This window comes from Ixodes scapularis, unplaced genomic scaffold (genome assembly GCF_016920785.2).
Source record: "Ixodes scapularis isolate PalLabHiFi unplaced genomic scaffold, ASM1692078v2 PGA_scaffold11__112_contigs__length_91849675, whole genome shotgun sequence".
NCBI classification, from domain to species: Eukaryota; Metazoa; Arthropoda; class Arachnida; order Ixodida; family Ixodidae; genus Ixodes; species Ixodes scapularis.
Genome location: NW_024609837.1, coordinates 39,798,099 through 39,870,187, shown reverse-complemented (window position 1 = coordinate 39,870,187; position 72,089 = coordinate 39,798,099). Strand labels below are relative to the sequence as shown.

Here is a 72,089-nt window from a genome sequence, read left to right as displayed (position 1 = left end):
CGCCACCTGGTGGGGTGGAAGGGTATAAAACTATATCGCTTATCACGGCCCGGCTATTGACTGAGGTGGCGCCATCTGTTCTCTGTTTCACCATTATGTCCCACTCACTTATCTCTATTGTAGCAGGCTGGATCGCGGATCGGGAGGCCGCCGGTGGCACCACCGCTGGCCATTCCGTGACACCAGGCAATACACGCGAGCCTATGGGAGAAACACGCAAAAGTCGGAATGTTGGATCTTCTACGCGGTGCTCAAAGGGGGAGTATTTTATGATGTGCTGCGATCATTATATGGAGTGCTTGTAGATCAAATCAGTATTTATGAATCGTTCGAATGCCAATTAAAAAAGATGAAACGTGCCGCAGCTCTTACGGCTGAGCTGGAAAACTTGCTCTCGTAGGGAAGTAAACAAAGAAACTTGCCGTCAATAAGACCGCCTCGGGAAAGCCCAGAAGTTGATGAATGTCGAAAAAGGTCCATATTGCCGCGCGCAAAGTCACGGACTTCTAGAACTTTCTCGTTTATTCTTGCTCCGGACATAACTTCTGTCGTTTATCCCTGCTTATGTTGTTCTAGAAAGTGCGTGTTCATTCTCGCCGCGAGCGCGCTACGCTCGAACCTTCTCCGCCGAATCTTCGAGATAGTGACTCACTCTAGATAAGACGCCGCTCGCGACCTTGTCGAGTCAGTCTCGCCTCTGCGCTCGATCCTGCGATTTCGCCGATATCGACGCCCGCGACGCTCTGCTGTTTTCTTTTGTACCCTTTTATTTTTGGCACAAGTTCGCCACATTAAACGTTTATTTCTTCTTGTTCATTTTCTGTTTTCTTTTGGTCACCACCCGTGACATTTTGGTGGAGGTGCTGGGTAACCGCATGCCCGTGCAGCGCTCCCCCCCCCCCCCGAGTTCTTGCGGTGCAAGTCCGAACACAACCCCCCAAGAACCCAACGAAGACCAGACCGAGATCCGATTAAGTCGCCGGAACCTTGGCCTACCCCCGGAATCAGGACCCTTGCCACCCAGGACCAGGCAAACCAAAAGGACGACGATGGCCAACCAGTCGGAGACCCCGGCCGCTCCAGCCGTCGTTTGTCTGCCCGTCGCACCACGGACGGCTGCTCCATTTCACGGCGAGCAATACGAAGACGTCAAAGACTGGATTGACCAGTATGAACGCGTTGCCCGCCAGAATTGCTGGACCGACGAGCAGCGCCTGCACAACGTCTATTTTTCGCTTGAGGGTACCGCCAAGCACTGGTACGAGAATCATGAGTCCTCTTTGACGTCGTGGGACATTTTCAAGACCGACCTCAAGGCTACGTTCAGCAACCACCACCGCCGAGAGAGAGCCGAGGACCTACTACGAACCAGAACCCAGGGCCCCAACGAGAGCGTCACCGGCTTCGTAGAAGACGTTCTGCGCCTGAGTGCCCGCGCCGACCCTCGGGCTACCGAAGAGAAGAAACTACGAATTCTCATGCGCGGGGTGAGAGACGACATTTTTGGAGGCCTCGTCCGCAACCCGCCGGCAACCGTCGACGCCTTCGTCACCGAGGCAACAAACATCGAGCGCGCCCTCCAAGCGCGCGCTTCCCACTACCAGCGGCATCCAAGCGTCACTGCAACCGCTCTGCTTAGCGGCGAAAACGCTCCTGGTACGGACATCCGCGAAATCATCCGGGAGGTCGTCCGGGAGGAAATCCGCCGGTTGCTGCCAGCTGCAAACCGACCAGCGACGCTCTCCATCGCCGAGGTTGTGCGGGAAGAGGTTCAGAGAGCCATCCAACCAGAGGCTCCCGTCGCCGTGGCTGCAGCCCCTGAGGAGCCCACGCTGACTTACGCCGCAGTGGCCCGACGGCCACCGCCTCCTCCTCGAGCCTATGTTGCGCCGCCCCGACGTCACTCTCCTGCGCCGCAGCACGACCGACGCCGTGACGACCAGCTCCAGTGCGCCAGTCAGGAGCCCCGTGCACCCCGGAAGACCGATGTGTGGCGAACGCCCGACCGACGCCCTCTGTGCTTCCACTGCGGGGAAGCAGACCACACCTACCGCCGATGCCCATACCGTCGACTCGGGCTGCGCGGGTTCCACCCGAACGACCCGCGACCCCGTTATGGCGAACGGCCTCGGGAAATCGACGAGTACCTGCGACGACCCCAGTCCCCCGAGCCTGCGTCCCGCCGAGAGTTCCGATCGCCTTCACCACGACGTCCAGCTTCGCCGATGCACCGACCCCGACGTGAAAGCCTGTCGCTCCTCGCTCCACGCCGGGGAAACTAGGCGCGGCAACCCCTGGAGGTGGAGTTGTCGAAGACGACCGACGCCAAGATCCTCCACGAACGTCGGAGGGCCCCCCCTCGAACGCTACCGGAGACCGAAACGACGCTCCTGAAACGGTGTCCAACAACCTAAACGTCATCATCGACGGTCACGACGCATCGGCACTGGTGGACACCGGAGCAGACTACTCAGTCTTGAGTGGGAGGCTCTCCCGCCACCTTCGAAAAGTCACGACGCCGTGGGATGGACCGCAGATACGAACCGCCGGAGGACACCTCATCACGCCTGTTGGAAGGTGCACCGCTCGCGTCGAAATTCACGGCGAGACGTGTCCTGTGAAATTCGTCATTCTACAAGACTGTTCCAGAGACGACATTCTCGGCATGGACTTTTTGTGTGAATACGGCGCCGTCATCGACCTTGGAGAAAACAGATTGACGCTGCGGACACCTGTTCCGCCTTCAGAGAAACTCCAAACTGCGTCAGCCGCCGTCCGAGTCGCTGCCGACCACGTGAATCTGCCGCCGCGATCAAGTGTTGTCGTACCCGTCGTGACCGATGCAGCTACTCGTAGCGAAGTTCTTCTGGAAGGTAACCTTCAGTCGCTCCTAGGAAGAGGAATAGGCGTCGCACGAGGAGTAGCTGAACTTCAGGATGGCCGCACTGTGGTCCTCGTGACGAACTTCCGGAATGAAACGCAACACCTCACAAAAGGTGCAGCCGTTGGCCACGTCGAGGATCTCCGAAACTCCGCCGAAATCGCCGCCATTACTGATGAATCCTCGCCACCTCAGCAAGACGGTACATCGCCAGCGCAACTCGACATCGACCCTAAGCTTCCGGACCCGAAACGACGGCAGCTGATTAACCTCCTCGCCGAATACCGTGACTGCTTTGCGACGTCGTCGAAGGTACGCCAAACAGCCGTTGCGAAGCACCGCATCATTACCGAGGACGACGCGCGCCCTGTGCATAGATCACCGTACAGAGTCTCCGTTAAAGAAAGGGAGGTGATCCAGGAGCAAGTTCAAGAGATGCTGAACGACGACATAATCCAGCCATCAAGCAGCCCGTGGGCCTCTCCAGTCGTACTGGTTAAGAAGAAGGACGGAACGCTTCGGTTCTGCGTGGACTACCGGCAGCTGAACGCGGTGACGAAGAAAGACGTCTACCCACTCCCCCGAATCGACGACACGTTAGACCGGCTGCGCCACTCTCGATACTTCTCATCGATGGACCTGAAGAGCGGCTACTGGCAGATCGAAGTCGACGAACGGGACCGAGAGAAGACAGCTTTCGTCACGCCAGATGGGCTGTACGAATTCAAGGTGATGCCCTTCGGACTGTGCACGGCTCCAGCAAATTTCCAGCGTGTTATGGACACCGTACTGGCAGGACTGAAGTGGCAGAGCTGTCTGGTCTACCTCGACGACGTCGTGGTGTTTTCCAGCGACTTCGAGGAGCACTTGCGACGACTCCGAGCTGTTCTTCAAGCCATACGGACCGCTGGACTCACCCTCAAACCGTCCAAGTGTCGGTTCGCCTATGACGAACTGAAGTTTCTAGGTCACGTGGTTAGCAACGAAGGCGTGCGCCCAGACCCTGAGAAGACTCGCGCCGTCGCGTCATTTCCAGCGCCGACAGACAAAAAGGCCGTGCGAAGATTCCTTGGACTTTGCGCCTACTATCGTCGCTTCGTTCGGGATTTCGCACGGATTTCCGCACCGCTCACAAACCTCACGAAGGACGCCGAGAGGTTCGAATGGGCCGAGGAACAGCAGCAGGCATTCGACGAGCTAAAGCGACGACTCCAGACGCCTCCGGTTCTTGGACATTTCGATCAGGATGCGGACACCGAGATTTACACTGACGCAAGTAACGCAGGACTTGGCGCGGTACTAGTTCAAGTACAAGAAGGCACCGAACGAGTCGTCGCCTACGCAAGTCGGACACTGTCCAAGGCAGAGAGAAATTACTCCACGACTGAGAAAGAATGCCTTGCGGTCGTCTGGGCAATCACGAAGTTTCGTCCGTACTTGTACGGAAGCCCGTTCCGCGTAGTCACGGACCACCACTCGCTCTGCTGGCTTGCGAACCTCAAGGACCCGTCAGGACGCCTCGCTCGATGGAGCCTCCGGCTACAAGAGTTCAACATGACTGTGGTTTACAAGTCAGGACGCAAGCACAGCGACGCTGACTGCCTGTCCAGGGCCCCTGTCGAAACACCTTCCGGCAGCAGCGACGACGATGATGACGAGTGCTTTCTAGGGGCAGTGAACACCGATGACATGGCACGACGTCAACGAGACGATCCAGAGCTGCGAGCCTTAATCGAGCACCTAGAAGGGCGCGGCGGTACCGTACCCCGTATTTTCTCACGAGCCGTGTCGACCTTCGCCATTCGAAAAGGTGTACTCTACAAAGAGAACTTCGGGGACAACAACTCGCCGTGGCTGCTGGTAATCCCGACCGACCTTCGAGGGGAGATCTTTCAAGCATGTCACGACGACCCGACATCCGGACACCTTGGATACAGCCGGACACTGGCCCGTATTTGTGAAAAGTATTACTGGCCCAAGCTCCCCAAGACCGTCCACCTGTACACCCGATCATGCCACGAGTGCCAGCGACGCAAGAAACCTCCGACGAGGCCGGCCGGACTCCTGCAGCCTATTTCTCCTCCAACTGCACCCTTCCAGCAGATCGGAGTGGATCTACTTGGTCCTTTTCCGCCTTCGACGTCGGGGAACCGCTGGATCATCGTCGCCACAGATTATCTCACACGGTACGCCGAAACGAAAGCTCTTCCTTCGGGGACTGCTGTGGAAGTTGCCAAGTTTTTCATTGAGTCCATCGTCCTCCGGCACGGCGCTCCAGAAGTTCTGATTACAGAATCGCGGATCATCGTTCATGGCACAACTGACCCAAGAAATCCTCCGACTCAGTCATACCAGCCATCGTCGTACAACTGCGTACCACCCGCAGACCAACGGGCTGACGGAGCGACTCAACAAGACAATCGCCGATATGATCTCTATGTACGTCGACGTACAGCACAAGACGTGGGACGAGGTGCTGCCCTACGTCACGTTCGCCTACAATACGGCGGTTCAAGAGACCACTGGATTCACCCCTTTCCAGCTGGTACATGGTCGGAAGGTAACGACCATGCTGGACGCCATGCTGCCCCATGAGCCATCTGACAACGAGAGCGACGACGCCCAGGCGGTTGCTCAACGCGCCGAAGAAGTCCGCCAGCTCGCCCGACTCATGATTCAAGACCAGCAACGCGTCGACGCGGGCCGCTTCAACCTTCGTCGTAGGGACGTTCACTTCCAGCCCGGAGACAGGGTGTGGGTGTGGACGCCCATCCGTCGCCGCGGTCTCAGCGAGAAGCTTCTGAAACGCTATTTCGGGCCCTCCAAGATCATCCGACGGCTCGACGATCTGAACTACGAAGTCCATCCCGACGGAACGCGCCCATCTGCAAGACGTCAGCCGCGACCCGAGGTGGTGCACGTCGTCCGGCTGAAGCCGTATTACGAACGATAGAACTTTCTACTCTTGTCGACGAGTGAACTGAGAACTCTGTGAACTGTGAACTGTGGCTCGCGATTTTGCTGCCGTTTTGTTATGGATTTGTTTTTTTTTTTTGTTTTGTGCTGCATCGGGACGATGCGCTTTTAAAGGGGCGGATAATGCCGCGCGCAGGGTCACGGACTTCTAGAACTTTCTCGTTTATTCTTGCTCCTGACATAACTTCTGTCGTTTATCCCTGCTTATGTTGTTCTAGAAAGTGCGTGTTCATTCTCGCCGCGAGCGCGCTACGCTCGAACCTTCCCCGCCGAATCTTCGAGATAGTGACTCACTCTAGATAAGACGCCGCTCGCGACCTTGTCGAGTCAGTCTCGCCTCTGCGCTCGATCGTGCGGTTTCGCCGATATCGACGCCCGCGACGCTCTGCTGTTTTCTTTTGTACCCTTTTATTTTTGGCACAAGTTCGCCACATTAAACGTTTATTTCTTCTTGTTCATTTTCTGTTTTCTTTTGGTCACCACCCTTGACAATATTGACAGCGGCTTTCCGGGAGTGAGTGAATTTCGCGTAGCAAAGCCCTCAAGCTTGTCATCTGCTAAACTTGTCGAAACCGCCACCGACTCCGCGGTAGCTCTGGGTAACTCTCCTCTCATTGGACTGCACTACATTTCTCGCCCTGCGGAGTCACTCTCGACCACAAAACATTTATTTATGAGAACTGCGAGGGCTGTCAGTTTTAATGTTTGTTCAGAAGCTATTTGACAGGCTTCCCGAAAAGCAGCCAAAACGTTTCAGTGCCGACAACAACTTAGAAACGGGGGAATTCGCACTTTTTCTCGATTTCCCCGTAGACTCCCATGCATTGGCTGGTGTCAAGTGATGGCCGCCGGTGGCGATACTCGCCATCAGCTGCTTGGCCGCGGTCCGCGATCCAGCCTACTACAATAGAGATCAGTGGTTTCACCTCAGCCGGCGGTGTACGATCCGAAATCTAAAATCAAGCAGCGTCAAAAGTGTATCGTCATAACGCCCGTCGTATTTGTACTGTCGTGAGCAAAAGTCTGGATAACACGGGAGCGCCGACCGAATTGCATCGCCGCGCTCCCTGACGGCGCGGCGCTGGTGCCGAGACCCGCGCAATGCGCATGCGCGTCCTTTCTTATCTGCTGGCCCACTCGTTCGCTCGCTTCAACGCGATGCGCTCCTGAGCGATTAAATGGGCGCTAGGTGCCGCCCCGGGAACCAAGATTCCGAGAGCCTCGCTCACCGCTCGGGACGAGCCCGCGTGCTGCGCAGCACGCGCCGTTTGCGCATATCTTTCCCGCGACTCGGTGACGCGTTCAAAACTGTCGCTTCCCTCCATTCGTTATTTTTAAGCTTTCCATCCTAAATTTGCCCCGGCTACAATGCAAACAGCTGCTGCTGCTCAATTTATTATGCACGCGTTGTAAAGGGTCAAGAAGTCAAGAAAACAACAAGAAAAAAAACATGGGACTGGCCACAAATTTTCAGCATCGTTGTTCGCGAGGTGACCTTAAAATGTTCAGTTTGACATCAGCTGTGATGACTTGTACCAGATGTCATAAATTAAAGCGGTATGCAACGATTTCCGGACAATGGCCAAATAATTATAGTTGTTGTTCTCCGACACTTCTAAAGTAAAGAACAGAAAAGCGATTTAGTCTGTGTGCCCTAATTATAATTTTAAACAATAGCAAAGATTCAAGTTTCCGGCACCCCTCAACTCTCCGAATGACGTGCTCAGTGACGTGGACGCGAAGATGCACCGGTTTCCGTGCGCTCTCCTCAAGGATGTTTACTCTTTCTCTCGCTACTGCTTTTCGTGAGGCGTTGAGCTGCAGCGATCCCCGCGTCACCGTCACGGCGCGTTTCCCATGGCCGCCGCGCACGGCTGCAGAGGGTGAAATATTTCCATTTCTGCTTTGCAATTCCACAATAGAATTGCACCATTTTGCAGGAAGGTGATGCTTTTTCGATTCTTTCTGACGCTATCAACAATATAAAAATTACAAGCCACCTAAACTGAACCAGCGACTCTTTTTCCTTCCGTTTTGTTTCTTGTTTTTTCTTGGGAGGAGGGTTGAAAAAATATTTCTTTCTTATTTGGCGTTATCTTGTTGCTCGTCATTCACCACTTTACCGCGCGTGCATGATCACTCGGAAGGAAGCCCAAGGCTGCCTCGAGTACGCGAATACAAGTTCTACAATTCATTGCGGCTGCATCAACATAAGCGACAGTTTTTTATCACGTCGCCGAGTCGCGGGAAAGATATGCGCGAACGGCGCGTGCCGCGGAGCACGAGGGCTCGTCCCAAGCGGTGAGCGAGGCTCTCGGGATCTTGGTTCCCGGGGCGGCACCTAGCGCCCATTTAATCGCTCAGGAGCGCATCGCGTTGAAACGGGCGAATGAGTGGGCCAGCAGATAAGAATGGACGCGCATGCGCATTGCGTGGGTCTCGGCACCAGGCGCCGCGCCGTCAGGGAGCGCAGCGATGCAATTCGGTCGGCGCTCCCGTGTTATCCAGACGTTTGCTCACGACAGTACGTTTTCTGTCACCGGCAAGACCAAACACGTATGAAAAACACGCCGTGATCCTGCGTTTCTTTGTCCTTTTGCACGTGATTGGTTCATTTGGTGATGGTAAATAATAAAAAAACACAACCCGCACCGTGACGGTTTACTTTTGGTGTTGCTTGATTGGCTGCATCAAATTGAAGCGTCGGCTGTGGTTGGGCTTATGTCACATTCAATTGGGGCGGACGCAGCACCGAGAAAATGCTGCCCCCAAGGCCGCGCCACCGCGCGGGTGCAGCGTATGACGCACTACCAAGTGAACAAGAAGCATTCCACCGTGCAACGCGCTTGGCGCGGTCACTTGAAGGGCAAAACGTAAACGGGTGGACCATTTAACAAAATCCGCCGCGAGTGGGGCGGCGGCGCGCGCCATCTAGCGAGGGTCTCCCGAGCCGCCATGTTTACCTAGACGAGGAAGACGAAGCGAGGGAAAGAAGGGGCCGAAGGAGGCAGAGAGCGGTAGCTCAAGGCCGCGCCGGCCCGCAGTGCGCGGAGCTGCACGGTCTCCTTTCGACGGTGCAGTTGGTGCAGCAACGCGCCGGCGTCGTGCGCCGCACCAAGTCCCAAATGAACGTAGTGCAGCCGCACTGACACGACCATCTGAACGCTACGCGTCCGTCGATGCAATGCGGTGCGGTGTGGTGCGCCCCAATTGAATGTGACATTAATCTGAGACGGAGCATACACCAACAGTGTTTCCATACAAGCCAGGTTTTCCCACGCAAGGCGTGGGCACTGCGCGTGCGCAGAAAGCAAATTCGGGAGGAGTGAAGCGTTTTGCGCATGCGCAGTACCGACAGCAGCTCCACCACAGTGGCGTAACATCAGTGAGTTGAGTTGGTCTATAATCTCGACGTGCGCGTAAATGATTCATTTTCAAAAACGAACTATACTCCGTCTCATCCTACCATGGACTTAAAACCCAAAGCTACAGGCTGCCAGGTCCAATCTCGAGCCTGTTAGAAGCCACGTGGCATATTTGCTCCCTAGCACGTACTGGTGCGCTAAGGTGAGTCATGCGGAGGCGAGTTTGTCGTCCGGTTATCGTGCTTTCGCGGCAGCTCCGTCTGCTTGTTACTGCTGAAGACTATACTGAAGCGATTAAATATTGTCTGGAAGCGATGTGTTGTAGAGACCCCCGGGGTAAAAACCAGTGGCCATTAGGAAATGGAAATGAGTCGGATCGGAGCGTTTAACACCGGAGCGTATATACGGCGGACCAATTGCGGAAGCGAGATCAGACTCGTGCATATCTCAAATACTCTACTCAAGATTTTGTATTTCAAATACTTTTCAAAGTAACTTGCGAATAATTTTTGATTGAGAGTATTTCGTACTGTATTTTAATTACATTTCTTCTTATCTTATACACATTATCTCAAATACATTTTCGACATATCGTCATATTCCGTGTATTTCGTTTGAAGCGCAGTGGGCGTGGCACAACCAAACAGAAAATTTTTTCGAGTAACCAAATTCTGTTGCTAGTTCCAATAAACTACGGTGACTTAGATTGAGCTCGTAAAAACATAGCAATTGTGCCGATTGTGACTCATATTTCACCTCAAAGTTCGTATGACGAAGGTGGTCCCCTCGCCTCTGTAAAGCGCGATCCAAACCAACGCTTCTTTTTGCGCCTGTAAGTCGTGCGGCTGCGGATGTGACGCATTTTCGTGACGTCGCGCCGCTTCTTCGCTCCTTCCGGACGCGCATAAAAAAGTTGGTTGATTTCAACTTCTTCTCAACGCGCACAAAAACGCGCGGTGACGTAGTAGGGCGCTCCTGCGTCCCGGCCAATCGGTGGAGGGCAAGCTAGTTCCGGCTCCGCGTTTCTCGCCGTCTGGCTGCCCTCTCCTCCCCGCCCTTTTATTCTCTTCCAACATGACAACGCAATCTCTCTCTCTCTCTCTTTCTCTCGCCGTCTGGCCGGCCAATCTGTCGCAGTTGCACCTTGCTTGTGCGCTCGTGCCTGCGTGCGCGCGTGCGCGCTCGCCCGAAGTTTCGCCCGTCCAAACCAAAGCGCACGGTTCTGACTCAGAAAGCGCGCCCGGAAACAGCAAAAACGCCACGAAATGCGTCACATCCGCAGCCGCACGACCTACAGGCGCAAAAAGAAGCGTTGGTTTGGATCGCGCTTAAGGCGCCTTTTGTTTCGTTGAGCTTCCCTCCGAAAGATGCTCAAACAAAGGGGGTGGTTTTACGGAAGTAAAGATTGCTACACTGAGGCGCAACGCAAAAAGGGAAACGACGGCACAGAATGGCCATCTCCCTAGCCATCTCATTAAAAGATGGCCATGGAGACGACGGACACCCCTTAGCGAAAACTAATACGTTTGAAATATACCAGATTCTAATGTGAGTGTATTTGAAATACAGTTCATAATTGTAAGTACACGAAAAATAGACCGAAAATATAAACTTCATTTTTTTTTACTTAGTACTAAAATATACTTCTAAAAATCATTTAAAAATACCTTTACTTAAACTACATTTGAAGTTCCCTTCATGCGTTTTGAAATATGTAAATACTAAATTAATAGGCACAAAATACCTTTCAGTTATATTTCTTGAAATATTTATTTAATTCATGCAAAATATACTCCAACTCTACAAAAATGGAGCAATCAAAAATACGTGCAGAATACTCTTAAAATAGCTGAAAATCGTAAATACTGTTGTGTTATACTCTAAGTACCTTTTGACTGCAATACTTTGGTAGTTTGACCTAAACTACCAAAATATTGAAAAGCTCCCCTTCTAGAAGTTCACTTCAAGCAGGTATGGAGTACACTGAAGCGCCTAAATACAACATTTGATTAGTTTGTCCATTGAATTGCGCAGCATCGCACTGATAAATCAGCCCAGTTTATGTTATTGTTTCCTTTTTTTCTATCAAGAACACCTGATCAGTTCCTTGCACACCAATCACAAACGCGGTTCGGGAACTGCAACCACAACATTTGCTGATGCTGGAAAGCTTCAGCAGGTGCTGTGAACAGATACGTTTGGCGTGGTTTTGTTAGCACAATGTTTGTTCACTGAACGTGTATACTCACCATTGTACGTGATGTGAGCAGTGACTTCAATATAGTGACATTAACTACCATATTAAATAGTCAACTACTAAAAAGGAAAGGCAAAATAACTACTGTAAAATATTTATTTTTCGCTGGCTCAATATTTCGCGATTTAGGTCAAAGTTCGAGTTTTGGAATAATTCGCAAATTCTAATTTTCGCGACGCGCTGGGAACGCAATATATATTTTAATGTTTTTGCATTTTGCCGGAATTGTTCACGGGACCTATTTTTCGGAATTGTAGGCGATTCGCGAACTTTGCGAGAATTAGGTCCTCACGAAAATAAAGTCGTTTACAGTATTTTAAAGTGAAGGAACTGCCTTGATTCGCCTCGTCCTGAGTGATGCTACGCAGAGAAGCAGTAACATGTATTTCATAAGCCGTTTGTGTGGATATTGTTTTAGGGACTGCGCCGAATTGGTATTAGTTGTACCAATGCTTTTTAGTAAGAGATATTGTCCACGAACTTCAAAACACTGTTTCACCTTTGACAGACTCCCGAGGAGAAGACCGAATACTTGGAACCTTAATACGCGCACACGTGGTCACCGACAAAATGATTACCTTCAATATGTCGGCTATATAAGGCTCTAGAGCAGTCAACCGGACTGTGAATGAGCTGTTCAGTGCGTCATGGTGTTTGTGTTTGTGTCCGTTTCTAATGTAGCTTTGTGAAATGTATTCAAATACCACAGGGACACCATTCGCTGACAAAATAAAAATTAAAAAAAAATGGTGTAACCGGTTTTTAATGCACAAATGGCATCTTGAGTGTGAAGGGATAATATTTTTGGTGTATTTAAAATATTTTTTGATTTACATTTATAATGTATTTTGAATACCTTACGCGCGTATTTCGAATGCGGCCAAAATAATACAGAATAAGTACAAAATGAATATTCGTATTCAATACATTTCAACTTCGTTTGAAGTACGGCCTCTTTTTGCTAAGGGACACCATTACCGAAAACTTGAACAGTCAGAGAAAAAGTGTCGGTTGCGGGTTATCGATTGTTCATCGGTTCTCACTTTCGTACCAATATTCATGGAGGCCAGGGGAGGGGAGGGCATAGAGTGCGAGAGAAGCGGTGGCTATCGGTTTCACAAAGTAATAGAGGATCACACCACGCTTACACGTTCTCTCTCTCTATCTCTCTCTCTGTCAGCAGTCCTTAGATGGCCTAACACCCCCCTCCCCTTTTATGTTGACAGTGGACTCTAAAGAGAGGAGTGGACTCGACCACCATGCCCTGACAAGAAAACCAAAAAGAAGTATCGTCCGTACCCTCAAAGACGATGCTCTTAGCCTCGCGTCTGGCGCTTTTCAGCCGTGCCTCAAGAGCGTGCTGGAATACAGTAGGGCACATCAAAGACAAAGAGAATTTGACCCCCTCGCGCGAAGCTACATCGTCTGTTAGGCGAATTGTGAACCCGTGAATCGTGGGGGTACGGACTCACGTGTGATGTCTGTGCAAGTGGCGGGAGACGTCGAAGAAATTGTAAAGGGTGAAACGCTGTAAAAGACAAAAACAAAGAAAGACGAAAAGCTTTCTCCTGCCCATGAGAAAAAAAAAAAAAAGACAATGGAAGGCGAAGCAGAGCCTACTCGGCGTTGTCTTACTTGAGATTTGTCTTCCGTACATTTGTACGTCTTGCCTGTTTTTCTAGTGGTTCTATATTGACCGGTCATACAAAAAATCGTGTTTTCTTTTCGGCTATTCTCCCCTTCCTGATGTTTTCTATTTTGTTGAACTTGCTCTCTTCACGCTGCTGAATGTTCTGCTCGTACTCCTCCAGTTACTGTATTGTGCTCATATTTTTTAAAAAGTAACGAGTAAATAAAGCAAGCCGCTACCAATATTTTGTAGCGAAATTACATCGCAAATTACTTCCGAAAAAAAGCAAACGTGGCAATTACAAAATTACTTGAAAAGGTAACGGATTCCATATAATCCTTTACTTGTAACAAATTACTTCCCATAGCTGATATGGTATAAACACTGGAAATTAAGGCGAAAGCCATACTTGTCCCATGGAGCGAAAAAGCGGTGTATATGGTTATAAAAGCACGATTAAGCAAAACGCGCCGCTCGGTCGTATGCTCAAGGACGACGCTGTTCTTGGCGTGGTCCTTGAAGTCGTCTTAAAGGTCATTCTAGACCTTTAGGACGATCTCACTCTCCCCATGACGCGATAAAACAGCGTCATTATGCACGAAAGATGGCCATAAATATACGTTATCAAGCACGCGCCGCTCACGCTCACGCTCAGGTGCAGGAATGTGATGTCACCGCCAAAACGCAGTGTGAGAAAGGTACGGTGCAGACATCATCTGTGCTTGTTGCGCGCTTCGTGCTATGAACTGTGGTGAGGCGACCGCGCCTACATCTAGGGCCTCGATATCGGCGGCAGCGTCTACATCTACGGCGGCTTCCGCCGACAAACATGGCCGTTCACGTAAATACGCCACAGCCTCATCAATTGTCCTCCTCTAGGCGTCGTTCTGGACGTCGTTCTCTAGGCGTCGTTATTGACGACGTTCTAGATGTCGTCCTTAAGGTCGCCTAGAGATCGCCCTAGAAGTCGTGCTACACGTCGTTCTTGACGTCGTCCTCTAGGACGTCATCCTCGACGTCATCCTAGATGCCATTCTTGGTGTAGGCCTTGGCGTCGTCCTTGGGGTCGTCTGAGAAATGGTCTTCGGTCGTCAAGGATGACATCGAAGATGACGTCATTCTCGACGTCATTCTAGACGCCGTTCTTGACGCCGTTCTTGACGCCGTCATTGACGTCCTTCTCAACGTCGTCTTAGACGCCGTATATGGCGTCAATCTCTACGACGTCGTTCTCGACATCGCCCTATACATCGTCCTAAACTGTGGTACCTGTAGAAACATTACTCGAAAACATTTCTCCCGCGGGACTACAATGCTTTCGCCTCCCTCCACGTAAGCTGTCTCGAGTGTCCTCCTGTAATTTTTTATTCTTTAATATGTATAAGAAACTATTGCTTATATTAATTTTAACCAAACCGATAGATGTTTTGAGTCTAGGTCGAGCGACGCCGCCTAAAAAAAGTCGAACTTACTCGACATTTTTCAGAAGTTCAAGGGCTCGCGAACCAATCGAGTCCTGAGGCATGATGTCATATTTAAAGGGGTGCGGAAACGAAATGACGTGGCCGTGAGCTCTCGACCTCTCGCTTCAAAATCGTGCAGCGAGAGGCGCAATGGGCATCACGCTCGTGACGTCAATGTCTCCTACACGGCCAAGGGTACTCAAGTTGCGATGTTTGCCGCTTGGTGGCGTCAACGCGTGACAGTCTAGGCTTGTAGTAATAGGGAGTTTTAGAATAGCGTACGCCATTTTAGCCCACACTAGCGCTAACGTCACGCTTAGCAAGAGTGTTTTAGAACAGCGATTCTGGGCCGTGACGCAAAAGCTCAAGCATTTCGAGCTAGCGACGCCACCAAGATGTAGTAACATTTTTTATGTTGCACACAAAATGCTGTAACTTGAGAGCAAAATAAGATTTTTTTTTTTTTTTTGTAGAAAGTAACATTTTAGATTTGTTTAAACATGAAACTGCGACGCCAGTGGTCAACCGGTCGTTTCCGCTTGCGTCGCCTCGGCAAGAGATGTCTCGTGTACTGACCTTCGCACTCCGTACCTTCGCCGAGAAATGTTCGCTCGTCGCAAGCATCAAGTTGCCGGTGATTGCCCACCTTACTGGGTTTCTCAAACAGGGTGAAATGTCGTCCTGTATTTAAAATGCGAGCCGCGAGGATGCCGCCGACGTCGCCCTCACTACGCCACCAAAGCGGAAGCAGCCATGATCCTGGAGGCCGCCATTTTTTAACTGTGCTCGTCTTTGCTTTAGCAAACTTTTCATCACAAATCCCCCCAGGAGGAGCGCAAAGACTCCTTGCGTACGCACGCCATTTCCCAGGAATAGCGTGCTCTCAAATAGCGTACGCAAAGCACAAAACTTGGTTAGCGTTCGGCGCATGCACAGTGGCGACGACGCTATTTTTTTGTACGCTAAGCTTGAGCGCGCGCTATTCTAAAACTCCCTTATATCAGAGAACTGTACGCCCTATCGCTTACGCGGAGGTCGCCCGTAACGTCATTCGCGGGCATGCCGGCATTTTATGTAACACGAGCGTTCGGTTCACTGAGTTATTTCAAACCGCCGCTCGAGGCAACCAGTAACTATACCCGTTTTCATTTGAAAAACGCTAGTAAAACAAATCCGACTCCTGGCGGAGCAATACGAATTCCACTTTTTATGTGTATAATTAAGATATGTGCAGGTGGAATTTTGATTATATATATGCTATCTTATCAACACGTACTAATCCAAACGCCAAAAGAATCGCTTTTTCCTTCGATAACCACATCTCGTAATAACTACTTCGCGCCGGGTATGAACAATGCGGAAAATTTGCCTATTATAAATAATCACAACGCATCCCCGTGGGGGGCGGGGGGGGGGGGGGGGGGGAAGGGGCGGGGGAGGGGCGGAGTAGTAGGGTTGTTCTGGCAGAGGTCCTCGAATCCTCAGATCAAGCTCCTACCTAACGTCTGCAAAGGACGGCGATCTTGCTGGTGTGGAATTCACGTTACGGAAGCTCTATGGAAGTTAACATATACAACGTAGTAAACTCGTTAGCGTTCTACGCCAAGTCACATTCAAGACTAAGTAGCTTTACGAGAGAGCAATACTGCCGCGAAATGACGCTGCTTCTTAGAGGCCAATGACGTGGCAGCGTTTCAACGAAGCTCCAGAGACTGTTACCAGGCGACATCTTGAAATATGTTCATTCGTTTCAAAGTTAGTTTTCTTGACTTTCCTGTTGGCAGCTCAGAGACCATAGTCTTGTCTAGTGTTTCTCGACTGCCGCCGCACCATGGATGATAACTAAATAAATAAATAAGAGCAACAATTATGCTTCCGTACCCCTGTAAGGTTTGAAAACATATCTCGAGCTCTCCAAACTCTTTTCCTATCTTCACCCCGTTTGTAGCGTCAGCTCATTGTACCTAGAATGTCGCCGGCGTACGAAGACGGCAAGCGAAGAATGGCTCGATATACCGCTGCCGAGAACTATACATTAAGTTATCTCGAGAAACACCGAATCCTCCTCGCCATCTTCTGGTAGCATCCTCTCCCCTCGCCTATCTTATTTTCTTTCTGGTTGGTTTCCTTTGTTCGTTATGAGTTTGTCGTTGCTCGCGCCGTACCGCCGCTTTGTCCGCGGATTATAGATGAGCGCAGTGCGCCTTTGGACGCCAATGCCGCCCGGGTGTTTTTATCATCACATGCCCTCATTTTGCGCTTCTCTAGTGTTGATGATTCTTTGTTGCCTCAGTGGAAAGATAAAGGGTAAGCGGAAAAATGAAGAAAGATATGTCGAGGAGGAGAGGTTGACTCCACTGAGGAAGTGTCTTGCTTTTGTTCTTTATTTATGGAGTCTCCAATGTGTTCGCCATATCACTCTTCTAATCAGCTTTGTGAGCGTTCGCGGGGGAGGGAGGGGTGGAGGGTAAGGAGAGGAAGGAGGAGAAGATGGATGGGCATAACAAAAACGATGATGATGCACCTTGGTACTTGGCAGCGATGGGTGGCGAACGACATCGACATTTCTGTGCATTATGTTAATGATTAGTGTTCATGGATCTAGCTCTGATTGAACAGAACATGTCGAGGACGCGTCTAATACTTACCACCTGAACGTGTTAGATTACGCGCCAATGTATTGTGTGGTCATTCAGCTGTCGCGGTTGAGACGTGGCTAGTGCACTACTATACATGACTTGAACTGACGCCGCATGAGCGAACATTGCAGATGCCTCGCTGCTTTGCCCGTTTCTTCTGCAGCGGGCATGTCGCGTTAACAATTTTTTTTTGACATCGAATCTATTCTATCAACCGAATTTAATTAAAAGGGTGTAACGTTTGAGTGCAATGTTTGACTCGTGACGGCTGACTAACGAAGAACCGATACGGGAAAGCGTTAATTGAGGGAACGACTTCGCGCATCTCGGGGCGCGGCACTATCTTGGCGTGGCTCGGCGCAGAGACGCGATGGCGCGCCGCGGCGCGGCCTTGAAAACGCGTGAGCGAATAAAAAAGGTTCCTCGAGGTCCTGTCACGCTGCGCCATCTTACGTCGTTCTAAAGATGGCACCAAATCTTCGACACACTTGCACCGTGGCGAAGCGGTGCCATTCGGACACCGCTCTCTTCTTCCAACGCTTCCATGGCTCCTACGAATCAGACGGCAGAAGAACGAATGCGAGCTTATCGGGAACGCTAGAAACGGCAAAAACAGCAGGAAGAGCCTTTACCAGTTGCCCCGCGTAAGAACGCCGATAAGTATAAGGCCTATCACACATTCTCTGCTTACCAGTGTTTGTCAGCATGGTCAAGCTTTTATAGTTTATTTCTCGGGAAGAACAAGCAAGAACTTACCGAAAGCACATTGCGCTGACGTGCTGTGCAAGCAATGCCGTGGTGGTGTTCATATGAAATACAAACAAAAATAAAAACAAAAACAAGGAAGCGCGACCTTGTAAGCTGCCTACCTCGCAAAAACTATCTGGCTTCCGGTCAGCAGATGGCAGCGCACAGCCAGCAGCGCCTAGAGTAATCGAAGCCTGCGCGCAAGAGTTTTGACGTCATCACAGTGAGAAAAAGATAATACACAGGTCAGACACGAGAGTACCACGCCAGCGTCTGGCTAGTCCTGGTGTTCAATAAACGCGTCGAATGAACGCTCGACATCGGGCTCGGGTTCAACTTTCGAGTTGGTATACAGAGCGGGATGGCACACTGCTGCTCGTGCGGAGCACTAAAGCTTTAATTAAAAAGGCTCCGAGGATGTAGAAATGGGCTGGCACGCCCAGGCCTCCGGACTCGTGGTGCGGGTCTAACAAGGTGCCTGGCTTTAATTAATGGGGACGCTCAATCGCGCCGCTCTTCGGCCAATATCCCGGTATATTTTTTTTTTACTTGAGTTCTGCGATGAACTGACTCGCGAGTGCGTCCCCCCCTCCCCTTCCGCTCTCGTTCTGCGATTAATTGGGGTTCTATTTTCCGGGTTCGAGTTCAATAAAATATTCTGAAGGTTCGATTTAGGGCTTCACGACACAAAGTTTGGAGACGAACTTCGCAGGGCTAAGGAAGTTTGTCGCCTCGCTTTTTTTAAGGCGAAAGTCTTAGTACGTCCCATTACGGAAAAAGCCGGCGTCGGCGTTGTGCCCGAAAGATGGCCAGAAAAATATGTCATGAAGAATGCGGCCCTCAAGGTCAAATCGGACGCGCCTCGGAGATAAAACAGAAAGAAAAGTGCAGCAACGCAGATGCTTCGGCACGGAAGCCGTGAAGCTGGCGAGGGCGCAGTGCCTGCGCAGTGAATGAGCGTGATGTCACCGCGGGAGCGCCGCGTACAAAACGAATTCGTGGCACGGTTCCGACTTGATCGGTGCTCGTCGTGTGCTTCGTGCGATGGACTGTGAGGCGACAGCATCCACATTTACGGCGCACACCGAATACAATACCGGCACACACAACTTTAACCCGTGTAGAAACCTTACTCGAAAACTTTTCAACCGCGGGACTATAATGCTTTCGCATTCCTGCACGTGAGCAGTCTTAAGTGTCTTCGGTGTGTTTTTTAGAGGACAAGCGATGATCAGCGTAAGACCACCGCGGTCAAACAGCTAATATATTAGAGAACAGACGGTCTGCAGACAACTAGAGAGTTTTAGAGAACCGTTTTAGCACGTCCGATACGGCACGATGGGCCCTCCGGTACGAACTGCGCATGGGCTACCACAGTGGACCCGCATATGCACGGTGCGTACCGGAAACCCCATCGCACCGTATCGGATCTGCAAGAACGGTTCCCTAGAACTGTCCGTGGCCTGTTTCGTCCTCGTCTGAACGGTCCCGTCACACTGGTTCATACAAGAGCTGTCTGCAGAAACGATCGATGCGTGTAGACATGCACGAAGTAAACAAGCTTCGCCAATGTCTGAGGTGTGTTCGCCGATAGTTTTGTGACCATGTCTGCCGCGAACACTCTTTTTTTGTATGATATGGGGACAGCGCGACCGCGAATCAAACGATGTATTGGAAACACCCTGAGTGTCTTATGATAACCCAGGAAGTAATAAAGGGCAAAACAAAAATTATACGTCCGTTAGAATGTCGTTTTTGGTTTCGGGGAGAGGTAGGTGATTGACGATCGTAATTTTGCTCGGAGGTTTCACATATCGGTCCAGTATATCGGGCTGACTTTTCTTTTTTCTTTTTCCTAGGAAGGAAAGATTTGTGCGGCTGGGAAGGGACTTCCATTTTATATCTGTCAATTCGTTTGCCCTTTTTTTCTGGTACTAAATCTTCGACCCGTCTTCGAAATGTTCGAACTCGGAATTTCGACATCGATTTTTAAGCAAATGGGTCTGGCGGTTGGATATTGCGATATAAATTGAACATTTCAAAACGGAGAATAAAAAAAAAAAAAAGTACAGCGGTCACAAAATTAAAATGGAAAAAGTGGAGAAATTTATAATTATCTTATGGATATTTTCTTTTTAGATAAAGGTCCGATGAGACGTAGAGAAAGGGAGAGATAGAAATAGAAAAATGAAAGCCGTTTACAACTCCCTGTTACGCCGAATTAGAGCGCAGCTCTTGAAGAGGAGGAGGGAAGGGTTCTGAAGGTCACGTGTTCTTGGGGGGAGGGGGGTCACGTGACCTCGGGGGGGGGGGGGTCACGTGACCTCACGTCTACGCCCACGCCGACGCCACTCATGCCGGAAACGGGCGCCTAAGAGCTGCGCTCTAATAGGGAGAAACTGCAAGTTAGGCGGGAGCAAGGGCGGCAGCCCTAAGTGTCTTTCTTTTCCTGTAGACCAATTTATGTTTACAAACAAACTGGAGCGCCCCTAGCGGACGTCACCGGCGCCGCACATGCGCGATGGAGCATGGGGAAGAAGCTCGCAGTCGCCCCTAAACCAACTTTGAATACAATTTAGCGCTCAAAAAATAAGGACAAAGAGACGAGAAACAGACAGCACAGTGTGCTCTGTGCTGTCTGTTTCTCATCTCTTCGTCCTTGCTTTTTGAGCGCTAAAATGTATTCAAAGTTCCAAAACCAACTAGCCCAACAATCTACTCTACATAAACAAACGATTGAAATGCGATGTGGTCGGCGTCGGTAGGGGTCCCCATGCTCTTTTTCGCGTCAGAATTGTTGATTCTATGTCTTTCTGGCAATATCTGACTACTTCAGCGGCCTCAGCGAAATTATCGAGGCTCGTTACACCGCAGAACTTCGCGTAAATAATGTGACAAGCGGTCAGTCATTCCACGTGGACGCCGCAGAATGGACGCTAAAGCCGGATTGGAATGATGATATTCCGCTTGCAATTTTCAGTCGCGACGTCGCTCGGGCAGCGAAAAAAAAGAAAAAAAACGTGAACCGTAGCTGAGATGGTCGACGTCGGTACTGATAATCACAAGCAGGATCGGACAAAGTGAATCAGGAATAAAAAGTCAATGATGGCCACTGGTAACAGTGATCAACATCTCCTTGGATCTACTGTTTACAATTACCGGGCCCACGTTTGGTCTGTGCCGGTGTCGTCTGAAAGATCAGACGACACGCAGAAACGTTTGAACCAGCAGACGACAGTTCGAACAATCAGGTGGCCGTTTGAGCTTGAAGACGCACTGAACGTAGTCCGCGGGTGGCCCGTCCAACTTAACGGTTTTTCCGTGCTCATGTTGGAACAAAACAAATACTAAATCTGGTGACCACAAGTATCCGTGAATTCAACTCGTAATAGTAAGGTAGAAAGCTGGGCTAGTTGGTATGAATTAAACATAAGGATAGACTGCGCACAAATAGACAGAACCGTGGAGGTAAGAAGAGAACTGAAAAGATACGCGTACTCACAACTGAAATGTATTGCATGAAGAAAAGGAAGGTGAAGCAAGATGACAGAGACACTGGCATGTGGGCATACAATTCAGCCACGCCTAAAGGAACGCAAAAAGGCTACTTCTTTTTCGCTAAGCACCAACGACGGCTCATTAACGCAGTTAACCAGTCGTCGTTGGCGCATCTGCAATATTTCCTTCACTTACCCTCTTCTACTCGTCAACCTGGCAACCGGAAATGTGTGCCGAGCGCGGGTTGCTTCGTACCGCATCAAACGAGGTACCTGTCCAACTGAACCTCAAGTTCTGACTGGGTTTGTACACCTTGGGACATCCCAAAAGGCTTTGCAGAAGTTTACGATTCGAGTATTGATGCCAGGCAAGGTTTTTCGAGGACTGCCTCTGGGTCTTCTGTGGTATCAGCGGGCGCAATTTTGACAACCAACGAAGGATGTTTTTATATATGAGCAAGCTAACAGGAGACTCAACCGAGTATTTGTGGCAGAAAATCTGGAGGAAATTCTCCCGAATGGAAGAAGGTGCTACAGCGTCAGGCAGATTTGTGAACCTTGGGTATAAAGAAGTCCAAAACAGCAAAAACAACCTTGGTCTGTGTCCGAAGTTTTGCATCGAACCGAACCTACGTCCTCCAGGAATCTTAACCTTGGCAAGAAGGGTGGCATACAAGACAACCGAAGAAGTCAAACCACGCTGTGCGTCCGAATCTGTAAACACTTTTACTGCCTTGAGACAAGCTCAGACTATGGATCCTCGTCCACTGGTTAATGTTTTGGCGGAAAAATCGAATGCGTTTTTTTGAATCCGATAAGGAATCCCTTTTGTGGTAATGCCAGAGGGCTTCTATAACGCCAAAGCTGTACGGATGTCCAAAAGAACTTCAGACCGCTGCGTGTTGACGAGCGGAACGTTAAAAACAAGCCTTAAGGCTTTGCGAGAGCTTGTCGTTGCCTCAGCTGGCTTCTAACATAAAAACAGTCGAAGAACTGGACCTAGACATGTTTTTTACGCAAAAACACACAAAGAAGCATGTCCTTTTCGAGCAATAGTCACTGATAAGGGCACGTGGAAACGGCAAATGTTTGCCTATTTCCAAAAACACCTCTCCTGCGTGTGGATCCGTGATCCACATTTGGTTCAGAATTCGGAATCAGTTGTTGAAGCCTTAATGTCAAATACCTTTTCACATCACAGTGTCTTTAGTGTTGGCGTACGGGACCGTTTTTATTCCCTTTCGCAGGAACACTTACTTCGCAACATCCGGGCCTGTATTGAGTCCCAAGATGAATTTTCGTTTCGGACCTCAAGTGGGCCGTCTCCAGACAGTTTTCTTGAACTTCTGCGATTTCATCTAGATTCTACATTCGTGGGATAGGAAAATGGGGTATTTTTTGCAAGAAACCTGGGTTTGTATCAGGTCGTGTGTCGCGCCTGTCCTAAGCGACATATTTCTTGCCGAAATTGACCATGCTATCGCAATAGCTATTGAGTCCACGCCAGTTATTAAAGTGTTTCGGTATGTCGATGATTTCCCTATTTCTTTAAAAAACGACTACGTCTCAGAATGTTGTTTCTATGCTTATGGACATTTTTTATAAGTGCGGTTTAGGCCTTACCTTCATTTTTGAGATGCCTAAGGAAGAATTGTTGCAATTCTTGGACCTTTTTCTTGCCATGCTAGCAGATCATTTGTGCTGGTCCTTCTCACCCCGCTCTAAAAAAAGAAATTCTCCCCTACACGTCCTCGCATTTCAAGGCTGTGAAGAGGGGAATAGCTATCTCCTACCTCTCTTCCGCCCTAAAGACGTCATATCACCAGACTTGTACACGTTACTGAAAAATATTAAGGAATTACATTTACAATTACTATAGGCTAAATTGTAATTTATTCCAATTACAATTGCCCTTCCATAAAAGTAACTGACCGTTACCCTAAGAAGTAATCCGCTACTTTCGTGGCGATACCTTTAACATCATTGCCCTCAAGTAAGAAACAAAGGGAACAGGGTTATTCAAGTTCTCATTGTTGCAACCTGTTTCATTTAATGACCTTGAGTATTTTGAGCAACAGCTGGCTCTCGAAAGCCTCGTCATACATTTTGCGCTATTTCTTACTCAATATGTCGACTGCTACGCTGAACACCATTTGAACTGAGGTACTGGATGGGAGTGCCATGTTGTTCCTCACGAATGCCTCATGCTCTGCATTGAGCTTTTTCAGCGAAGCAATGGAAGTACTATTTACCTCGACCGTAGAGCAAACCTTCGTCGTTGCAGCCGTTCCCTGCTATTCGAGAGATTTAGTACATCGTTCTGATATCTCCGATACCTGCGATAACGGTACGTGATAACGATATGATGAATGCGCAAAGACGGAAGCGAAGTATCGGATATTGTTGTCGGAGCCATCGGACCGATCTACTAAAATTCTCCATTGTCTAAATCGCGAGGTGTGTAAGTCATCATACATCTTGCCAAAAGTCGATGCATATAATGCCAGACAATAGCAAAACATAGTTGTTACATTAAAGTGATAAATAAATAATAAATAAGGTTTGGCTCAATATTATTCTTCCTTTGGTTTTGAACAGGTTGAGCCTCGGTTGAGACGTTGGTGAATAAAAAAAAAGTTTCCAGTATATAATACACCTAATAAAAGAAAAAAAAGGACGCTCATAACAACAATTAATTAGAACGTCGGTTAAAACAAGGAAATGTAAACGCACGTTTGCCGCGTGTACCTTTATTGGTGCCGCTCAAAAACTCATGGAGCACGAACCGACTGCTGTTTACTCCGGTGTTCACCAGATAGACGTCTGCTGATGCCACGGGCAGCGAAGGGTAGGGCACTAAGTAAGCCGCGCTATGGTTGAAACTCACGAGGTTCACCCTCTCTTCAAGTCCAGAATATCAAGTCTACGTCAGCCACCATTACGTTTTATTTGTAAAAATATATGCTTGAGATAAGATGCGTCATGCTGAGCAAAACAGCAAAAAGAAGAAAGGAAATCTATTACCATTTTCCAAGTGCTCGCAAAATGCTGAATCACAAAAAGGGTGACTGAGATGCAGATAACCTGGCTGGAATTCACAGATAAAGTGGTCCAAACCTAGAAGTTGGACTACAAAAAAGTAAGCACCTTATAAAACAGGGTTAAATAATGTGAAGAAGCAGAAAAAAATCCATTTGTTTTATAAGAGAAGATGATAAGTGTGCAGTCTTGTACACGTTACTAAAAAAAAGTAATTGATTACAATTACTATTACTCTGGCTAAAAAGTATTCGATTAGATTACTTGATTACTCGACGGCAAAAGTAATTGGACATTACTTAAAGAAGTAATCGTTACTTTTCCAAATTACTTTATTCTGTGAAGACACATCTTTAGCGCTCATAACAATGAACTACTTCCAACCTATAATTCACATTTGCACAAGTATTGAAGAAGAAAAACTGACTCCCTCTTCGTGGTCGTTGCACCTTCACAATGCGGACACAAGCATAGAATTCGTTTGAAGTTTAATGATTTGGGCGTTCGCCAGTGTGTGTGTGTGTGGGGGGGGGGGGGAGCAAAGGGGGTTCTAGATCTTCTTAAGCTTGAGCAAGATTTGTCGCTCAAAGTTTGCGTCACTCTTTTTATTATTCACATGTGAATGAGCTCAGCTCCAGGATTTGGAACGGATCATGTGTAGTACCCATTAGCAGAAGAGATCGCCCCGACCACTTCTCAACTCGAAACATTGCTTGTCACAAAGACCACGTAGGGGAAATGGGGAAATATTTCAACTGCCTTTGCTATATTTTGCATCCGCTTTAGGCATTCTTCGGTTCTGGTTCTCCTATGGGCTGCGAGTAGGTACCCTAAGCAGGATTTTTTTATTTTTTATTTCTGCGTGTGTGTGCCTAAGGGGGCTAGTTTGAACGAAGGACTCACAAAGCTACATTCTGCTTCTTCAAACGTCGCCCTGAATGGCCTTTGTCACGCACTGTGGCTCTCCTGAGGCTTTCCACTCCCAGTCAAGCTGGAAAAAAAAACAAAAAACAAAAAAAACGGAGATTTCACAGAAACTGTACATAGAAAGAGATTGACCTCGTTTCCTACATTTCCGCAAAAATCTTTCTTTATTCCGTTCGAAAAAAAAAAAGCAAATTTTATTTTTGTCATTTTATAAAAAAATGGCGCGTTTCGGGGGGGGGGGGGGGGGGGGGGTCCCGTGGACAAATTGTAACGGTTACAAGTAATTTTATTACTTCAAAAAGTAATCAGATTACTCTTGTGATTACTGCCTAATAAAAGTAATCAACTGATTACAAAATTACTCCAAAAAGTAATCGATTACAAGTAATTTGATTACTTGTAATGCGTACGGTACAAGTCTGTAAGTGTGCAGCATCGAACGAGGGTGCTTGTGGCAATAACACCTTCACATATTATCACACATCTTTTAGTGGATTTTAGGGTAGACGGAGCGTTGTCTTCTGTTGTGACATTGTGAAAATGGTCGGAGTCACTATAACTGAGAAGGAAATTGTTGATTATTTTCAGTGCACTTACCGCCTCGAGCCTCTCGAGGAGGCACACAATCGCTTGGTGTCCTCCTCTCCCAGTCTTCGATCACAAAGAAAAAAAAAAAGTGACTAAAAAAGCGGAGATAACTTGCCCCTTTCCTTTTTTTTTTTTTTAATGGAAATGTTTATCTGGATTTTTAGACATTGTTGGTGGGGTCTAAAAGAATAGATTCATGGGCTGGTGTTGCAAAAAAAGGCTTTGCGGAACCGAAGAGTGCCAAGCCTCCCTTTGCGCTGGACGATTCGCGTGACAGTGTCACTGCACTCGACTCGAAAAAGCTATCTTTAGAAAAGGGCTGCTTCTGAAAAAAAAAAAAAAATGTAACGGATTAGAAGGAATTCATTACGTAAAAAATGTAAGGGAGTTACTTTAAAATTACTCTAGAAAACATGTAGTTATTTCGTTACTAAATTACTGATAAATGTAAGGGATTACTAGTAATTTCGTTACTTGTAACGGATTACGTACAAGTCTGGATATCAACATGTCATTCTTGGCAGCTTCTTGGCCCAAATGGAACGATTTACAACTTGAAGGTTCCAATTCAAGTCATAACGAAAATAATTGTAACACTGGTAAAAAAGTAAAAGGGTGTGCCCGAATTAAGCGAAATGTTGGCAGAAAACGGTCAGTGGTTATACCATATCTACATAAGATTTTTAACAATCTAAAACACGTGGCAAATAGGCACAGTGCGTTCCTTGTACATTCAGCCCTAAAAAAAATGCGAAAGATTTGTCCAAGGGTTCAGGCAAAATTGGATAGCAAACCACGCCATTCGTGCAACAAAAACATGTTTGTTTCTTGTACGTCGGGTGTTCTGTATAATATGCCTCATTCCTGTGGATGGTGCTATCTGGGACAAACTGGCCGGTGTATCAATGAGAGGCTACGTGAGCACAATTTCTCCTTAACTTCAACTGTAGGAGGCCACCTTTCTGAGCATTATAAGAGGTGTACGTAGTCTCCATCGTTTGACAAAACCTTAATTATTGGATGGCACGAAGAGAAACAAACACGCCATGTGCTTGAGGCGTACACCATTACGGGTTTAGGCGGTAACTACGTTAGTCAGCCGTCAGCGGCAGTTAGCGAAAATTAATTAGCCCTTTTTAGGTCCTTTGGGTGTGACTGAATTGTATGCCGACGTGACGGTGTCTCTGTCATCTTACTACATCTTCCTTTACACGCCATACAATTCACTTGTGACTACACGCTTCTCTTTCGTTCTCTTCTTACTTCGTTTGTTCTGTCTATTTGTTCGCGATCTATAATTATGTTCAACCCGAAGTGCTTCTCGCCAGAGCAATCGTAGTCCGACGGCATCTGATTTTTCCTTTCCACGGCACATATCCACGTTCTCGGACGAACCGAGCACATGAAAATTTACCTTCAAACATTTCTCGACTCTTCTAGTACAGCCCCAGTCGCGGCGTTTTGACGAGAAGGCGGGTTTTCGTCTGGTTTCGTTCGGAAGAACGCAGGAATGCACGTCTCGCATGGTGAATTCCGCCCACAGCCCCAGACCAAAAGTGCGCTCGACGCGCCACCACCGCGCCGTGACGTAACAAAGTTCAGTTCGTATATATACGAGGGCGAAAACGAGAGAGAGGAGGACAGGAGAGCTCGCGGGGAAGTCAGGACACGGATCTATGGTTGGAATGATAAGTTGGTAGATTAAAAGATAGCCTGGCTTTGTCACTATTCACTCTTCGAACACGTTCAAACAGGGAGCATAGAGACAAAGGCAGCTGTCTACCCTCTATTAGCCCCGAGAACATGACGTGGCGCCACCTAACGGGCCTATCGTCGTGACGTAGGATAGGGGATCACGTGACCGTTTTTTGCGCTCAGTGTGTAGAGTGCAGTGTCTCGGTCTTCGCTTTTTTCTATTAGTACGAGTGTTTAAGATTTATTCTAACCCATTTTTTCGTTTTTGTACTCGATCCGGTCAAGCTCCTAAGTCGGCTACCGTACAACTGCTTCTGGGTAGCCGGTGAGACTGTTGCAGGCTAGCAGGAAACCGGTCGCTGCAGGGAAGCGCGGCGGCGTAGACTAGACTAGACGGTACGGGCCAATTTGTCGTTTTCGGCGGCTGTATCGGGCACCGCGATGGATGCGGACCATGTGCGACCTACCGTTGAAGGTAAGCGAACCTTTTTTTTAGCTTCTATTTGTCCGGGCAGCCCGTTAAAACTGTGTACCCCTTTTCAGTTGTGCTGCCTGTAAGAAGCATCAACGCGTTCGTGAACAAGGCCCACGAAACATCCCGGCTGTTGCTCGAGGGCGAACGAGTTCTTGAAGCGGGACATGTCTTCTCCTGCAGTATCAAGAAGGTGGATAAGGACTGCTACACGTTCATTGGATTCGTCCTCCAGACGTCGGCACTGACGTCGGACCCGCACGAGCTGGAGATAGCACTGAATGGAAGAAACGTCGGTGACACATCGTGCTCCTGCTAAGCAGGGTAAAGGAACATGCCGTGTATCATTACTCGGTTGAGTTGTATGTATTAATCGGCCGGCGTGTTGTGAAGTCGATCGAGGAGCTCGCGGCTCGAGCCGGGAACCGAACAATTTGCGATAACCGGCGAAGCGCTGCGCCTTGTTTACGAAATACGATCGGGCTTCACTCGTTGTTCCCGTGGTGCAGAGGTTAGGTGCGCGCTTCGTGAGGCGCCTGTCGCGAGTTCAACTCCGCGCGTCCGTCTTTTTTTTTTTTTTTTTTTTGCTTTTTTTAGTTTTTTGAGTACCTGTCTTTTATCTTTTCTGCAATGTCGGAATTTTTTAGTTACGAGTATTAAACCTTGTGGATAACATTTAATTCATAAACTAATATCCGATCATCCAAAGGCCAATGGCAGTTTGTGTACAGCATTGCTGTTTTTCTTTCTTCTGTCAAAAAAGATTATGCAAATATTCCTGTAGCTAGGTCCATTAGAGTTGTAGAATAGTTTTCTTTCGGCCCCTACATAGTAAGCAGATGCGCTACAAAAAGAAAAATATTACATGCAAATACGAGTGCAGCTGCCCTCGTATCAGCAACCTTTAAACTAAAATCAATGGAGCCACATACCATTCTCACATTTATGCAGCTGCTGGTTGCTTAGATACCACTAAGCTGCGAGTGATTTTCACGTTAAAATAGTTGGTGAAATTTTATGTCATGCTATTCTCTGTAGATTACTCTTTCAAGTCTATTAACACTCAGCTCTACTGGCATTGCATACTGCCAACTTGTACATGCACTTTTAATCTCATTCAAATAATATTGAAGTTGCATGAGAAAGGTACTGCTAGAGGGTGAGACTGTTCACATTTTATGACTGATATTGGATATGCTGTTTAATTGCAAGCTAAGAACATTGCCATTTTGCAGGAACTACAAGTGTAAGCACGTTGTGGCAATGTTGCTACATATCAACGCCAAGAGGAACTTCAACGTACTGGCGTCCCCAGACTTGCCACAAAAGTGGGGGAAGGGGCAGAAGAGAGCGGTCGGGGAGAAGTATGCTCCGAGGAAGATCGTCAACCTCCCGGGTCTTGAAAAAGTGAGCTATGAAACTTCTATTCATGCACAGCGCTTTTACTAGACCTTGTGCATACCATAAAGCTCCCTCTGCCAGCGCCAAATGAAATCACGGGAAAGGGCTGTACAAGACCCGCATATAAACGCTTCTTCTGCCCTGACCTGTGCTAACGGAACTTGACCATCAGTGTGTCACGGCATAGGTACGCCGAGAGCACACAGGATGCTCCTTCATTTTCTTGTGTGCTTACATGACCTTGTGGGATTCTCACTAACGATGTAGTGCATATGTTGCGTCAGCCTGAGTTAGCAAATCAAATGAAGACAGTGATGTGTATGCTGGGCCAGTTGTGCGAAACTGTGCCAAGGGGCTAACCCTGCTACGTCCTGCTACATTTGCCAAAATATGGGTAGTCTGCACCAAGCCTGTGCCAAAGCACCAGTTTCGGTCGCCTTTCAAAAACGAAACTAAACTGAGAACCGTAATTGAGCATGCGTGACTTAGGTGGCGCAAGAAACCGCCCAACACTAAGTACCCCGCATCAATCATCCGTCCGATCACCCCCACCCCTTGCATGGCTTTTCCCGCCGTCTCAGGTTTTGCGCTCTCATGTCATCTCGGGGCTCTTGTCTGGTGGTCTCGTCTCGCGCCTTTTTCAATTTTTTTCAACGATACACACGGGCGTGTGCGGATGCTCTGACGTTAGTGTGCCGGCCATGCCGTCATGCTGTGGAACAAAACCAATTTTTTTTTTTTTTTTTGCGCGGCAAGAGTTGCTTTGTGAGCTGAAGCACTAGCACAACCACAGTCACCGTGGTCGTGCAGTGTAACGGGTTGCCGTCCCCACGTCGCTACAAATATGGCGCTTTCTAAACTGAAACATAGTTACTGCTGCGTGTTCATCAACATTCGTGCTCTCGTTTAAATCATATGGCACTACCAAAATCCCCCTTTTCAAAAACTGCTTGTCGATTACATAGGTTTCTCTCGGTGGGCTTTCTTTTTCGAGAGGGACCCCGATACGTAAAAAATCTGCCGCGAAAGAGAGTTAGTGACGAGAAGTGAGCAAAGGAGGCAATGTCTGCAAGCTGAACCCGCAGAGTGTGCTTGTTTGCCACGAGTTCAGTCGTTGGACAAAGCGCTCCAAAAACTTTTTGACCCTGGCTCGCGATGCCATATATCGATGCACTCAGGTTCTTTTTTTCTAAGTGTTTAGCTTGTACCTCGCCTGCCGGCCTGGCAAGCGCACACCGCTGGACTGTTTTTTTTTTTTTTTAGAGCGCAGCTTTTAGGGGCCCGTTTCCAGCCTGAGCGGCGTCGCCGTTGGCGTCGCCGTCGGCGTAACCGCGCCCCTCCCTCTCCTCCTCCTCCCCCTCCTCCTCCTCCCCTCCTCCCCCTCCTCCTCCTCCCCCCTCCTTCTCCTCCCCCTCCTTCTCCTCCTCCTCCCCTCATTGTGTAGTATGGTCCGGGCGGGTCACGTGACCTCGGGGGGAGGGGGTCACATGACCCGTTTCCAGCCTGTGCGGCGTCGGCGTTGGCGTCGGCGTCGGCGTCGCCCCTCCCCCTCCTCCTCCTCCCCCTCCGCTCCTCCTCCTCCCCCCTCCTCCCCCGCTTGTTGTAAACGGCTTTCACTTTTTTGTTGTATGCTAGGCAGTTGCATTTTGCATACAATTTTGGGATCCAGTAGGCGACAGAGCGGAGTGACATGATTTCGGTTTCGACCGAACAGCCATTGTCTCCGCTTGCACAACGAAGCACGCGCAACTGCAAGCCTGCCAATGTTGCCCTTACATGCATGCGAACATGGTTGCATGAAAGAGGCACTAGCCGGGACGCTTGCAATCCATTGTTTTACGTTTGCTTAATTTTGGCGAAATTTTGCTTTATATTTTCAGGTTGAAGGGGATCCGGTCCTGCTTCCTAAAGGCGATATCCTGGGACGACTACTGGAGGGACTGACTTATAGGTCAGCTGCCCTGCGGCACACCGAAGAAATCCGTCCTCTTGGTTGGTTCATGAACTGCATTTCCTCTTTCTCTTTCCCATTGTCTTTGCTACAGTTGGTTTTGGCTGTTTGTTGGTCATTCTTAAGAGACTTTATGAATCGATTCTCTCAGTATCCGACGAACATCAGTGGTGGCATGCCTCACACGGGATAGAAGCTGTGCTCAGTACAGACCATGCAGGATGTTTGGATCACAGCAGAAAAAAACCCAAGATAAATGTACACTCTTGTGTATATTTATCTGTGTAGAATTTTTGTGTACATTGAAACCCTAGATAAATGTACACCACTTAGATCGGTGGCTGTGATAAATTGACACAGCTGTGAGCAGTACGCTCAATGGATGGGGACTCCAACCTTAATATGTTTACATTCTGAATTGTGCATGCCTGACTCACAAAAGTTACAGAGCTGATAATAAAACGTACAGGTAGTAGGTTGTGAAGGCATGGCGATTGCGCCATATATATATTAGATTTGAGTGGAAGCACTAATATCCAATATGTCGTAACAGTTGACTGCAAAGGAGAGAAAAAAATGTCAAGCGAACCAGAAAAGCAACCAGAAATGTTCCTTAGTACAATATGTTTAAAGTGGCTGAGGCTTAAGTCTAGTTGAGCAATGTGCACTGTCATCCTGCCATAGGCAGATTTCTACAAAAAACCAGATTGCCAGGTGCAGGTGACTTTCCTGGCCCACAACTCTAAACTGAAAGTGCGCCTGGAGCACCATCACCAATTAAGTATGCCACTATATGCTTAATTGGTGTACAAGGTCTGTTTAAGAAGTATCCTACCTGAATTAGTACCGTGGAAACAAATGAAGCGCGGATAGCTTTATCTGGTGGGGAGGCAGAGGGAACGTTAATGTGCATGCAAGAATTTTATCAGACCCCCAAAAAATGTGAGTCGCAGGCAGTTAGCCTCGGAGTGATGACGTGTAGTTAGTGCTCGTCGTTAATGTTTTTTTTTGTTTGTTTTTTTGCAACATGACAAAATAGTTTGAGTGAGAGGTATTGCATCAAATTTTGATTCAAGCTTGCTCACACTCAAGTGGAAACAATTCGAAATATGCAGCAGGAGTTCGAGGACGATGCCATGGGCATTAAAAAAACATTAAGGTTTGGTACAACCAGATCAAAGATGACTGCATGTCAGTGGAGAGAGACGCGCTTTCAGGAAGGCCTTCAACAAGCCGAAATAATCTGGTGATTAACCAACTTCGTGCAATCGTGCCGAAGTTTCTCACGATGGAGCTGCATCATGACAATGCACCAGCTCATTCCTTGCGTCTGAGTTTTTTTGGCCAAAACAGGCTTCCTACTGTCTCAACATGGCTCCATGTGATTTCTGGCTCTTCCCTACGATGAAAATGCCGCTGAAAGGAACCCCTATTCGAGTTACGGAAAAAAACGACGAGCAGCGACTACAATTCCTCACTCGGAGGCTGACTGAAAACAACTCACATTTTCATCGGGCCTGATAAAATTCACACATACACATTAATGTTCCCTCCACTTCTCTAACCAGAAGATGCTGTCTGCACTTCATTTGTTTATGCAGAACAAATTTAGGTCTGATACTTTTTTAATGGCCCTCGTATGCTCGCATATTAGTACCAGGCTTATTCAACGTATTCTCTATGGCAGCAATGAGACTGGTCATAATTAGTCCTCCTGTGTTTTGTACATAAAACTGTTCCCTAGCATTTCATTTTTGCATTTCAACAACCAATTTCTTTCCTATCACCTTTATAGTGTGTAACGTGTCAATATTCCCTGTTTATTTGCATGTTTGCAGAGATATCAACCGCCCCCACCGCAGCTAAGGAGCCCCCTGTCCCCGGACTGCCCACACTTACGCGGCTGATTGCCACAACTGCTGCTCCCAGCTTCGATGCTTTTGTGGAGGATATAAGGGCCACCTTCTCTGCAGACGTCTGTGCGGTAATCGAGGAGAGGACGAGGGAACAGTCGCTATCTGAGGACTGGTTGCGCCAGAGGATAGGGATGGCAACAAGTACAGTCTGCCATTCCTTCAAAACAAGGGCAGCGAAGTGCGAGATAGAGCAAATGCCGCACAACATGGGGCCTTTGTTGAAGGCGGTCCTCCGCACGAGCACATACCAGTCTGCAGCAATGCAGCGCGGGATGAGCATGGAAGGCACTGCGCGGGACAAGTATGTCTCGGTTGTGAAGTCAAGGGACCACACATGCACTGTGGAAGACAGGGGCCTATTGATTTGGAACGAGTTTCCTGTGATGGGCTGTAGCGTGGATGGGCTCGTTACTTTCACCTGCGCATGCTGCAAGGGTGAAAAGCGTATTTTAGAAATCAAGTGCCTCAACACGGTGAAGAAAGCTTTCTCAAAGGACAAGCCGACGCCCCTGTTCTACACATAGGTTCAGGTCCAGATGGGGATAACAAATATTCCAGTGTGTGACGTTTTCGTCTACAAGAGTCCAGAGGACTGGAGGGCACTTACCGTGCCATTTGATGCTGCACATTTCCTTAAATGTTCGGCTGCAGTGCACACCCTGTACGACAAGTACATTTTTGACACGCTGAAGAATCTGGCATGTTCATACTCGTGGTAGTGGGCCCCAAAAAGGGCCAGTGTGGTAACATTAGATATGCATTTGAAGCCAGCAAATAAACAAAAGGATGGCAACAAGCAAGTGCTAATACATTCATTTATTACAGTATGCATGACATCAAATTTGCAAAATTAAATTGGCATAGAAACTTATCTTACAAGGCTGTTGAATGGCTTGTGTGTCTAAATGCACGAGCTAGAAATATTGACTCATTTTTGTGCTTTGACAACCTTTCTCCAATGTGGCGCAGGGGAAGAGTACCTTGAACGAAGTTAACAAGGAAATTCTTGGCTAGTGACAGTCTGTGACCGAACAATACTTTTTTCTTCCTACCCTGCTAAAGAGAACTCATTCTTCACAAATGACAGTGGGATGCCATGGTTGAACTGCCCATTAAGTGATCTACAGATTAACGGCAACGTTTAAACAGGCAGCTAAAAGAAAACGCTATCGTGTCCTGTTCAGCAATGTATTAACCTGTTAAAAATTTGTCGTTGCTGAACAAGGGCTTTGAGAGGTTCACGAGACCTGCAATGATGACGACAACGTCATCGATTTGCGGAAGGAGGCCTGCGCTGAAATTGTCCCGAAGAATTCGAAACAACTTCATTCGCTGAATTGCACGCTCGACATGAACGCGTGCGGCTGCGATGCTTTGGTTGTTTGCGGAGTCAGATTTTCTCAGCTGTGTGTTTTTAGGGAGAAATGGTGGACGAACCAACTTTACCTTGTGTTCGCAACACAGCTCGTCAATTAAGAACCCTTTGTCGACCATTACGCTGTCGATGAAGGGCAGGCATTTCTCTAGAAGCCCACTCTCCTTTGTGATATGCGTGTCGTTGGATCTGCCGCAGTATGCCGGACTCACATAGCTAATTAAGCCACCTGGCGTCTCGCACACAAGCACCTTTGCAGTGTGGGTTCCCTTGTAGTGACTGTAGGTAAGTAGTTGAGACTCCAGGTTTTTCGGCTTTTGCAGAGGAATCTCTGTACAGTCGAGCACCATGCGACAGTCCCTGTACTTGTTAAAGTACTTGGTCAGGGACTGGAGCACAGCCTCCTTTTCAGGCCAGAAAACGGCGTGCCTGAGCACTGCTGCTAGGACCGGTACCGACGCTCTAAATATGTTGGAAACTGTCGTCCTATGGACCCCAAACAGTACCCCAAGAAGGGAAAACGTCAGATTGTGGTACAGCTTCATCATTGTTAGCAGTACTGCGTCCTCGTTACTGATGCTGAAATCCTTCCTCTGGCTCAATAAGCGAGATTCCCCATACAGGTCGCAGATGTTATAGAATAGCTGAAAACAGGGTATGTAGGTCAGTGATACAAGGGCCGGTTCATTCTTAACCCGTGCTATCCCGAGCACTTGATCTTTCTCAAGCTGTAGTGTGTCCGCTTGACTTCCGACATCTTTCTTCAAGGTGTGAAGTTCAGCCTGAAGACCTGAAACATTAAAAAACAACTCTGGTATCAACTAGAATTAGGCTGACATGACTCACACTGGGCATGCAATGTTTGCTTTCTCCTCACCAATGGGATCTGCAGCATCGGCAGCCTGGTTGGGTAGTTCCTGCTCAATCAAACCCTCACTGGTGCTGGCTTCTTCAGAGTTCAGCCCTGCCAATGTAACTGCTGCTGGCAGGTCATCCTTGGCTGTTAAATCCAAGTAAAAAAAAAAAAACAAAAAAACAAACAAACCTAAAATTACAGCTCAGCACTGGAACTGAAATAGACACGACCATGTTTTATCTTCTGATGACTGCAAAAAAAAAAAGTAAACAGGTATGCAGGAGCCAAATATTTAGAATCTGGTTATTTATCACACAGCATCCACTGATACCACGAATGTTCCCTACAAACGAGAGCACTCACGGCGAGGCTTGCATGTGTTCACACCTGCCCGCGGCTTCAGGGGCTGTCGCAGCTTCGGGGGCTTGTTCAGTGGCCGTAAAGGCAGATTCTGGGACGGCACGGTTCCTGGGGCGAGTGTCCTTTTTTTCCAGCCTGACGAGAAAAAAAGGAAGAAAATCAATCACGACGGAGCGTGAGCATGCGTCGATCTCGGCCGTCTGATCGCCAGCTTTGCTCAGTTCGCTCGCGCGACTTTGGGGCGTCGTGGCCCAGGAAAACTAACGAGTGTTAAGCACTTAGATACATGCATGCGTGATGTCACTCTCTGCGAAAACTTTTCGTGTTTGCAGCTTACGTGCAAAATGCAAGAGCGTCGATCTCTGACGGGTACCAACAAAATCCCCCCCTTTTTGTGGAGGTTCACTGAGATAACTGGAGAACACTTACCAAACATCTTCGCTCCAACCGCATACACGAAGTCTTCATCTCTAAAGTGCTTACTGCACACTGTCGAGCTCTTGGAGTTTAATTTGCCCATTCTCAACTTCACAAGCCACTCCGTGCGCAGCTGCTTCTCCTTGGGGTAGATGTGAAAGCTGATGTTCGCGTCGGTCGCGTAACTGCGGCATTGCGGCACCGAACAGTACTTCACCATTGCTTCCTCAGCACGACGGCTGCCGAAGCCGATCCACGCGTGAACTAATCGGGCTCCAAACACAGAAAAAAACACGAAAATAACGACCGAACGGTTCCCCAATACCCCGACCAAAGCAAGGCAGAATAACCGTCCTTATCACGTGATCCCCTATCCTACGTCACCGTCGAGCGATCGCAGCGCTCCAATCGGTCCCGCTCGGGGCCAATAGTCGGTTACAAGTCAAGAAGGTAGGAGAAGCTCCTCCCAAAAGCGTGATACGCCCGTTTCAAATCTCTCCGCAGTCGAAAGAAGAGTTCACTGGAAACGCTCCTTGTTCCGCTTCCATAGATTCCAACTTGTTTCCGATCCCACTTTCTAAGAAAGCGATCTTTGTATTCATTGCAGGGGGAACCGAGCCCCTCAAAGCAGCCTTAGTATCCATGGAAGGGGGAAGCTAATCCCGAAAGTCGTATTTGTTTTCATCGGAGGGGCAAAACTCTAATCTCCCTCTCGTGGCTTCCACATAGCTAAGTCAAAGTCGAAAGATAAAGCAAATATGTACAAAAGGCAAGACCCTCCTCGCGCGTTGGCCGCGACGTCACGGAAACGATGGGACGCTATTGGATAGGGAGGTGGCGGAGGGATATATAATTCCCTTTGAGGGGCATTTGCCGCTACCTTCTTAACCTGTAACCGACTATAGTCGTTCCATTGAGAGCCCGGCGTTCTGGCGTCCCCCCGCGCACCCCATCTCCTCCTCTCTCTATGTTTCTACCCGACAATTTTCTCTCGCTTTCCTTCACTTCTATCAAAATGTTGAGTCGTCGCAATTATCAGGATCTGAGATTAAAAATAACAAAAAAGCACCAAACACGATGATAATAATAACAAAAAATGAGAATAGAAATTCTCGTGATCAAGTTTTGTAGATAAAATTGGAATAGAACGAGGTTAGAATTGGAAGAGTGAAAATGTGTTTTAATAGCACATTTTGCCTTTTTCTGATTTTACATTTCCTTTGTCCTTAAATATTTCTATCCTTTTATTCCTTGTCGCGTACCGTTCCTTAATCCTTTATTCTTCTTCAATTCCTTGTTTCAGACGATTCGAAACTGCGATCCGGATTTTCCTCTCTTGGTCGAGAACAATCTCGCAAAAAGCGTTCCGAAATAATGACTAGAGTGCATCAAGATCGATAAGACGAAACTAGAAATGGACTTCATCTTACTCGTTCTATGGTGCATCGTTCAAAACTCAATGATATTGCTGGATTCGCCGAGTGTCGTCGGCTGGAACGCTCTGTTCGCCAAGCACGCTTGACTTTGATTGTGGAACATTTGTTCGCCGGCAGCCGTTGGATGGACCGCTTGTTAGACGAGCGCTATTGGGCGAAACGCTCCATTCGCCGAACACCTTTTCCTCTTACTTTGGGAACACTTCTTCGCCGAGAGCCGTTAGGTGGAACGCTTGTTCGCCGAGTGTCTTTGGGCCGAATGCTCTCTTCGCCAAGCACCTTTGATTTTTACTGTGGAACATTTGTTTGCCGGACGCCGTTGGGTAGAACGCTTGTTCGCCGGGAGATATTAGGTGAGACGGCTTTTCACCGAGAGCTGTTCGGCGGAAGGTTGTACGCCAAGCGCCGTTCAGCGGTACGGTTTTTTTAGTGTCAACGTAAGGATATAACGTTCAGTCATTAAATCTCCGCTGCCTTTGTTATTCTTCTCTAATATGACCGTAATAATCTTTTGGTAAGCTTATTATGAAAACTTCAAGACATCATAGAAAATTTTAGTTGACCACATTCGTGTGCCCCCTCTACTCTACGGAGTGGCACAACCCCCACTGCGCATGTGCCGCAGCTCTGAGATTGGGCGTTGCCGGCGGCGGATGCGCAGTTGGGCGGGCTCGGAGCGGAGCAGAAACTTAAAACGATCTAGTAAATATCCGTAATAGTGCGCATAATTACGATGTGACCTGCACTTTTGTTACACTTCACACTCGGTGCTTAGGCGAAGCGAACTTAAGTTTTCTTCGGGGCTCTATTCTGGTGGCAGATTTTATATTCCTAAACTTTTAATAATCTACGGTGTGTCCCCGAAAAAAATTACAGGGTTTGTTCACCGCAAAACTAAACTGCGCGTCGCCGAACTCTCATTCTTAGCCCGAAGGTAGCGCTAAAGGTCCGAACCACGCGCCAAAGTTTCAGCGCGAACCGATATTTTATTCGAAAGTTCGAAAAGATTTCCTTAAAATGTCAATAGGAAAATAGTAGCCGACGGAGCTCTCGAATCCATGGTGCTCTACGGAGCCAGAAACCGAAAACGGGCGAAAGTGGGTCCCATTGTCTATTGAAATTTTCAGAAAATCACATAAAACGTTTGAAAAAAACATCCATTCGTGCTGAAACTTTGGCATCTGGTTTCGAGCTCTAGCGCTACCTTTCGCCAGATAATTAGCGCTCGGCCATGCATATTTTATTTTTGCTGGGAGAAATTTTTTTTTTCTTGGGGGAGGGGGAAGGGACCTCCTGTGTAACTTTATGTATTGAACGTGAAGAATCGCTTATAGTTTTTGAACAGCTGGATTTAATTCACGAAATAAGAAGACGGGAGTTTGATGACCTGGAAGGAAGTCAGAATAACTCGTAGCTAGAAATTCGTCACGCCCTTTTTTAATTGTGGGGTTGAGGAAGCGATAAAGCCACACGTAGCTGCGGAACGGTGGAATTCAAAACACCCTTCACCAAATCACTGCAATTCTCGTTCTGTTTTCCAAAGAAAAAAAAAAACTCAAGTAGTAGAACTTGTTCGTAAGTTTTTAACATTCTACCAACACAACTTATTGCTTTTCAAAGGGAACCCATTCACGACGCAAACTGACAAAACAATAAAGAAAAATGTTCTGAGAATGTGGCCCTGAGAGCGGCTAGGGTGGCAACTTTTAAGGGCGGGAACGCGTGCTCGAGTTCGCCGAAGTGACGTTCGGGTGACGAGCGGCAAGACGGTGCGCTTTCAAAGCAACTCACTGTGCGAGCAGCTGAGGAAACTTCCTCATGCGAAAGATCCCGGAAGCAAGCTTTGAAAACGTCGATACGAAAAAAAAAAATGAAATCGACGCCTAGAATTTGCGGCTGCCCTGCTTTAATCACTCTAAAGGCTGCTTCAGGTGTTTACGCTTCACTGCGACCAATTGCGTGGCATTAACTTGTGACTGCTCTCGACGCAAAAATACCCCCTGAAGCAGGGCGAGCACACATTAATAGTAATAAAAAAAAATTGAGAGTCATTTACACTTTCGTGTAAAACAAAATTACATGGCCGCTTTTGATGTATTTTGATTTTCCTCACATACTGGTTCTTTTAAAGAGGCGGTGCAGCGATATCGAACTGGAATGTTTTTTTTCACTTTACTCGAGCTTACTGGCACTAGTGGAACTCAAGTGTGCTCGCACAGAACGCCACTGACCAAGAAACTCCTTTGTTGCGGTGTAATCTCAAGAACAAAAGCGAGCGTTTTCCTTAAATCTCTCCTTTCCTTACCGAGACTTGATGACGTAGCTAGGAAATTGCAGTTACCCCCACATAATGACGATATTTCAGTGCCGCTCATCGATTAGACCCGAGCATCGCGTGTGCACTTGATTTGGGCTCGTGATAATCGATAGCTCGAAGATCATTCAGGCAGTGGCCAGGGTCCAACCGCTGCAATTACGACCATAGCCGAACCATAACAATGTCCGGAGCTCAGCGCGTGTCCTGTGCTTTGCCAACCCCAGCGCTCGGCTATGACCAACATTGCGGGAATATAATCGGTTCCAGATCACATGGCCACTTCTGGCTGCGAGTTGAGAAGGTGAACGTTGCTCGTTTTTCTTTAATTTTTTCTTTGACTTCGATGGCGTGTGGTGAAAAACGAACGGGTGTTTGACCTGTCATTACGTCAGAGATCCGTTCTAAGCGGTATTTGCGCAAAGTACAAAAATCGTTGCATCGCCCCTTTAAGTACCGGTCGTCTCCCAGTCCTCGATTGTTACGAAGGAAGGAATGCATGATAGGGAATTGGTAAGGGGTTGATCTGTCATGGGGGGGGGGGGGGGGGGGGGGGGGGGGGGGGGGGGTTGACGTAAATTTTCCCGCTCAATATTGCGGGGAAATGGAATGGCTTATAGGTCACGTGTCGTTAATTCCCCCCGCTTAATTTACCGCGGAAACTGAAGGTCACAAGTAAATTTCTCCGCTATGTTTAGCGGGTAACTCAATTGGTCCATGGATCACGTGAAGTCGATTTCCCGCTAAATATAGCGGGAAAACTGAATCGATGTTTAGGCCAAAAGACATGGAGTTTCCCGCTCATTATAGCGGGGAAACTGGGTTAATGCATCGGTCACGTGTCGTTAACTTCCCCGAGGTGTATTGACGCCACTTTCCCACCAAATGGAACCAAAAAAAAAAAAAAAATTAATTTGCGTTGTGGCTACCAGTCAGGAGGCACTCAACATAATTTTATATACAATATTTACAAGAAAACCGTAACAGTAGAAAACATCGTTCCATCTAGCCGCCGGTCCGCTCGGTCGCCGAATCGCAAAGCTCGTGTCTCGTGGTCTGTTCTCGTGCGCCTCGGCTTCTTTTCTCTCGCTCCAGTGGTACAGCTGGCACGGCTGCTAAAAATGCCCCCCCCCCCCCCCCCCCCCCCCGCTTAGAAAAGTGGCCTTGGCCACTTGCGTCGGAAGTGTAGAGTGAGTGGGGAAATTGTTCTGGGAGGGCGGAGTGGTAGCACTGTCGAAAGCGGCGGTGAAAGCGGGTTTTAGACGATCCAGGGAAGCTGTTTCACGACGTCCCTGTATGAGCACAGTGTAAAACTTAGGTGTTCCGGCTACTACGAGATATGGACCATCGTAGAGTGGTCTGAGGGGCTTTCTGACCGCATCTCGACGGACAAATACATGTGAAGACTGGGCGAGAGCAGGGTGAATGAAGACTTGCCGAGCACTAGGTTTTCGTGTTTGTACTGGGCGTAAGGAGCTCATTGCTTCTCGGAGTCGTTGGACATAAGATGATGGATCCATTACCCCTTGTGCCGTTGATGGTTCGACCATGTCAGCAGGTAGACGAAGGGGAGAACCGCACAAGAGTCCTGCCACGGTACAACCCAAATCTGGTTTTAGAGTTGAACGTAGTCCGAACAACACAACAGGTAGGTTGTCGACCCATGCGTCGGGGAGTGGCTGTGCTCGGAGCGCAGACCTCAGCTGTCTGTGGGGTCGCTCGACGAGGCCATTTGCAGCAGGGTGGTATGCTGTTTTACGCGTCTGTATTGAGCCTAGAAGAGATGTTAGCTCGTGGAATAGTGCGGACTCGAACTGGCGGCCGCGATCGGTGGTGACCGTGGCAGCACGCCGAAGCGGCTGACCCAGGTGAAAACGAAAGCTCGAGCCACTGTTTCCGCGGTGATGTTTTCTAGAGGCATCACCTCTGGCCAGCGAGAAAATCTGTCCACACAGGTCAACAAGTACGTGAAGTTCCGTGAAGTTGGAAGTGGGCCAACGATGTCCAGGTGGACGTTCTCAAAGCGTGAGGATGGTAGGGGAAACTTTCCGAGTGGCGTGTGCGTGTGGCGTTGCACCTTCGACTTCTGGCAGGCTATACAAGAGCGAACAAAGTCCCGAATGTCGGCGTTGATCTTGGGCCATACGAAACGGTTCGTTACAAGCTCTTGTGTAGCGCGTATGCCTGGGTGGCAGAAGGAGTGAAGTGAGGTGCACACCGCATGACGTAGTTGCCGTGGAACATAGGGTCAGGGTTTTCCTCTCGATGTATCGCATAATAAGCTGATGCCATGATCGGAGAGGGTAACTTCTTCAAGGACGAGGGATGTGCCAGTCTTCCGGAGGGATTCAAGTTCTTCGTCCTGAGCTTGAGCCGCTGCCAGTTCAGTGTAGGTGAACTGTTCTTTTTCTGTGTTTAAAGCATTTAGCTCGAGGCATGATAATGTGTCTGCGACGGTGTTTTCTTTTCCCTTCACATGGCGGACGTCGGAAGTAAATTTCGCTATAAATGAAAGATGTCGCTGTTCACGTGGGGAATGGTTCTGGTGTGATGACTGCATGGCATAGACCAGCGGTTTGTGGTCTGTGGCGATGAAGAAGGTACGTCCTTCGAGGAAGTGTCGGAAGTGTTTGACGGCTAAGTAAGCCGCAAGCAGCTCTCTTCCGAAGGTGCTGTACTTCCTCTCGGAATCTTGAAGTTTACGTGAGAAGAACGATATGGGAGACCATACATCGCCGATCTTCTGTTGCAACACTCCTCCGACAGCGATGTCCGAGGCGTTGACCATGAGGCAGGTTGGGGCATCTGGAGACGGATGCACAAGGAGTGTGGCACTGGTGAGCTCTTTCTTCACGTCCTCAAACGCAAGCATTGCCTCCGGGGACCATGATAATTTTGACTTCTCGCCTTTGGAGGTAGAAAGCAGTGCCTCTAACGGCTGTAGAAGGTTGGCGCAGTAGGGAAGGAAACGCCTGTAAAAATTTATCAACCCCAGGAATCGCCGGAGGGCACGCTTTGTTGTAGGCTGTGGACAATGAGTGATAACTCTGACCTTGTCTGGAAGTGGCCGGATACCTTGAGAGTTGATGTGGTGACTAAGGAATGTTAGCTCCGGTACTCCAAACTGGCATTTATCAACGTTAATGACAATGCCATACTCTCGCAGCCTGTCGAACAGCGTGACCAGTTGGTTCTTATGTTCCTCCGGGTTTTCGCTTGCTACGAGGAGGCCATCCAGGTAGGCAAAACAGAAAGGTAAACCACGGAGGACCTGGTCATTAAATCGTTGAAAGGTTTGGGCCGCATTACGTAGACCAAATGGCATCGTGACAAACTCGAAGAGACCGAAAGGTGTGGTTATTGCCGTCTTGGGAACGTGTGCAGGTTCGACAGGGATCTGATGGTAAGCTTTTATGAGGTCTATCTTTGAGTAAATGGTAGTGTCTTTCAAATAGGCAGTGCAGTCTTGAACGTTTGGGAGTGGATACCGGTCCGAAATCGTAGCTGTGTTAAGAGCCCTATAATCGCCGCATGGTCGCCAATCACCGCTTTTCTTGGGCACCATATGCAGAGCGGACGACCAGGGGCTGGAAGACGGGCGTACGATTCCGAGCTGGAGCATATGCTCAAATTCCTGTCGTGCGACCCGGAGCTTTTTAGGTCCTAGTCGGCGTGGTCGGCAATGAAAAGGGGGGCCGGTTGTCACTATATGGTGCGTGACGTCATGCTTAGGCATCTCGCTGATGTTGCGTGGCTTGGTGAGGTCTGGATAGTTCTCGAGCAGGCTGGCAAATGTATTGGAAGGAGGCTTGATGAAGGTGGGGCTAAGAGTTGGAGTTCGGGACGCCACACCGGAAACTTGTAGGTGAGTGGTCGCGTCAACCAGCCTCTTGTGTGCCATATCCACCAAGATGTTGAAGTTTCTAAGAAAATCTGCTCCAATAATTGCATAGCTGATATCCGCTACCCAGAAGAGCCACTGAAATCGGCGCCGGAGACCCAGGTCAAACGTCAGTGACTTTTGTCCGTATGTTTCGATGGTGGACGCGTTGACGGCTTGCAGTGACGTTTTTTTGGCGCGGTGTCGGCGATCAAAAGATGCGACGGGAATAATGCTGACCTCAGCGCCTGTGTTCACCAAAACGCGGGTGCCGACCAGCTTGTCATGGATGTGGAATAGGCGACTGGTGGGCCGATATAGGTCGCTCGCCGCCACTAGCGATCGGCCGTCCCGTTTTCCTGATCCCAAGAACTGGGAGGGTGACAATGGCGGGCCTCTGATCCAAACTGTCGATGGTACCTGCAGAGCAAGTTGCCCGATGATCGAGGCGATGGTGATGCTCGACGGCGGTTGTCACGACCAGCGTGCTGCGCGCGGCCTTATGAGTGCCGCTGTGAGGACTGACACCGGTGTCGAAATTCTCGGCAACATTCGGATACAGTAGTCGTCAAGTCCTGTACAGTCCGACGCAGCTCGGCGATGTCGGAGACGAGGTCTGGAGACTTTTGCGTGGCACCGATAGTGGGGCCGGTAACCTCCATGATTCGATCCGCCAGCTCGGCTAGTTCAACGAGGGGAAGCCTGTGGGCCGCCGCTAAGCCGATGCGAACAGAAGCCGGAAGCCTCTGCAGAAAGAGTTCGCGGAGGATGGCGGCGTCGACGGAGGCCGCCTTGACACCCAGCAGGTGCTGCAGATGACGCAAGGACTGGCTAGGTCGGCGGTCGCCTAGCTCTTCAGCGCTGCGGAGCTGCTGAAGGCGTCGTTGTTCGGAGGCAACAAGACGACTGATCAAGGCCTCCTTGAGTACGTCATAAGGCGTGTCGCTGACCGGGGACAGCAGAATATCTCGGACCTCGGTGGCGGCTTGCGGCGGGAGGGCGTCAATGAGAAATTCGTACTGCCGAGCCTGGGAGGTAATGCGGTGCAAGCGGAACTCAACTTGCACGAACCAGAGCGCCGGGTCCACGGCCCAGAACTTTGGTAAGGTGAGGACCGCGGTAGCTCCAATTCCCAAGGTGGCGGTCATCTGGGAGGTACTTGATGGGGGGCTACTTGACAGGGGGGCTCCTTCACCAGACTGCATGGCCGTGGACGTCCGGGTCACCAATTATGTGGCTACCAGTCAAGAGGCACTCAACATAATTTTATATACAATATTTACAAGAAAACCGTAACAGTAGAAAACATCGTTCCATCTAGCCGCCGGTCCGCTCGGTGGCCGAATCGCAAAGCTCGTGTCTCGTGGTCTGTTCTCGTGCGCCTCGGCTTCTTTTTTCTCGCTCTAGTGGTACAGCTGGCACAGCTGCTACAGCGTATAGGTCATGTGACGCCACTTTAATGCCAAATTTAGCAAAGAAACTGAATAGGTTTGTACGCCTTTCTTCGCTAAATTTAGCTGCGAAAACGAATTCGCATATTTGTCTCGTAATATCATTTTGCCCGCTAAATGTGGCGGGAAATGTGCGGCGACGCGGACGTTGTTATATCCGGGAATGGACGCTAAGAACTGCGCTCTAAAACGTCTTGACATAACGCGAGAGGCAGTTTCAAGCCCCGGTCTCAGTGCCAATACTTCATACAAAAGATAGCTTGCAGACACTCTCCGTGGCGCATTCCTCGCTTGTCAATGGTGCGTGTACGGAAACTGTCTTCACGCATGTGCCAAGTAAATAAGCCTATAAAGCAAACATACTTCGAACCTACCTGAGGCGTGTCGGCGAACAATTCTGTCATCATGTCTGCAGAGACACTCCGTGAGTTTTCTGCGATGTATGATCAGCGTGATGGCGGCTTAAGGAAACGTTTTACCTCCCTTGCGAGGAAATCAAACATGGGGCCTTTTCACGTGTCGAACCGCCGAAGGGCATCTGGCACGCTCCAGTGGAAGCTGGGGCGTGCGAGAAGAACCACTTAAGGATCCTTTGGACCTTACGTGGCTTTTGGAGGAAAATTTCGATCACTTAAGGATATTTTGACTTGCTGCCGAAATCTAGGTTAAGAAGATATCGCAGCTCCCGAGCACTACGCTATTCAAGAGGCACATTTTAGTCTTTTTTTTTCTCAGGGACCAATGAACGAATTGACCTGGGAATGGTTTCATTAGAAAAAAAAAAAGTAATATTGTTGCGCTACATTTCCCGATCCTTAATTTTAAAATATTTTACGCGAGCTCAGCTACTTGAAAAAGCCCCTTATTTTCGTTCCGGCTTCGTGAACATTTAAAAATATACCAGGGACAAAATACAAATTCAGGCGGCCGCTATAATAAAGATAAGGACTTTTTAAATATATATTTAAAAATACCTTTTTTACAAAGATTCTCATTGTGATAAATTTGACCTACTCTGTAGCCCATCAAAATGTCACAAATACAGCTGTCAGCCGGCACCGTCTATGAGTGTGGCGGCAATTCTTGCTCTTGAAATTGCGCATTGTGTTAAATTGCGCCCTGGACTACTTGCGTCTTTAAGGTCGGTTCGTTCCCGCTCGGAATTTCGAGAAAGTAAACCTCCCAAAAAAACAGATATTTTTTATTTTGTTGTTGTTGTTGTTTGACGCGTAAAAGATTTTGTTTGTGGCGCGCGGGTGTGATCAGTCGCATCGCTCGACCGCGTCGTTTGCGAGGATGTTCCGTTCTGTGTTGGTGAATTGGGGTCGCAAAAATGCGAGCGGAAGGTTTCTTTTTGTTTTTTTTCCTTCTTTTTTCACTGGCGAAGATATTTCGCGGTTAGCGCGTGTTCATAGTAGAATTCCGTGTTTTACGTGTTCTTTTTTTTCTCGTGAAATTCGGAGGGTGTTTTTCGGCGTTTATTTTTCGCTGCGGATTCGGGGTTTATTGGAGTTTAGTTTTGTTAGACTTCAAGTTATTATGAAATTCGAAGTTTACTTTATTGACTAAAATTTAAGGAATTCCAAATAAAAATAAATAAGGTCCGGGTACCATGACCCGTTGTCCCAAAATAACCTCGATGTGCTAAAAGTCAAACCCCTGTTTTCAGTAGTTCTAGATGTCAAAGGAAACTGAAGTGGAATCTTCTCAGGGCGACTGATCTTATGCTCTTATAAAGTTTAATTGTAAAACTCCGTCTTTTTTGCCGTTTATTTTGTCGCTGTGATCTGGAAATTCTGAGTTTTTCGGATAAATTTGAATTGACGGGAAATTTACCCGCGAGTGTTTTTCTGCTTTTTTTCGGATCTATCCGAAAACACGGAACCATAGTCATAAGTACTGAATCGCCCGAGCGCGTCGCTGGGAGGATGTTCCGTTCTTTGTTGGCGTTTTGGGTCACGAAAATGGGTGTGAAAAATTTCACGCTTGAAGCGGTCCTTGCGTGAGGGCTGAAGTTAGCATCTGCAGGCAGACAAAATTAAGCTACCGAAGCGTCAAAGAGTTGATACGGTCTTGCCACTTCTTTCTGTTTGAAGTGGGAGAGTTGATTTGATCTGGCGATTTCAAATGTTCTGCAGAGATGCATTTAAAACGTGTACTTATGTTCAATGCGGAAGAAACATGCGTTAGTTCGTCGATTTTGTTTTAATTTCGACATTCGTTTTGCATATAAAGTTTTGGAGGCTGATTTTTACCGTAATAAAACAAATTTTGCGAAAATTTATTCAGTGAAGCTAAAAATAGGAAAAGCTTTCTGGTAGTAGGCGTCACAGGTTGCTATTTCGAAGTTGTGAAAGTCTCGCGCTGAAGATCTTTTGTTCGACCCCAACCAACACAATCTTCATTCAGTATTTTATGAAATAGAGGCGAATGTTTTAGACAAGATCCCGCGCACCTTCTATTGTGGTGTTCGTCGCTTGCAGTGTCTTGACTGCGATGAACCCTTGGTCGGCTGTTACTGTTGGGCGGCGGACAAGAGCTCACCACTACAAAGCCCGTTAAGGTTACGAGCCAATTCCTTTACGTGGAGGATTCAAGTAACAGACGTGAACATCACGTTTTTTCTTTGATTTGTCTGCTGTAACGCTAGGACTACACAGCTTTCGACGCCTTACCAGCCAGAGGTGCCATTTTGTTTCGAAAGACACCAACGTCACGTCAGCGTCACGTTTGAAATGGTTGCCATTTCGAGGTTTGCGAAAGCGGTTGGAGCAAGTCGGTCCGAAGCGGTTTTTCGAAAACGCCCTCCAATTGCTCGATCCCAGCCGCTTTGCAGTTGAGAACGCGCGGATCCGCTTCGCGTTTGCGGATCCGCTTCGCGTTTGCGGATCCGCTTCGCGTTTGCGGATCCGCTTCCAGTGTGAACGCGCCATTAGTGAGGTTTAGTATCGTGTGACTAACGTTTGGGCGGGTGACGCGCCTTGGGTACGCCGGATGTATCACAGTGAAAAAACAGAGAGCTTTCGAAGGGAAGGAGGTACGAAATAGTCCGCTGGGTTGGGTTTTCAAATCTTGAACATGGTTAAAATCGCGCACAAAGAGACGAGGACAAACGAGGAAGGAACACAGAACACAGACAGGCGCGCACTCACAACTCTAGTATATTAAGTGAAGAAGAGAAAGATGAAGCACTATTTTTTACAGGGGACAACGTCACCAGGGGGAAACAGATCATCCGCAGTCAAATGATCGCAAGAAGGCAACTTCTTTTTCACTCAAAGCAACCGACGGCTGGCTAACGCAGCGATCGCTCAGGCTCAAGATGGTGAACGCCTCGAGCACCTCGCGCGTTTGTTTTTCTTTGAAGCGGCCAATGATTGATGTTTTTTTCTAAAGATGGCGTGCACATACAGGTTTTACAGTGCACCGAAAGGTGACCTCCTACATTAGATGTTAAAGAAAGTTTATGCTCTCGTAGCCGGTCATTCAGACACCGTCCCGTCTGACCAACATAGCATCTTCCACATGAAAGAGGGATGCTATAAACAACGCCCGATGAACAGGGAACGAATGGCCGCACATGTTTCTTGTGGCACGTGTTTTTCGATATTTTTTCCGCCTTTTCACGAACCTTAGAACAAATTTGTCGCATTTTGTTAGGGGCTGATAGTACAACGGGCACACCATACCTGCTGGCCACTTGTTTTAGGTTATGCGAAATTTTGTGCAGGTATGGCATAACCACCACCCGGTTTTTTTCTACGGGGCGCCTAGTTTTTTCCCCCCCTTTTACATTCTTTACCAGCGTTCCTATCACTTCGATTAAGACCTGATTCGGGAACCCTGAAGATTTTAGTCTATCGATCTGGCCCAAGAAACTCCGATGAATGGCATGGAAACATGACTTTTTTAGGGCTGAGGTGAGGCAAGAGATAGCAATGCCTCTCTTCACCACCTTGGAGTGCGAGGATGTGTAGGGAACAATACCTTTTTTGGAACGTGGTGAGAATGCCCAGCACAAGTGATCGGCGTTCAATGAGAGGAAAAGGTCTAAGAATTGCAACGCCCCTTCGTTAGGTTTCTCAAAAGTAAAGGTGAGCCCAAAACCGCACGTATGAAAAATGTCCATAATCGTAGTAACTAAATCTTGGTCCGCAGTCTTTTTGTACAGTAAGAAGGGATCCTCAATCCGCTTTGCGGATTGAGGATCCCTTCTTGGTGAAGAATTCTGAAACTGTTGTTCAAACTTTAAAGACAAATGCATTTTCCAATCACAGTGCATTTAGCATAGATGTACAAGACCTTTTCTATTCCCTTCCTCATGACACTTTACTTAGCTCAGTTAGGGCCTGCATTGAATCCCAAGACGAAATCGCTTTCCGGAACTCAAGTGGAGTGACTACAGACAGTTTTCTTGAACTACTGCAGTTTTATTTAAATTCCACATTCGTTGGATGGCAAAACGGGGTATTTTTACAAAAATCGGGGGTGTGTATTGGGTCTTGTATCGCGCCGGTCTTAAGCGATATTTTTCTTGCGAGAATCGACCGTGCCATTGCTTTAGCTATTAAGTCCACGCCTGTCACCAACGTGTTCAGATATGTAGATGATTTTCTTTTACTGTACAAAAAGACTGCGGACCAAGATTTAGTTACTACGATTATGGACATTTTTCATACGTGCGGTTTTGGGCTCACCTTTACTTTTGAGAAACCTAACGAAGAAGCGTTGCAATTCTTAGACCTTTTCCTCTCATTGAACGCCGATCACTTGTGCTGGGCATTCTCACCACGTTCCAAAAAAGGTATTGTTCACTACACATCCTCGCACTCCAAGGTGGTGAAGAGAGGCATTGCTATCTCTTGCCTCACCTCAGCCCTAAAAAAGTCATGTTTCCATGCCATTCATCGGAGTTTCTTGGGCCAGATCGATAGACTAAAATCTTCAGGGTTCCCGAATCAGGTCTTAATCGAAGTGATAGGAACGCTGGTAAAGAATGTAAAAGGGGGGGAAAAAACTAGGCGCCCCGTAGAAAAAAACCGGGTGGTGGTTATGCCATACCTGCACAAAATTTCGCATAACCTAAAACAAGTGGCCAGCAGGTATGGTGTGCCCGTTGTACTATCAGCCCCTAAGAAAATGCGACAAATTTGTTCTAAGGTTCGTGAAAAGGCGGAAAAAATATCGAAAAACACGTGCCACAAGAAACATGTGCGGCCATTTGTTCCCTGTTCATCGGGCGTTGTTTATAGCATCCCTCTTTCATGTGGAAGATGCTATGTTGGTCAGACGGGACGGTGTCTGAATGACCGGCTACGAGAGCATAAACTTTCTTTAACATCTAATGTAGGAGGTCACCTTTCGGTGCACTGTAAAACCTGTATGTGCACGCCATCTTTAGAAAAAACATCAATCATTGGCCGCTTCAAAGAAAAACAAACGCGCGAGGTGCTCGAGGCGTTCACCATCTTGAGCCTGAGCGACCGCTGCGTTAGCCAGCCGTCGGTTGCTTTGAGTGAAAAAGAAGTTGCCTTCTTGCGATCATTTGACTGCGGATGATCTGTTTCCCCCTGGTGACGTTGTCCCCTGTAAAAAATAGTGCTTCATCTTTCTCTTCTTCACTTAATATACTAGAGTTGTGAGTGCGCGCCTGTCTGTGTTCTGTGTTCCTTCCTCGTTTGTCCTCGTCTCTTTGTGCGCGATTTTAACCATGTTCAACGTTTACCAACTCGCCCAACTTACTACTCTTTTCAAATCTTTAACCTCTCTCTGAGTTCCGTCGTCTTCCCATCACTATGGAAGAAAGTGGTTGTTGTACCTATCTTCAAAGGAGACGATTGCTCTGTCACAGGTAACTAACGCCCCATATCTTTATTGTCTGGGTTTTCTACCGTTGTTGAACAGGTTGTGCATGCCCGAATTTTTTTTTTCCGCCAACAATTTGTATTTTTTTAGCATTGTTTTCTGAAAGGACGGTAGGTCGAAAGCAATCTTCGCTGTTTTTTGAACTACTCATCACCATTGTTTTAAACAGAGGCCAAGTCGATTGTATATATTTTTACATGTCGAAAGCTTTCGATAAAGCAGATCATGAGTTGTAGTTACACAAAATATTGTCATACAGTTGTTGTTCAGAACTCTGTAACTGGTTCCAAAGTTAGTTATCATCTTGTGCGAACAGTTTTTGTGCTCACAACTGTTATTCCGACCTTTTTTTCTTAACAAATGGTGTTCCTCAAGGATCAATTCTTGGCCCCCTTCTGTTCTTAACTTTTGCAAACGATCTAGAGGGCTATGCACATAGTGCTGAGTTACTGATGTTTGCTGACGACATCAAGCTTTTTATGAGTGTAAAGTGTCTTGTTGACCGTCACGTTCTGCAACATGATGTCTTACGTGTTGTCCAGCGGTGCTCACAAAAAAAAAATATAAAAGAAGATATTATATATATATATATATATTCGTTCATTTTCAATCCAAAGGAGTGCGGAGAGCAGGGAGAAAAGCTGCAGTTGCAGCTTGACAGGCCTGTGCCCCGGAACACTTGACATACAGTGCAGTATAAAAATCAAACTAAATAATCACTCAAAGCATAACATTTGCTATACTGATCATCTAAAGTCTAACCAACGAAGAGGGGGAGTAAGAATAATGCAGATATAAGCGCACAAAATATATACCGGGTCAAGTAATAATAAGGTAATGAGAATGCAAATATTATGACAGGTGAATCAGCATAAATAACGCACTATATATGCAATACGCCATACATACATACATGCATGCATGCATACATACATACATACATACATACATACATACATACATACATACATACATACATACATACATACATACATACATACATACATACATACATATATTGCGGCTAAGCGGCGACGACAATAACAATGTAGCTCGTGACAAGAGCCACGTTAGCAGCGCGCGCCGCGTGGGCACTCGGCACTCGAACCCGGCCAGCCCGAGAGGGAACATCGATACCAGCCGGCTCCTTTTTTCAACGGCAAAGCTCTCGGACCAGCTACTACTCCGTCCAGGCGTGTAAATAAACGAAGGGGCCAATTTGGCCACTTCAAGTGGTGACCCGGAGACGGACACCGAAGGTGGACTTCATTGCTGAGGCATCAGCCAACGCATCGGCTGACCGGTAGCCCTCTACCACATTCGAACGTCTACTTCCTGTCCTGGACCTGTCCTGTCCTGTTCAAAACATGGAGCGAAGCCCTTCCGAAGATGAGACGGCAGTATCTACACTGCAGGTTCGGCTTCCACCATTTTGGGCAAAGAATCCTAGGGCATGGTTCGCTCAGGTCGAAGCTCAATTTCACCTGAAGAGGATAAACGCACAACTGTCCAGATACTATTACATAGTATCCGCCTTACCACCGGAGATAGCTGACGAGTTCGACGACGTGCTAGCGGCAACACCACCGGCAGATGCCTACGATCATCTGAAGGCCACCATTCTACGGAGAAAAGCCGAGTCCACAAGCAGCCGCCTGCAACGCCTTCTCACTACAGAGGAGCTCGGAGACCAGCGCCCATCACAATTGCTGCACCGAATGCGCCAACTGCTGGGCGAACAGGTCCCCCACGTGGAGAACCCCATCTTGCGCGAACTCTTCTTGCAACGCTTACCCCAGGGCATCCGGATGGTTCTTGCCTCAGCAACCGACATGCCCTTGGACCGTCTGGTGGAGATGGCTGATCGTGTAGCTGAGTACGCGGCACCGACCATCTCCACGCTGGTAGAGCCCCCTCCCTCGTCCACTGCTTTGCAGGATCTGCAGCTAAAAATTGACCAACTCACGGCGTCCGTTGCCGCCCTGCAACCACCTTCCGGTGACGCACGCCGTCCTTCGGGCCGCAATCCTCCCAACCATCGGAATTCATCTCGGGCACGAACGCCATCGCCGCCACGAGGTCAAGGTACCTGGTGGTACCTTGACCTCGTGGCGGCGATGGCGTTCGTGCCCGAGATGTGTACATGCATACACACATACATACACACATACATACATACATACATACATGCATACATGCATACATACATACATACATACATACATACATACATACATACATACATACATACATACATACATGCATACATACATACATACATACATACATACACACATACATACATACATACATACCTAGTCAAGTGATGAAATTGCAGGTATCATAATGCATAAAACATCTAACAAAAATACTATAAAACAAGGTGACATAAGAAAATACTACAGTGAGTATTTGGATCATCCGTATAAGCATAAAGAGAAATTTGAAAACGTCGCATCAGTAAAATATAATGTGATTCAATTATCACATTATCACGTTCTACCCCCGGACTTTATATGATACGTCTTCCTTAACAAGAATAGAGCTGGAATTTAACAGGCTTGACCAATCTGCTATAGACATTTTTAGTGATGTGACAACTTTTCGACGTACACTGGAGTCAATCACTTGTGTATAATGTTGAATCTATGTGGCTGTCTGCGTTTAACTTTCAATGACGAACTGCGTACCACTCTTTAGGCTATGTGCTGTTTGAGGACACAACAAAAATAAATATTATTATCACTGAATCCCCTAAGAACAGATGCATTGTCTTTCTGCAAGCGTTGCAGTATAGTGCACTACGATTACATTATAGACGGAGTGATAATCAAGCGTGCATCTGTTGTAAACATCTTGGCGTGTATCCTGATAATGCATTCAAGTTTACTGCTCACGTGTCGTTTATATTGCTGGTAGTGCGACGAGAATGTTGGGTATTATAAACCCGCATTACTCATCCATTCAAGAACGTGTCATCCATTACTCGCTTATTCTGTGCCCTAGACAGTTCTAGGCTTGAGATCGGTTCGGTGGCCTGGAATTTGTTATTAAGAACGCAAGAAATGACCATCGAAAATGTGCAACACAAACTAATACGTATTATTTATGATCGCTACTTGCAACGCCGTTTCTATTTTGACTACACTTTTCTGCTTAATAAGATTTCGGTGATACCTTTGACCAATAGAAGAGCAGAGGGCGACTTAGTTTTTTTTACATAATTGTAAATAGCGTATCTGACAGTGCTTCTCTTTTACGTGATGTAATCATTCGCGTTTCGTTCCACTAGAACCCGCACTACTTTCAGCTTTCACACCGTCCCTAAACCATCTTTGTCATAGATACAATTTCTGTTTATCAATATTGAAAATAACAAACTTGATATATACAGTGACATTAACGTGTTCAAGAACCAAATAAAAGTGCTTGTCGCCGAACTTTGAATATTGTGTGTTGCTTTTTATGTTTGAAACCTGCGATTGCGTTTTTTTTTCTGTTCATATTTATATATTAGTACACCAAATAGGAGACCTGCATGATTGTTGTGGGACACGTACATTAAAATTAAAAAATAAACACATTTTTTGTACCGAAAATTAGGTTTTGGCTTTCTACTTTTCTTTTTTCCCACTAAACGATATGCTTTTAGTAAAATCCCCATCAAAATAAATTTATCTCAGGCGAAAAATCGTTTTATGAGGCCTCTAAGCTAATAGTAACTTTGAATAAAATATACATTATACTTTGTTATAAGACAGGTTGAGCTCATAGAAAGAAGTGAATTAGTTGATTGTAAATAGTAAGCTTAATACCCTTGCCACAAGGAAAAGTTAATATGATTTTATTAAATTATATAGGATCGACTAAGCTCGCGATCCTGAGAGACTTTACGAGCGTTTCAAGCTGATTTTCCGAGCTCAAAATGTCATTTGATAGAAATTACATTAGCTTTTGTCATGTGGCCGAGGTATAATGCAAACATTTAGTGACTGCATATTAACGTCGCTTGCATGATTGTAAGTGACACTTGTCTAGCCTGTATGCGTTCAATGCGTATACTCGATTTTTACTTTGATCCGTTTTGTGGCATCCAATCACTGCGTGTCTCGCTATTTCGTCGAAGTAATTGTGTATGGAATATGCATTCCTACAGGGTTAATTGCGTGACTCAATGTTTTCGACCTAAAACAATCATTTTTCCGTAGACGTCTTACAAGCATACGTCGTGTCGTTTCATACCGAATATTTGGTGGTGGAATATTTTGCCAGTACAACGAAATGTTTTCCAGCCAAGTTGCTATGTCCAGCTTTCATTTTAGCTAATAAAACACGCTTATATATGACTAAAAGCACGTTGTTACGACGTGACGTGGCATAGCTTTGCTTTGCAACGTCACGAGAAGAGCGCTACGGCCCTAGTTTGTAAACAAGGTTTCTCACTAGCGTGTTAAAAAAAAAAAAAGAAAACGGAAAGGGAGTTCAGCTTTTTTGACGAAGCAGTGAGCAGTTCAGGGACCACGCCGCCAGTTTGCGTACCCTTTACTCGGCGCCTTTTCCGTAATGTGCATCCCTCAGTTTGCGACAGTGTTGTGTCGAATACTCAACACACGTATTCAAGATAACATACTAAATACCCCTTTGAAAAAGTATTTAAAGTAGTATTTAAGTGACTTTTACTGTCAACTATCTTAAGAAAAGCAGAAATACTTTGGAAAAGTGATTGAATTACATTTGAAGATACGTGACTAGCAACTTGCAAGCTGCTAATATAGAATTAAAAAAAGACAAAAGGGGGTGCTCTACTTGTGATAACTTTGCTGAAAATAAAATTCTACTGTGATCCTTATGACTTTCAAGAAGCAACTTTGCTGCTACTATTGAAGTTTACTTTCATATATTTCGGGACATGCAACATAATGGGTACCAAAATATTTTAGAAACAAGGGGGACTTACGTATTGTAGACATGGCAACTGGCGTGCTTTAGTTAGGCAGCAGGCTCGGTTCATGACGCATTCCAAAAAAAGTTTTGTAATATGCCTTGACTCGATTCGGCGGACTTGACACATAGTCCAGCATTGCATAACCCCAAGATCCGAACTAGAAGTTTATCAGGCAGCCGGACTTGACGGTGAGTACGTGAGTGAACGACAAACGTGCACGTACAGGGAAAACATCGGCTAGAGGACATCAGCCCCTGTCGCTGATCAACAATCAAGAGCGAGTATTTCGTCTCCCCAATAAAAGGCGAGAAGGAGCGCATGAACCTTTAAGCTCTCAAAAAAGATTAGGGATGTCAAGAAAGTAACACAAGTAACCCAAGAAAGTGTCGACGAAATCTCTTTCAACCCCTGGCTTCACCGTGCGAAAACATCGGTTGTAGGTTTCTGAGAATAAAACAATATCTGCATTCGGAAGGAGATAAAGCAAACGCTTTTGAACAAGCTTGGAAGCCAAAGTTAAGTCACAATAAACACACAAGGGACTTTGGGGAAGTCCTATCTAGGTCAGTGCAGCTCAATGTAGCCAGTAGGATCTATAGCTTCCCTTGCCGTGGGAGTGTTCATGTTCGCTCATTTTCATACCAGAAACCCCAGAACCGGCGAATTCCGAAAATGGTCTATTTTGACCGCACCGAGCGTTGGTGTCACAATCTTCCCCTAACGGAATCACTCTAGCTTCAGACAAAATGTGTAAAATCCGATGGCGTCACCAGCACTTTGCTAGCTCGAAGCGTCCGATGACATTAAAAAAAATAAAAAAAGCGGACAAGAAGACGTTTAAAGGCAGTCGTGCTTGGGTTATCCATTAGGTATTTTGTTGTCATTTTGAGACTGCGTTTTTCTCGTGCTTGCTTCCTGTCCTGTGTTTGGTCGCTTGCTTCCAAATCTGAAATCGGTTTAGGTCTGCTCTGGAGTCTCACGATCCGTAGTTCCGTAGATACGTTCGGCGACAATTATTTTCGAATATTGGAAAATGTATTTGGGATACTGTGGGATATTGTACTGTAGTGAGATACTCTATTGTAGTAAAAATGTAGTTAAGGTAGAGTAGCAAATACACTAGACAAAATGTATTTCTAATATAACGAAACACTACCAAAATATTTGAAATGCAGAATCTTGAGTAGAGTTTTTAAGATAGGCACAAGTCTGGTGTGCGAGCACCTCTGCCGGATCCCATGTGGGAGGCATTGTCAGTAAAGCAAAAGTCAATTGGACTAGGACGAGGAAGTTGATTAGACCCTTTTCAAAAGTGCACACCTGCTGAGCCATTTATCCAAGTCCGTTACTGTTTCGGCATCCACTCGGAGCATGTATTGGACGCGAGGGCTGCTGCGTCAGCGCTCAGATTGAACGCAGGCTTCGTGCCCAAGAAATGGCGACCGCCAATGTTGCTTGATGGATTTAAAAAAAAAAACGTATATTATCATGACATAAAGGTTTTGTTCACTCGCGATGAGTGACTTTGAATGAACAAGGATTCAAGGATTCGAGAGAACACAATCGGGCACTGGCGCCATATGTTAGGTAGCCCTTGAACAGTTCCTGTATGCGTACGGCTAGGCTAAAGGTTTTGCAGTAATTAAGAGCATACACTTATGGACTATTAAAAATGGCTTTGCTTATGAGATTGTGAAACTTATTTAAAGCCCATTATCAAAGAATGGTACGTAAAAAATAATGAACTATACGTATGTTGGAAGGGTGCCAAAACTGCCCAATAGATTATGACAAAATGTGTTTTTTTTTTTATCCAGAGCCATAGATTGAGAAAATATGCATTCACACGGATGTTGGAATTGTAACCGCGAGGTGGATTTTCTTGTTTCGATCATAAAACTAGGTCGTAAAATTGCATTGAATCTTGCAACAACTACGTTCGGAACCGTTTTGCAAATGAGGTTCAACCGGCCGTGTGAATATGGCGTTAGGGTTTGGCCATCTATTGTCCTCGGTGACCTTTTCCTGCCTCATGGCTTCTCCCACTGATGTGACGTCGCGCCTAGCAACCACCTAGCAACGGGGAACGCCGTGCAAACGACGCGATCTTACCTAGCTTCTGTCATTTCCGATCCCGCGGCCCACGCACTCGCCTGCAGATAGAGCCACATGTTATATATTGTGTACGATGTACCTAGATATGCTTGGGAAAAGAGCGTGTTGGTTTAAGTCATAGATAAAGAAAGAATGAAACAAATAAAACAGGGACAACACAACCGCATGTGGTTGTGTTGTCCCTGTTTTATTTGTTTTATTCTTTCTTCATCCATGACGATGTATATGCCTGAGTTGTTTGAGGTTTCTGGTTAAGAAATAGAAGGTTGTTATTCGTGGAATGCTCCAAACACAGCCGTCAAAATTTCCGTCATTTATGACGCAAAAATAAATTTTTTTCTTGATATATAGTGTATGAAAATGGGTGGACGCCCACGGAGGCTCCATACTTTGTGACGTAGGAATGTTTCTTCGGACTTGAGATTCTTGTTTTATAGAAAACGTGGAGTTGTCGTCGCAGCTGTGATGGCACTCGTGCAGGTTCCTAAATAGTTAGTAGCTTTGACGTCATGACACGAGCTCTTGCACTAGCCGCTTGCTCTTGAAATTATGATGTTAATCCTGTCGTAGTCAAAGCCATAATGCAGGCATTAGTAGCGGGAGACAGTGACAAGCTATGTTACACGCTGTGCAGCCTGTTTCCTTCCCTCCGTTCCAAACTATGGAGCGAATAAAAATTGGCCGCGATCGCCACCTTCAAAGTACATGCAATGCATTATAGGGAATCGGTGAGGGAATTGGTGTCACGTGACGTGCTTTTCTCCGCTCAATTTAACGGGGTCACTGAATGGTTCTATAGGTCACGTGACGTTTTTTTCCCCGCTAAATATAGTGGGGAAAGTAGATTGGTGTCTAAGTCACAATACTTAAATTTTCCTGCTAAATTTAGCGCGCACCTGAATTCTTTAATGGGTTACGGGACGTCAATTGCCCAGCTAAAATTAGCAGGGAAACTGATTGATGTGTTGGCCACGAGGCGTGAATTTTAACGCTAAATGTAGCGGGGAAACTAAGTTAACGTATAGGTCAGGCGCCGCTAATTTCCCCAAGGATGACACCACTTTCCCTCCACATTTAGCGAGGAACTTGAATTGGTGTATAGTTCACCTGACTACAGTTTTTCCGCTAAATTTAGTGGGATAACTAAGTTGGATTGTTTCTCACAGGACGCCAGGTCACGTGACATGAATTTTTTCACCAAATTTTTTCAAGAAACTGAATTCGCGTATAAGTATCGTCATATCAATTTCGTCAATAAATTTTGCGAGAAATGCACGGAGAGACGGACGGGCAAACTCCTTGGGATTAAGAGGTAGAGGTAAAAGCATTTCATGCGTTAATTCCAAATGTAACCGATGACTTCCTATACATGTTATTTTACGTACGAATAAGTTATACTACTCCCTTCCACCTGAAGTCCAGACGCAACCGACGCTACAAGCTGATAAGACCAATAGGACAGTTTCAAAACCGCACCACCGTGGTGTTCGTCACGTTCCCGCACGTATTGCATCATCTCTGGACCAATTATGAACATAAAACGTTTTGTGAAGTGTGCTTTTGACGCTGCTTAACTGGCACCATTACCTCATGGCGTCGGCTGCGTCTGGATTTAAAGTGAAACAAATTATAGTTTGTGGTTTTTTGTCTCTCGTTTACTTTTATGGAATGAAATGGTGACGAACGCTGGGATCTCAGCACTGCTGGGAACGGCTAATGAATTGAGTTTAAATTTGTTATTTCAACACGAGCTAGCTTTCCATTTGCGGGAAGTCATTTAAGGCTGAGTCGCTCGAGATTTATTTCGTGTCCTTCCGGCTTCATCGAAGATATTTAGATAGCAAGAGAGCGCTGTCTCGTTGATGAAAAAGCTCGGTTGAGACTCGCGTTAGGCATGTGCGGCTGGATCATCCCATATCCGGAATATTGCTTCGAGCAGCCAATCTCATGTGACACGCTGACGTACAGAGGATTAAGGAGAATCAAAGTTCCGTAAAACGAACACACCAGGAGAATGGTTTCAGCTCATTTTATATTCCAAGGGACAATTTTCTTTTAGGAAACACGGGCGCTCTTCAGAAGATCCCGTGTGACAGTGGCCTTTTCTAATGGATTCATTACTATGTACGCTCACTAGCAGGAAAATTATACCGAAAGGTTTTCCGCGGCGAATAAGAAGTGGTCGTCGTGGCCATGGCTTTTGCGTGACGTGTCAATGACGTATGGCTGACGAGCTGTCAAGCAGGTCTGTTGGTCAAACTTTCTCTCTCTATTAAGTAGTCACGAGTGTTACCAAACTGCAGAAAGCTTCCGCTCAAGGTTGGCATCTATTCGATTCTTTACCTTTCGCTGAGACCGACTGCAGTGTGAACACACACGGGCTTGCTTATAAACAGCGCGTTGGCGTGTAAACCAACGGGCGTCTCTGGCATATCGCCTTTGCTGTGTCGCTGCTCTCGGCAGAGCGCAAAATCTTCCCTTCACACCACTCTGGTTTCTTCTCGCGCGCAATTTCCACACCTAGCGGGAGCAAGCCAAAGGATTGTTTGTATACTCTCTTCACCTTTAAGCTGAGACTGCACCCAAATCTACAAGCGCGATCGAGCCCGCGCTCCTGGCTTTCCCTTAGCAAAACGAGGCCGTACTTGAAACGAAGTTGAAGTATATTGAATATGGATCTTCATTTTGTATTCATTCTGTATTATTTTATTCACATTCGAAATACGCGCATAAAGTATTCAAAATATAGCCTAAATATTTATCAGAAAAGATTTTAGATATACCAAAAATACAATTCCCTCTCCCTCAAGATGCTATTTCTCTATTAAAAACCGGCTACACATTTTTTTTATTTAGGATTTAGTTAGTAAATGGTGTCCCTGTGGTATTTGAAGTCACTACTAAACACAGGGTGTCACAAAAGAAAATTTACACGGTCTTTTTTACCGCATAAATAAACTAGGCATCACCGAACGCTCATTCTCCGCCCAAAGGTAGAGCTAGAGGTTACAACCAGATGCCAAAGTTTCAGCCCGATCCGATAACTTAATCAAAAGTTATAAGTGATTTACTGAAAATTTCAATGGGAAAATGGCGGCCGACGGAGTTTTCAAACACATGGGGCTCTATGGCACCAGAAACCGAAAACGGGCAAAAATGGGCTCCATTTTCCCATTGAAACAACACATTAGAAATGAACACAAACACTATGACGCACTAAACATTTGAATCACAGTCCCGTCGACTGCTCTAAAGACTTATAAAGCCTACATATTAAAGGTAATCATTTGGCCTGTGACCAACTCTGCACTTACTAAGCTTCCAAGTAATCTATCCTTTCCGTGGGTGTCTGCCAAAGGGGAAACAGTGTTTTGGGGTTCGTGGACGATATCTCTTACTAAAAAGCATTGGCTAATAATAATTTGGCTAATAATAATTTGGCGCAGTCGCTAAAACTATATCCACAAGAACGGCTCCTAGAAGAAATGGGTTTGCTTCTCAGCATAGCATTACTGAGGACGAAGCGAGTCAAGGCAGTTTCTTCACTTTAAAGTAGTTATTTTGCTTTTATTTACTAGTTGACTATTAATATGGTCGTTAACGTCACTATATTAAAGTCACTACTCACATCGCGTACAATGGTGAGGATGCACATTCAGTGAACAAACATTGTGCTAACACTACTACGCCAGCTTCAGCAAGTGCTCACAACACTTGCTGAAGTTTTCCAGCATCAGCAAGTGTTGTAGTTGTAGTTCCCGAACCCCGTTTGTGATTGGTGCGCAAGAAACTCATCAGGTGTGTTCTTGATAGACAAAAGAAAACAATATCATAAACTGGCCTAATTTATCAGTGCGATGGTGCACAACTCAATTGACAAACTAATCAAATGTTGTATTTAGGCCCTTCAGTGTACTCCACATCTGCTTCAAGTAAACTTCTGACAGGTGCGAACTTTTCGATACTTTGGAAGTTAAAGTCAAGCTACCAAAGTATTCCAGTCAAAATATACTCAGAGTATAGCACAGCAGTATTTACGATTTTCAGGTATTTTAAAAGAATTCTGCACATATTTTTGATCGCTGCATTTTTATTACGGTTAGACTATATTTTGCGTTAAATAAATAAATATTTTAAGAAATTTATGCTAAAGGTATTTTGTGCTTACTAATTTAGTATTTACATATTTCAGAACGCATGAAAGAACTACAAATGTGGGTTAAATAAAGATAACTCAAAAAGATTTTCAGAAATATATTTTACTACTAAGTAAAAAAAAAATAAGTGCATATTTTCGGTCAATTTTTTGTGAACTTACGATTATGAACTGTACTTAAAATACACTCAAATTGGAATGAGGTATATTTCAAACGTATTAGTTTTTGCTAAAGGTTGAGACGTGCATTCCTAGCGCAAGTGCTCCTTCTCAGGGAGAACGATTCAAAGCAGTGTCCTTGAGCTGTCGTGCTTGTGGTATTGACCGTAGTCTCAATTTAAGTGGTGAACGGATATAAACAGCGCATTGACGGATATATACTAAACGATATGCCACACAAAACGGCATCTTACTCTTTGATCGACGTGTTCCATTAACCGAAACAGGGGATCCGACAGGTTTTTTTTTTTTTTTTCTCTCGCAAGCGCTCGGCAGTGTATATTGTGTGTATTAATAAATGAGGGTCGCATAAAGACTGCGAAAAAAACAACCACAAAATACATTGAGTAAAAAAAAAGCGAGGGTTCAGGCGTTGGAGAGAGGGCTGAAACGATCGTCGCAGGCGGTTCAATAAATTATAATTAAGAGGATTTGTAATATGGACGCTGCGGAGGGAAACGTGAGGAAGGAGGGAGGTTAAGCGTTCAACGAGACGCCCCGTGACAGCCCAAAAATAATAGCGCGACAAAGACTAACCAACAAATCTAAATATAAATATAATATTTCCGTGTCGGAGCTAAGAGCAAATAGAGCGTTCGTTAGGAAGAAAGTGAGCCTGCTTAGTCTTTACCTTAGCGGCTTCTTTGTTTTCATCTTATTTTTGTTTTGTTTCGGCGGCGTACTTGTTATTAAAGCCACGGATTAGGGGGAACACTATATTGGGGGGAGGGGAGGGGGCAGTGAGGCGCTCCGCGGAGTGGAAAGACACGCTAGTCGTACTAATGATAGAAGCGACATCGTCGTGTTTGCAAACATGCTCGAGTTATATTTATTACTTTTAGATAGTAAAAGTGGTAGTGGATATGATGAACCCTTGTATCTTGTTTCATACCTCTCATCCCGATGAAAAGCCGTAACACGTGATTATTCTTTCTCCCTTTCTTGCCCTTTTCCATTCCCCATTTCAGCTTCCCTAATTTCTTCTCGGCACTATGCCGGAGCGGGAGGCCTTGACGCTGCTGAACCTTCATCGCTTCCTCGATGTGCATACTGCTTTTTTTTTCTTTGTTATTCATTTTTTATTTCGTTTTACATTTTCGAGCGGTGGCATCACCGCGTGAACACTCTTTCAATCGGCTCATTAGGAAAATTAGAGCGCCATCATCGTCGCGCTGCTAACGTGAGACACCATGGCGAGCCGAGATTACGCGAGATAAATGTGGAGCGGACATAGAAACTACGCGAGGAGGACTAAAAAAACTCTTGTTCGTGTTTTTTTTTTTATTTATTTTTTATTTGAATGCGTGATGTAGGGTACTGGCGTCCCGTTTCGAGGGAAATCTTTGAGTTGACCTGACGTACATGCAGTGCAAAATTAATTGAGCAAACATTTAGTTGTTGGCAATGTCGTTTGGTGTGAACACCTCATTGATGGCAAGGCCGTAGCACCAGAGATGTAACGTCACAAACAAGGAACTAGCGCGGGGTGGCAACGTTATTAGATTACCTCAGTTACGGAACTGCTCATTGACGCCGCATGCACGAACAGTACCCCCCCTCACTCACCACGACTCGCCAAGCGTCGCTCGACGCGCTGCCGGACGGCTGCTTTGGTAACTGCAACGTATTTTATGGGAATCGGGCACGGTGAAATTGGGCCGGGATCGCTGGGATCGCTACGTACGTTTCGAAGCACGGCGTCTAGATGGCACTTTATCGCTGCTCTTTGGAACGCACAGTTATGGAACGAAAACCTAGATGGCGTTTCAAACGACACTTGGCGGATTGAGGTGAGTGAGGGGGGGTTCCCCCTTCCGCTTGAGTTCCACAACTAAGGTAATCTAGTAACGTTGCGGGGTGCAGATTGGATACGAGTGCTACGCCAGTGTTCGGTACGGACTCGTGTTCAATCGGTAAAATATCTCGCTGCGCCATCTCCCGATAGACGCGGTAGGCACACGACGTACTCTGTTGTCTGCACGCCTGCGTCTATCAAGAGATGGCGCCACAGGTGAAAAAACCATCGCTAACTCGGTCGTCTGCGAACACTCAGGCCCGATTACCCTAGAAAGCTTTTTGTTTAATTTCTTTTTTTCTTCAGAAAGAGAACTACGCTTTAAAATTTAGTCAGGTAAAAATCACCAACTAGATGCACATTTGGTGAAAGTTTTCACTTTCTGTGTGCCGGCGCCGAGTTTTCCGGTTCGTTTTTACAGCACCAGGATCCAATGTGGACCTCCTGTATAGAAAGAAATGCTCAGATTTTACTGCCATAGATAAAATTGTACAAGCCTGATCATGCTGACAAAGAACGGGGTTCATAGATTGGGTCGAGCGCAAACTCCCACCTCGCAAAACGACTTCGCTGAAGTTGAGGTCACATGACCTGGCCAATTGGCGTCCTTTTTATCGATAAATAAGCCGTGGAAATTTAGGTCAACTGACGAGGTCACAAGACCTAGTCACGCAACATTATTGACGTCATGTCACTTGAGGTCACATAACGTGGTCACGCGACACCAATTTTCCCGCCAAATTTGACGGGAAATTTTAGGTGACTGTCTTTTTTCATTCGGCACCTTCTGGACAGTCCTTTGTTATGGCTCTTCATGACGGTTTTCTAGCAGACTTTGGCTGATAAAACGGATGCTGTGTTAACAGCTCTTGTTTTGCTAAAATGATCAACGCCCTCGAAATGTCCGTCCAACCTTTCTCCGGCAACGCAACGTAGCTGAAAAGCTATTACAGCGCATGGAAAATGACGTCTCGACGTCGTTTCACGTCATACATGAACAAATTCAGCTGCTGAAGGAGGTGAGGAAGAAAGAAAGACGATGGGAATTGATTGAGGATAGGAGGAGGAGGAAAAGGAGGGGAGCGTACGGAGGAGGAACGGCATACCCTCCCCTCCTCCTCCTCAAGAGCTGCGCTCTAGTTTGGCATTACAGAAATTTGTAAACGTCTTTGATTTTTTTCTCGCACTTCTTCTAAAGTACTCGAGTGGGGCGTTCCTCTTAGTCACATTTTCACTTTCGAGAGCATCGCGAACCCGCTCGACGCAAAACACGATCGTCTGCCGAATGGGAGGCGTTTCTCAACGAAGATGGACGACCGATTCGAGTGCAGTGCGGGGCGCACGACAAACAGACGGCAAGGGAGGACTTTGACGCCACAAGCGCCGGCCCCAGGTGGAGAAAACGGGCGTCGCGAAGGCGCTATTTTCTCCGCGTCAAAAATTGATGTTCTCTCGTTTGATACCTATCCACGCAAAATTGGTTTCTAGTATACAGAGTGTTCTTTTAAACCTTATGAAGTGTAAAAATAAGCAAAAGCTGTGAAAGTCTCATTAGCTTGGAGTATGGAAGAGAGTTTTACGGACAGGCAGGTATAAGTAGATGTATGAAATCGTTTGACTTGAAATCAAACAGAACTATTAGAAAAATGAGTGGCGAAAGGTACACTACTGTTGTTTGTACAGGGGATTCACGCGGCCAGGGAAACGTATTTCATGGGCTAATCCTCACGATAATTGAATAATTCACCTGAACTTTTAATAAAAATTCTGATTTGTAAAAATAAAGATATAGTTTGAATAACAAACTTGATGAGCGTTATCAAGAACCCCAGCATTAGTTGATAGCTATTAAAAAAAAAAAAAAAAACCTAAAGCGCGTGGGAAGTGATGCACTGAAGTTATCACTCGTGCAACAGGTGCAAGACCGTGTTGCAACAGAGCGTACAAAAAAAGTCGGAAAGGCGTTTTCACATCTCCGTTCCGCGGCTGCTGCGCGAGTGGTAACTTTAGTGCACTCCCACGCTTCCCACGCGCTTAAGTCCTTCTAAATATTCAGTGATTTACAGGGTGATTCAAGGAGAGGCCAGGCTTTTTAAATTGACCGCAAAACTCGGTTTCTTAACCTATCGCGCTACGACTTCGTGCAGCGTTGCCCACAGATGGTGCATTTTTTTTTTTGTAAAATTTGCAACGAGCGAATTTACCTGAGGAAAACGTAAAGAAAGAAAAAAGCTTAGTTCCTATGGAAGCGCAGCGACGCCACCGGTCTTCAAACAACACGGCGCCGTTTCACACGGGAGACAAGAGATGGTGCAACGAACGCCGCCAACGAACGAGTATACGGCGCCGAGAGCCGGCGTCTTTAGCAGACGATCGTTCCGCAGGCGGCGACAGGAGCAGAAACAAATACTGGTGCGGTAACAACAAGGTACTGCAGTTCCTTGTCTGCTAAAGACGCCGGCTCTCGGCGTCGTATGCTCGTTCGTGGCGGCAGTTGCCGCCCCGACCACTTGCGAAACGGCGCCGTTTTGTTTGAAGACCGGTGGCTTCGCTGTGTTTCCGTCGGAGCGAAGCCTTTTTCTTTCTTTACTTTTTCCTCTGGTAAGTTCCCTCTTTGAAAATTTTACAACAAAAAATGCACCATCTGTGGTCAACGCTGCACAAAATCGTAGCGCGATACGCAAAGAAACCGAATTTTGCGGTTGATTTAAAGAGCCCGGCCTCTCCTTGAATCACCTTGTAATTGTCTTCGGTGACGCTCAGCAAATGTTTAATTGGAACCACATGCATGTTTCCCTTCACTAATTAAAAAATGAAAATATTTAGTTAATTGACCGACTTATCGCGGCAGTTACGACCGCATCAAAACGAATCGCGCACGTGCTGTCTTGGGCAGAGATGTTGACTTGAATGTGCAGTGCGGTCCGTTTCCTACATACGTCAGTGACCAGGAGGCCATGTTGTGTGTGATCGGTTAAATAAAAAGTGGATACGCGTTGAAGTGGGAGTTACTACGCGCAGTAACAGGTATCACTTTTACTTCTTTTCATAGTGGCAAAAGGCTGTTTTTACTGCCTAAAGCCGGAGTCACACGGTTTATGCATCATACAAAAGACAGTCTGCGTACAGATTCGAACGCGAGTGACCGCGAGATCCGTGCTTTGAATGCGGCGTTGTAATGAGTTCAAGGACGTGGGCACGCGGCATTTGAACCACTCATATTGAGGTGACTCGTGTTTGTGGACTGTCTTTTGTAAAGTATACGAGCAGCGGGACTCTGTTTTTAGGGTGTAAAAATGTTTGGTGTGCATGCTCTGACCAGAACGTGGCCTGCTCTTCTGAACCTCGTTCTTCCGTTTTTCTTTTCCCCATCACCTTTAGCCGCCTTGCCCGATTCCACTCGACGGAAGCTCGAACGGTTTCCGGTCATCGACGACGACGACTTCCGGTGACTGCAATCTGCATACCGATTGAGTGTGCCGTAGACAAGCACAACCCCCGACGAGGACACCTAGAAGGCCCACCCTTCACCGTCTTAGCGCCGACTGCCACTGCGGCGTCGCTGTTGACCGAGCAAACGTCTTCAGGTGGCCTCCGTCCTTCTGTTTGCAGGTGCATCAGTGTGTCTCTTCGAGAAAGCGCTGCCCGGAGGACTCAAGCCATTCGCCACCGAATACGAGGATTGCTGAGTGGCGAGTGAACCGGGAAATTGAGGGCACACTCTGAGGTGGCGAGGGATACGTCTGACTGAGGAGGTTCGCTCGGCTGGTTGTCGAGCGGAACTGAGGAGCAGTAAGCTGAGAAGGGTTAGATGGCGCGTGGAAGTGAACGTATGGTGGTTAGAGCCCCGCGTACATTGATCGAGTTCACTCAACTGCAGGAGGGAGTTTGGGGTCACAGGAGCCGCGCTGTGGCGCCACCCGAGCTACGCATTTACCGGGGAGCCAAGGCTTGAGGGAGCGTCCATCACAAACAACAACGAGCGTTTACAATTTAATGGCGGACGTCAATGGTGGATATTCGACGGAAGTGCGCATCCGCTGCGTTTTCGCGTGGTGAGCAGAAAAGATGGTGGGAAAAGCTGGCAAACACATTTGGAGAGGACCAATGCTTTCGGCACCTCTTCGCATCTCGTATGCGGGGTGCAAGTTCGTCTGCTTCTTGCACAGAAGTTACAATGACGTCAGAACGTTAAGCTCTTATTGGCCGATTGGAAAAATAAATGGTGGGTCGAGGCATCCAGCATTGAGGTCTGCCCACTATACTTTCAATAAAAGCCAGCAAGAGCTCGGCGTCGTTCTGACGTCGCCGCAACTCCTGCGCAACGAGCAGACGACTCTCTCTCCGCATTGCAAACGCGGCTCGTGAACCGCGTCACCCAGATCGAGCAGCTGGAAACTGAAATTTAGGCTCTCTAGTGTTTTCTTCTTGGGGTTATATTATGTAGTGCTACGTGTTATCAAAGCTTCTTGAGTTAGAAGACTAAAAACATCAAGAAAAAAAACACTCTAAGCGGCCTTGGGGACAAGGCTTCGAAAGGTTTGTTGGTATCATGTCTAAACAAGAAACATTCCGCGTGTAATAATAGGCACGCCAAATGTACCGTTCATACTAAGCGACCGACGCTTGGCTTTTCTGTGAAGAGAGTTCTCTCTTCGGTATCCTATATCTACAGCAAGCTTTTGCGAATGGCGGTCTTGATCCAGGCAGATGACACCTGCGTAAGAAGGTGTTTGGTGGCTGGCATCAACTCGGACACCGAGCCATGTGGTTCCACCCACCTAAGTTTGACTGTGTGTGGCTTTCCCATGTTCGAGGAAAAGACTGCCTTGGTGGCTGACCTGAACCTGAGGGAGTTTGGAACTTACGGTGCCTCCAGGCAAGGCAATACATCACTTCGGCCCCCACTTCTCGCAGACGGGTATCCTGGTAAGGCCCGGCTAGGATGATTTATTCAGTCCCCTCTTCTATCCTCTCCTTTATCTTTCATCTTCGTTCATCAACATCTTTCTTTTTCTTCGACAGTCTCTTCCTTCTTTACCTACGTAGGCGGCAAGGACCAACCTTGGGTGGAAACGGGTCCTGTCCCTGTAACCACAATGAGGGATAGTGTCCGAATAGAACTGATAGACTACCATACTCAGCAAAGTCAATTTTGTTTAGATATTTCAGCAATGACTTTGTTGGGCTTGGTGGTGGGCGGTACGCTGCAGATGCCGAACTTCCTGCCCTTTCGATGGCTGCCGGCCTCCCTCTCTAACCTTCCAACCCCGCCCCCCCCCCCCCCCCCCCCCCCCCCCCCGAAGAGTAATCCCGCTCAGAAAGGATCCGCCTTGCACAATCAACCTTAGTGAAAGCATCGGAACAAGAAACATTCCCCAGACTTCCCGTCATCGATGCTGAAAATAATGCACAACCCATGTCCAAGATTTTTCCATTTCTGGTTGCCTAGCATTTGGAGCAAATGATTGGAGTCTTTTGTAAGGCAAATAAACTTACTGGTAACCTTCTCGTGGAAGTTTAGAGAAAAATCAAGGTGCATCCCTCCTTACTTTGAATCGTTTGCGACCACGTTGTAAGCGCTAGTTTGAACTCTGTTTGAAGTGTCATGTTTGAGGAGGACATTATTGGCTGCATAGAGAAGAATATTCTCGAAGATTTCTGCAACTATGCAGTCGTTGGCGTCCGACGCATCACTATTCGGCGAGACGAACAAGAGCTGCCCACAAAACATCACATACTAACGTTCGAGCTACATACCCTTCGTGCCTCAGTAAAAGCTGGATATTGGAACTGTGTGGTTCGGTCCTTCATGCCCAACCCAGAGCGTTGGTACCGCTGCCAACGATTTGGACATGAATCTCGAAACTATCGTGGATATTGATACGTGTTCAAAATGTGGCAGTAATGATACCGGTGCTGATATCTGCGAAAACAACAAAACATCCTCAAGAAGTTCCAGCTGTTTTCAAAAGATTGGCAGCAATCAAGCCATCCACCTAGAAATTCTGTTGTTGTTTTAGAACACTTGGTTCTACGCCGTGCAGTGCCCTTAAACACGTCACTAGAGACCGTTGCTACACGTATACTGACTAATCGATTAATAAGTATTTCCCTCTTTTTGTGCTTGTGGGTGATTTTAATGTTCATAATCCTTTGAGGGAAAGCGGGCGGAAAGATAAAAAATGAGGATTTGTTGGGCTTGATTTATTGTCCTTGGACTCTGTTTGTTAAACTCGAAAGAAGCTACACAGTATTCCACAGTATCACGCACGTTCACATCAATGGATCCGTTACCTGTGCATCCCACATAATTTCCACTTTCATCGGGGGTAGTAATTTCTAATCCAAATGGTAGTGATCATTTCCCCATTATTTTCGACTTCCACAATTACCCTGTCACACTTGCGACTCTGTCACTTGGGTGGAAGTTGGACAAAGCCGATTGGGCTCTTTTTGAGCAATCATCTCTTTTAGCTATTACATCTGTCCACCCACCCTTCTTCGACGAGGCAGCGAAACTTACAACGAAGCGCATCTTGCAAGCTGCTATACTCGCAATACCCATGACATTCACTCACTTTCCTAAACAACCAAAATCATGGGGAGATAAAAACTTCCAGAAGACAAAAAAGAAAAAACAAAGAAACAAAGCATGTGGGACATTTTTAGGTGATACACCACACCGAGGAACCTTATTAATTTCAGATAATTAATTCTGCTGCACCTTTTGTTCGCAGGCTGTCCAAACGTCTATAAATCATCAATAACTATCCAGGCAACAAAAAATGAGGTATGGTACTGAGTTCCCAAAATAAAGGCCTCTTACCGTGATTTTCTATTCCTCTGTTGACAAAAAATAGAGTATGCCCTGAAAGCCTGCAGGAACATGCATATATTCTTGGCAAGCAGTTTTCGTTAGATTCTGGCTCAAGGAGCTCAAGGAATTATACACGTACCTTTCTTAGACAGAAAGCACAAACAAACAAAAAGATGGCTCTGAATATTTTGGATGATGTTAAACTCATGCAACGCCCCACTCACATTGCACGAACAACTCATTCCCAACCTTCAGGTTGGGAAAACACGGATACTACAACGTGGTGAAGATGCCCCGGAGTCTAAGCACTGCCCCAGCCCTTTAACTATACTCCATGCCTTACTTGATTTCAATGCGTATGGTCCAGTCAGGACGCTGTAACTACTTTTCATTTTATGATTTTATTTGTTGATGAACCTCTTATACCACATCTGTGGTTTGTGGTAGGGTTGCCTTGCTGCATACCCGTCCGGGAGGAACAACACGAAGCCGGGGTTTCCAAAACGAGAAACTACGTTTATTAACGTGACAGAAATGGGTTGTTAGTATAAACGTAAAACATTGCCGGAGCGTTGGAACTGCACGCCTCCGTGACCACGGTCTGTCTTCCTCCAAGAACAGCAGCCCACCTAGCAGTGCAA

General features: G+C 47.0%; 1 protein-coding gene, 1 long non-coding RNA gene and 1 pseudogene across 2 annotated transcripts; 1 reads left to right on the top strand and 2 right to left on the bottom strand.

Moving 5' to 3' along the window:
- Positions 1-28,145: 28,145 nt before the first annotated feature.
- On the top strand, positions 28,146-34,343 carry LOC120849228 (annotated as a pseudogene).
- A 292-nt stretch (positions 34,344-34,635) lies between these two features.
- Positions 34,636-35,468, bottom strand: LOC120849226. Its single transcript, XM_040221406.3, has one exon. It carries the CDS (start codon positions 35,365-35,367, stop codon positions 34,636-34,638), a length of 732 nt encoding a protein of 243 aa, XP_040077340.2. The 5' UTR covers positions 35,368-35,468.
- Positions 35,469-35,502: 34 nt separating this feature from the next.
- Positions 35,503-36,092, bottom strand: LOC120849190. The gene is made up of 3 exons (XR_005717878.3): positions 36,039-36,092; positions 35,697-35,819; positions 35,503-35,609 (listed from the first exon to the last, which is right to left on the bottom strand). It is a non-coding gene; the product is annotated as an uncharacterized LOC120849190 (long non-coding RNA).
- Between the last annotated feature and the right edge of the window lie 35,997 nt (positions 36,093-72,089).

Bases quoted from the DNA above. Each gene is read 5' to 3' on its own strand.
- LOC120849226 (XM_040221406.3), bottom strand. From the start codon at position 35,367: ATGATGAAGCTGTACCACAATCTGACGTTTTCCCTTCTTGGGGTACTG.